This window comes from Salvelinus namaycush, chromosome 11 (genome assembly GCF_016432855.1).
Source record: "Salvelinus namaycush isolate Seneca chromosome 11, SaNama_1.0, whole genome shotgun sequence".
Classification (NCBI taxonomy): domain Eukaryota; kingdom Metazoa; phylum Chordata; class Actinopteri; order Salmoniformes; family Salmonidae; genus Salvelinus; species Salvelinus namaycush.
Genome location: NC_052317.1, coordinates 7,356,698 through 7,428,786, shown reverse-complemented (window position 1 = coordinate 7,428,786; position 72,089 = coordinate 7,356,698). Strand labels below are relative to the sequence as shown.

Below are 72,089 nucleotides of genomic sequence, written 5' to 3'. Positions count from 1 at the left end.
GACCGTCTCCTAAAGTTGATTCAGCTGCGGGATCGGGGCACCACCAGTACAGAGCTTGCTCAGGAATGGCAGCAGGCAAGGGTGAGTGCATCTGCACGCACAGTGAAGCGAAGACTTTTGGAGGATGGCCTGGTGTCAAGAAGGGCAGCAAAGAAGCCACTTCTCTCCAGGAAAAACATCAGGGACAGACTGATATTCTGCAAAAGGTACAGGGATTGGACTGCTGAGGACTGTGGTAAAGTCATTTTCTCTGATGAATCCCCTTTCCGATTGTTTGGGGCATGCGGAAAAAAGCTTGTCTGGAGAAGACAAGTTGAGCGCTACCATCAGTCCTGTGTCATGCCAACAGTAAAGCATCCTGAGACCATTCATGTGTGGGGTTACTTCTCAGCCAAGGGAGTGGGCTCACTCACAATTTTGCCTAAGAACACAGCCATGAATAAAGAATGGTACCAACACATCCTCCGAGAGCAACTTCTCCCAACCACCCAGGAACAGATTGGTGGCGAACAATGCCATTTCCAGCATGATGGAGCACCTTGCCATAAGGCAAAAGTGATAACTAAGTGGCTCGGGGAAAACATCGATATTTTGGGTCCATGGCCAGGAAACTCCCCAGACCTTAATCCCATTGAGAATTTATGGTCAATCCGTAAGAGGCGGGTGGACAAACAAAAACCCACAAACACCAAGCATTGATTATGCAACAATGGGCTGCCATCCGTCAGGATGTGGCCCAGAAGCTAATTAACAGCATGCCAGGGCGGATTTCAGAGGTCTTGAAAAAGAAGGGTCAACACTGCAAATATTGACTCTTTGCATCAACTTCATGTAATTGTCAATAAAAGCCTTTGACACTTATGAAATGCTTGTAATTATACTTCAGTATTCCATAGTAACATCTGACAAAAATATCTAAAGACACTGAAGCAGCAAACTTTGTGGAAATTAATATTTGTGTCATTCTCAAAACTTTTGGCCACGACTGTACAGTAGCTTTGATTGGACTGATCATGTCAACATATTACTTTTAAAATCTTAGCTAGCAGTCATCACCATGAATCAAGTCGACAATCTACTTGCAAATCATTTTTAATCCTTGTCATATGAAGACAAATAATGAAGATACATTATAGATAAAATGTATCGATGCTCATCAGCCATTGGACACAAGCATTTCAGAAGTTGAAAATCGCAAATTCAACAGTGATTTGGAATAAATCCGTGACCGTGGCTAAGTGCAAGCATTGCAACTGGGAAGTCGAGAATAAACGAGCTCAGACTGGGAAAATACGTTTTGAACAGTCATCCAAGTCGGGATTGTAAATCTTTCTCTTTCTTTGATGACAAAATTTGGCCGCGAAGGACTGCCGCGCCACCTTCCTGTTCTTGTGAGCACATCACAACAAGTTGAGTCCAAAAATGTCTTATATGCTGCTGCATAAAATATATAATATGCCAGGGAGATATGTATTCTGTAGCTAAGAAAGTAATACTAAGTGTATGTTGTGGAGTAAGATGTTAGAAGCCCATGTGCCTCACAATTTGGTCTATTTTCACCTCTTAATTTCACCTAACGTTACTGTTCTGACTCGGTGGTGCTGCACATGTAGCCTATAACCTGTTTTTGAGAAATGTCATCATCTAATATTGTAAGAGCTTTCATTGTCTGCTTTTATGCCCCCTTTATTTATCCTACGGTTCTGACTTGGTGTACAGGGAAAATACTGTAAAAGCAGCCAATGTTCTGCATTCTGTCACTGTACATTTCAAAAGTGCATCCATCCATCTTAGCTCACTCATTAAAGTCTTAATCGAAATTACGGAATGCTTCTCATCGTTCCCTTATGCCATACTTTGTACATCTCAATTGTCAGTAGAAACCACATTTGTTTAAGTAAGTCAGCCATATCAGCTATGTTTTTTTAAAAGCATTAAACGAGGTTGAATGAATTGCCAGACAAGGCTCCGCTGATAGCCAGGTGTAGTGGTGGTAAGGATTTACTTCATTGTGCTGGAAAGAAAGCTCTCCTGTTCCGACGGCTTTATGTAGGCCCTAACATTTGTGGGCACCGCTTGTCGCCGTTATAGTGCAATTAATGTATTGTTTAGTGTTGTGTTATGCAGTGGCTTTGCTGGCATGCGTTTTTTTTTTAAATTCCCCCCACCAAGATTTACATGCTAAAATAATGCTAACATCATGCTAAAATCATCTAACATTTATTAAATGTTGTTATCTGGACATTTTCTGTTTACCTGTAATTTTTTCTTACTGTAGGCTACTACTTTTACCACTTTTAGTGTTAATCTTCACTGCACTATTCACTGTTTAGCACATACCCTCCCATGTGAATCCTTAAATAGATGGGTGGGGCTGGCTTAAGAGGGTGTGAACAATGCTGAATGGGTGTAGACAAAGGAGAGATCTCCAGTAGTAGTTCTAAAACATTCAAAGGCCATTTTCTTGAAATTGAGGTTACAAATGTATCAACTTTCAAAGCAGAATTACTTTCCCATTGTTCTTCAAAAAATGCAGTGTATGATATAGCATGATAACATATGTCTCTGCTTTTATCCAATGTAAAAAACACCATTTCAAATTTTGCTACATAAGACCGAATCAAGATGGTCTTTCACAAATAGTAAAACAATATCTTGAATGAGTAGGTGTCCAATCTTTTGACTGTTACTGTATGTTGCCCCAATGCAAGGTTGGTAGAATCTTATTTAAAATGATTTCACACCTGTAATGGCGGCCCATTCAGGAATTGAAACCACAACCCCTGATATTAGCAACACCATGCTAACCCACTGAGCCGTTGGAACCATGTCCCTTCACTGGTTGGTCAAAAATATATACTATTTTCCAAAAACATATATCTCTATTTACACAGACAGACCGCCTTCAAGCGAGGAGTAAGAAAGAAGCCTGGAAACTTATTTTTGGTATACAGCCCAGAGCCAGAAATATGGGGTCAGAAGCTTGTGCACCTGACAGATTGTCTGGAATTCCCATATTTCACATTCCCGATTTCCCACTCTCTCAAGGCTAGGTCTCTCTGCCCAAAACTCCCCTTCTAAGTTGAGCTGAGAAATCCAACCACCACAAGCGGACAGGAAATTGTGGGCAGTCCAACTCCCGGTTGTGTCCATACATTCATTATCAAAACATTGTCACCAATGTGAAAGCTGAAATCTTACAAACATTTCAAAGTACCCAAACATGTCAACATGCTTTTCTCACCAGACATCCTGAAATAAAATGTCCCCAGTCATTGTTTGGTGAGTATTGTTGTAATCCAAACTAATATTCTTTGTTGTTGGAGTGTGGCCGGTCCCATCGTCTGGCAGCGAAATCATTAATTCAGCCTCATTTACTAACTTTTTAAAACCATAGCTGAAATGGCGAACCTGCTTAAACAAATGTGGTTTCTACTAACTCCTTGTGGATTTGTATATGTCGATAAGAACCGCATTGTCCTTCAATAATAAGGAACGCCAACATGAGTTTTGACTTTTGAACCATACACAAACATTATTACATTTATGTTCAGTAAATTCATTATGTTTGTTCTTATATCATTAACACTTAGCTCTAAGTATGAGCAAGTGCAAGCATACAAGCCATGACGAAGTAGGCCTATTCCTTCAGCACTTTCAAAATGGACACCGACAGAAATTCAGATAGATGTAAGTTCAGATAAATTTATCAAGATGTTGAGGCCTTAACTTTACTCTTCTTTAAGTCACCACATGCTCAGACAGAAGTATTTTATTAGGCCTATGTGGAATAAAACGGAAGGAAAATACAATCACGAGGATCCACTTTTATAGACAATATACCGACGCACCTGGGCTGTCCCGAACGAAAAAAAATCTTAGGTCGACCAAGTCGTCTGTTCTTTCGACCAATCAATTGGTCGACATCTTAAAACGTGTATTTTTCCATATACAGTTGAAGTCAGAAGTTTACATACACCTCAGCCAAATACATTTAAACTCAGTTTTTCACAATTCCTGACATTTAAACCGAGTAAAAAATCCCTGTCTTAGGTCAGTTAGGATCACCACTTTATTTTAAGAATGTGAAATGTCAGAATAATAGTAGAGAAAATGATTTATTTCAGCTTTTATTTCTTTCATCACATTCCCAGTGGGGCAGAAGTTTACATACACTCAATTAGTATTTGGTAGCATTGCCTTTAAATTGTTTAACTTGGGTCAAACGTTTGGGGTGGCCTTCCACAAGCTTCCCACAATAAGTTGGGTGAATTTTGGCCCATTCCTCCTGACAGAACTAGTGTAACGGAGTCAGGTTTGTATGCCTCCTTGCTCGCACACGCATTTTCAGTTCTGCCCACAAATGCTCAATAGGATTGAGGTCAGGGCTTTGTGATGGCCACTCCAATACTTTGACTTTGTTGTCCTTAAGCCATTTTGCCACAACTTTGGAAGTATGCTTGTGGTCATTGTCCATTTGGAAGACCCATTTGCGACCGAGCATTAAGTTCCTGACTGATGTCTTGAGACGTTGCTTCAATATATCCACATAATTTTCCTTTCTCGTGATGCCATCTATTTTGTGAAGTACACCAGTCCCTCCTGCAGCAAAGCACCCCCACAACATGATGCTGCCACAGCCGTGCTTGAGGGTTGGGATGGTGTTGTTTGGGTTGCAAGCCTCCCCCTTTTCCCTCCTAACATAACGATGGTCATTATGGCCAGTTATATTTTTGTTTCATCAGACCAGAAGACATTTCTCCAAAAAGCACGATCTTTGTCCCCATGTACAGTTGCAAACCATAGTCTGGCTTTTTTATGGTGGTTTTGGAGCAGTGGCTTCTTCCTTGCTGAGCGGCCTTTCAGGTTATGTCGATGTAGGACTCGTTTTACTGTGGATATAGATACTTTTTTACCTGTTTCCTCCAGCATCTTCACACGGTTCTTTGCTGTTGTTATGGGATTGATTTGCACTTTTCCCACCAAAGTACGTTCATCTCTAGGAAACAGAACGCATCTCCTTCCTGAGTGGTATGACAGGTGCGTGGTCCCATGATGTTTATACTTGCATAATATTGTTTGTACAGATGAACGTGGTACCTTCAGTCGTTTGGAAGGATGAACCAGACTTGTGGAGGTCAAACATTTTTTTTGAGGTCTTGGCTGATTTATTTTGATTTTCCCATGATGTCAAGCAAAAAGGCACTGAGTTTGAAGGTAGGCCTTGAAATACATCCACAGGTACACCTCCAATTGACTCAAATGATGACAGTTAGCCTATCAGAAGCTTCTAAAGCCATGACATCATTTTCTGGAATTTTCCAAGCTGTTTTAAAGCACAGTCAGCTTAATGTATGTAAACTTCTGACCCACTGGAATTGTGATACAGTTAATTATAAATAAAATAATCTGTCTGTAAGCAATTGTTGGAAAAATTACTTGTGTCATGCACAAAGGAGATGTCCTAACCGACTTGCCAAAACTATAGTTTATTAACAAGAAATTTGTGGAGTGGTTGAAAAAGTAGTTTTAATGACTAAGTGTATGTAAACTTCTGACTTCAACTGTAATGTATAGACACACCCTATGTTTGAATAAAATCAACTGTACTGTATGTAGGCTACTGAGCTTGTTAAACCACACAAATTACTAAAGAGGGCGCCAGAGATCAATATAGACTAACCGGAAGAAAAAAACCTGTTCCCAACTCTCCTCCTGCTCACTGAGGTTATGCTCCTGAAATTGCCATAGGTTGCACCAGCGGTAGTCAGCAAACTTTTCAATTTGGAGTGCCAAGTTATCGTACCATTTCTACTGATCTGCATGCCAGTTAAGATTTTCATGTGCACATTTTTGTGGAACAGTTTAATTTTGTGGAACAATTTAATTCATAAAGTCTTCATATCTCAAAATCAATGCCATGTGGTTAATCAAAATTATATCTAAATGAAAATGATACAAATCTAAAAGTATTGCCATTGCCAATGTGTAAAAATAACCTACATAAAGCCAACAAACAAAAACATTGCAAACCGCAGGTAGAAAATATCCTGATAAAAATCAATATCCTATAAATCACATTGGCGACGCATGGCCTGTCTGCAAGGAACTTGAAACATTCTAGCAGCTATTGCATTAACTTGGTCTGGCACGAAGCTCGTGCTAGCAAACCTGCAACATTATCACCAAACATTTGACCAGTCGACTAAATATGGTCAGCCCTAGTCTGTAAGTCACATATGCACACGCATACACACCCATGAGATTGTGATCTTATGACCCAAATTGGAAAGCAATAAATGGAAGGACCCCAACAACCGGGTAAGAGCGGGATCACATTTTCCTCTTCTAGGCCTATCACGTAATTCAACATTTTTTAAATTGACACTACTCTTTTGGGTAACACTTTTACTTGACACCCAGCGTCACAACACCTGTTATGACACGGTCATAACCACGTCATAATATGTCATAACAGCTGACATAACGTGTCATAACCTGTTATAATATGGTCACTGTCATGAAACATCATTAGACCTGTTGTGACATATTGCGTTATTGTATGACTGGTTATGACACCTACATAAGAGTGTAAAAACCCACGAAACCTACAATGGTAGTTATTTTATGGCTGGTTATGACACCTACTGTACATAAGAGTCTCAAAACCCACAAAACCTACCACACAAAGCAAAACATTCCATTACACCATAGCCTATGTTTATGTTAAATTGTATATTTTTTTTATTGACCATATTAAATTATCATTATAATTGGGCACACATTGATGTCAGACATGCACCTACCCCAATGCTGATATGGTGCTGATGACTGGGAAGAATGCAGGGTCAGATTTCAGGAGCAGGACAAGACACCCTCTTTTTGACCTACATAAGGGCATGTACGTGATAGGCCTATCTGGCTTATATGATTATGATGGTCATAATGCTTCATGACAGCGTCATAAAGTGTATTTTCTTAGTCCAAGTAAAGTGACACAGGATGGTCATAATGCTTCATGACAGTGTCATGAAGTATATTTTCTACAAGTTAAAAAAAATATGATGGAAAAAAACATGACTGTAAAGAATTGATTACAACAACAACAAATGATTTAAGAAACAAACTTTCAAATGAAAGGAAAGTTCTTGGCAGGGAAAAAACTATTTTGTATAAATGTGGGTTTTGACACTCTTATGTAGGTGTCATAACCAGCCATAAAATAACACAATACGTCACAACAGGTATATAGGGGTCATGACAGTGTTATATAATAATTATAATTCCCTTCTCTCTGAGTGCTATGTTCTTTGAAGCACCAATCATTCCCATGGCTCTCCATCACGTGATCGGGTCTTTCTCACAGGCTACAAGTGAAGCCAGACACATCGGGGATGCAACTGCGTGCGTCCTTATCCAATTCCATGGTACATATTGAAGATATTGGAAGAACTGTCCACATTTACTTTTTGTCGGCCAACAAGAACAGCAAAAGCAGTAGCCTATGTCAATCTACTATCCCCCATAGTACAAAAGTTGACCTATTATTTTCTGTGCGAGAAATAAATATTCCAAACATAGTTTGGGACAGTTGTGAGATGTGAAAGAGCCCAAAATAATACAACCACTAGCATTAAAAAAACGTTTTTACGCAATGAGGCTGACGCAACAGATCAGAACGTTTAGCTTAATATCTTAATAAACTATTAGGCAATTTTTTCACATTATAAGCGCATCAATGTGCACACGGCAGTAGGCTATAAACGCAAATGTTCCATTAGCGGGAAAACACCGTTATCAAAAGTGACTGCAAATGCAATTATGCATGTAATGATTTTATTATAAAGGTTTAATTTGCTCACAGTCAGGCTCTACACCCTTTGCAAAGCAGATTAATGTGCTTAATTTTAAGAAGTTATTTGGCCACTTTAGTTGCGATACAAACCTTATGAAAACATATAGGCCTATGGGCTAGGCTACATGAGGTGTGTGACTGTGATTCGAAAAAGTCGCAAAAAAAGGAGTTGTTTCTTGCCTTTACGCTGGGCATCATGCACAAGTGATAATATATCATTCAAAAGTGACAGGCTAATATTGTTACCCATCAGACTATTCTTGATTTAATCTTGTCTTTACATATACTAAATAATGTATGTGTGAAATTTGTTTTGATTTAGAATGGACCATTATCGTGCACCTGTCTCGAAACAGGAGCAGGGGAAAAAATACATCTCATATATGCACTTAAATAACGAATGGAGGACACTTTCCCCGTGGTTCATTTCCATGCCAGCCAAGTAGGCTATAGTCCTGTTGTAAAGAGAAGCAATGTGCTTAATATTAGGAAAGATGAGAAATAAATATAGTAGGCCTAGCCTATAGAATGCTGATGGGATCATCTTCTTTTTAATAGAGGCCATCACTCTTGTTTTCTCACGCAATTGCATAGTCTATCGAAATGTTGCGCAACATGAGCTCATGGGCTCTCATGAAGTGTTTGATTAGATTTTCGATTAGATTTACATTGATGTCAGAGTGATTAGAAGGACAATAGAGTGCTGAGTACCAGGCAGTTAGCAAGTTTGGTAGGCTGCAAATGACCATCAGCATCAGCGCTTGGAGAAGCCTAATTACGTGACTAAACGGTCAAGTGGAATTTGACTACCTTCATGACTCGTGACCGCCGATGTGGCAGTAATACAATCACCATAACAGCCCTAGTTATGTCAACTGTTATGACATGGTTATGACCAGTGTTATGACACTGGGTGTCAAGTAAAGTGTTACCATATTTTGTTACCTTGAAAATAACCTTATCCCTCATACTACCAACATATTTTACATAGATTGATTACCAACTGAGGTAATCCATAAGAAACTATTGGAAAAAGTAACAATCATAGCAAAATATGAACTTAATTCTTTCCCTTTTATCAAAACATCATTAGACATGTAAATAATGTTATCTGAAATAACGAACAATTATTGGTCGGCATTTCAAAGATTTTACCTAAACTACCTGTTTCCATCACAGCTGTGACTGTGATTTTTTTTTACTGCATAACTTTACTCGCATAAAAATGGGGTTACTGGCACACTTTTATATATTTGTATGACTTATTGTCAATTATCAAGGACTTCACACTTCCCTAGCTACCCACACATTTTTTTATGAACTTCTGTAGCCTACTGTTTTCTATCATTCAAACATTGCAGTGTAAATTAGCTGCTACAACTCACACTCGTCCATAATCTCGAGGAAGGGTTTCAAGTCTTTAGGGTAAGCGTTTAAGATGAATGTAAGCCTTTTTGCCATATGAATGTGTCTTTACTGAATACAGTTGTAGTGAGTAAGATTTTGACCCTCAAATACTAAGGGGAACACAAATCATTTGGACCCAACATATCTGCTCTGACACACTACTATCCTAAATCTGGTAACATTTTACTTGAACCCTCCCACATGAGGGCTTTATAACACTGGCATGACATAACCTTTGCAGAAAAATGCTTTCAAAGTATAGGGAGCGATAAAAAAAATTTTTACCACTACATCACTAAACAGTCAAACAGTCATGACATGGTGTGAGGATGTTCAGCGATTTTTTTTGGGCCTTGATCTAGAAAACGGGGATAATTAAAGTATTATGTCATAATAGTGTATAGTCAGTTTTCATACGCTTCGGCAGCTGCCTGTTATGTTGATCAAATTACAAACATTAACAGAAATGTGTCGACGTTGACGCTCTTACATGCCAAAAACATCAGAGAAGTCAGAATAATAGAGTTTGTATTGAAATAGATCTGGCTCATTCCGTAAGGGCTTATGTAATTCAACAGCATGATGGTTAAGGCCATGAAAACATGTTTACTCTATGTTGAAGCTTCCATTGGCAGAGAGCCGGAAGATGTACAGAATGTCCTTAAAAACAACAACCCTAGAGCAGGAAAATAGGCCATCGACTATTCTGGCCTAGTGAACTTAGACATGACAAGGAATCTGGCAGGAAGTGAGCTGAGGGTTGCTGGTATTAAATCTTACGAGCCATCGGCTGCTGTTCTTCCCTTGAGCAACAACTGCTCGACGGGCACTACAGTATGACAGCCACCTGCTCCAACCTCTTCAACGTGTATGTGTGTCTTTCAGAAGGGTTGGGATAAAGCGTAAGACAGATTTCTGTTGGACCGTGTGTACAAATGGACAAATAAATCTTAATACCACAAATGAAAAGGTTATAAATGTTTGGAGTCCAAGCAAGGATACACTTGAACTAAGGCATTCATTTTTTCCCCCTGATATTCCAATAAAGGAAAGGTGATAGCATCTCCCATAAATGTCAGCAACAACAAGGTCTTTAATTCATGGTGCTCTTTCTATTTTAAGAAAGCTGACGACCTGTGGAGTTAGTCAAGCTTTTAGACGATTATGGGAGATGCTATCACATTTCCTTTTTTGGAATATCAAGAATCTACAATGACTACCCAGATAAGCAGAGCCCCATACCAGAGAATCCTTTGGTACTAAGTAACGTCAAGTTTTGAAGTTTCCCACTGGGCACAGACATCAATTCAACGTTGGTATCAGGAATCAAAGTAAGACTCAGATGCAGACTGTCGAAATAACACTGTTTAATGTAGCAACAGGGGCAGGCAAAGACAGGTCAAGGCAGGCAGGGGTCGAAAATCCAGGGTAAGGCAAATGAACAGGACGGCAGCGGACTCAGGGTCAGGCAGGGTTCAGTAATCCAGAGGTGGAGCAAAGGTACAGGACGGCAGGCAGGCTCAGGGTCAGAGTCAGGCAGAGAGGTCAGGCGGGCGGGTACAGGGTCAGCACCGGCAAAGGTCAAAACCATGAGAACTAGCAAAGAGAGGCTGGGAAACGATAGGCACTGACAGGAAAAACGCTGGTAAGCTTGAACGAACAAGCCGAACTGGCAACAAACAGACAGAGAACACAGGTATAAATACACAGGGGATGATTGGGAAAATGGGCGACACCTGGAGGGGGGTGGAGACAAGCACAAGGACAGGTGAAACAGATCAGGGCGTGACAGTTGATTCAACGTAATTTAATTGAAATGACGTGGAAACAACGTTGATTCTACCAGTATGTGCCCAGTGGGTTACCTCATTCAGCAATGTCTACTCCAGTCACTTTCTTAGATTGATGACGATATGAGAAAAGTATTTTGGTCCCTAACCTATTCATGGGTTTCACGTCGCATCACTACATTGGTGAAAGTTCTATGACTGAAAGTTCTACTCAATGCGTTCTCAATTGGCGCTGATGAAACTGTCATCTAAAGTGCTCCATAGTGACTTGGAAAAAACAAGGGCATTTCTAAATGAGGCTAATCATTAGCAGGCAAAGCTTTTGTCATCATTGTAACGTCGTCACCTTCTGATTGTTCCCAGTAGTCCCACCGTTTATACCGAGACAAATTGGTTTCCTACTAATTATTTGCCTACTTAATCAATGTTATCGTATTTCCAAGACACCGCAGTGTAATTTAGACAAAGTCATCATTAGCCTCCATTTAGAATGAATAAACAAGTTTGAAAAGTTGGCCAGTACTCAAGAAAACATTCATAAAAATGCCCTGACGCACTGGTGAATAACCCATGAATTAGCAGAATAGAGCCGACCACCATTTCCTGAGTGTAAGCGTAGGCCAATTGCCTATTACTGTAACAAGGAAGCTGAGTCACTACATCTGTAGTTCTGACCTGTAAACAACCAAACTATGTGTGAATAATTGTGAATAATGTAGCAGAGTTTCTGGGAACGAATCACATTGTATTAGTTGGCCAGTGTAGGACCTACAGTCCTTCCAAGGAATCCTCTAGTCCACCCCTTTTCCTGTTTCGCCTACTTCCTTTCCCCCTTTCCCTTCCTTTCCTGTTTCACACTCACTGAGATTCATCCGATTGTCTTTGGTGTTGGCTCTGTCTCGTGTTTAAAATTAGAAACCCCTTTCTGAATAGACAATAGATTTCTCGTCTAGCCCAAAATGGAAGACTAATTATAGACATGGGTGTTTGACTTCTCAGAATAAGCTTTATGCTTTTGTCATTTGGGCCACTGTGAGAAATAGCTGTCCTCTTCGATGTATTGTTATGATACTGAAATTACTATAACATTTTGGGATGGTTTCCCGGACATCCAGCCATTTAACCTAGTCCTGGACTAAAATGCACTTTCAATGGAGATTCACTATTGAGCATGCTTTTTAGATCAGGACTACGCTTAATATGCGTCTCGGAAACTGGTCCAAAATGTTATAGTAATTTCAGTATCATAACAATTATTTATTGCAGTGGCAAACGTGTTCTAAGTACAACTTCAAACAGATGTTTTTTTGCTTGAGGGCTGGAAATAAACTCAAACCATGCAACACATTTAAATAAATGATTGTGTGGATTTGCAATTCACTTTATATTATGCTTGCTTAATATAATATGCTTGCTTATATTTGCTTCCTTCTTTCTAATCACACACGTGATGGTCAACCCCCCCCCCCCCAAAAAAATAAAAAAATAAAATGAAACGAGGGAGTATTTTTTTCTCCTCCCACGGTCCTCGTGTCATTGGCTAAGAGGCGTGATGTCACAGAGGGGGCTGCCTTATAAAAACACACTCTTCACACACAGGCAGTAGACCACACTGAGAACTAGTTTCACTGCAGTGTTAGAACCATCGCAGACTAAAAGCTCCGGAACACTACAGAAATACAGCACAGCAGCACAAAGGATCACATCTCATCATCTCCCACCATGTGCCGAGAACTGGAATCACTGCCTATCACATGTCTGGAGAGGTATGTTTTGTCATATATCTCTACTATTTCTACCATCTCATTATACGTCCCTGGATTTGGGTTACATTTTGGATTTACATCGATGGGAATTATTATATAGCTACTTCATGGGGAAATTGGATGGACAGTTGTAAATAAGATGTGAATGATTGCATCAATCTAATGTAAATGGTTTCTCTGTTTTCACAGGGCAAAGGAACTCAAAGCTCTCTTTAGAAGCTTTCTACAGAAGCCAGATCTGAGCATCATCAGTGACTCACACAAGACTGACAAAATAAGGTAAGATATTTTAGCTCAGAATACTCCATTTCTATATAGATTTTTAAACCTGATCTAAATTGAATAGTGATAAATGTAGTCATGATTGAAATTTTGCATCGGAAATGAAAAAAAACTTTAGGATACTATGCTAAATAAATGCTAACAAATATTTTTAGGACTGGGTGAACTAACCTGACGCTTTTTTATCAACAGGTTAAATATGGACGAACCCTTAAAATGGAGGCAGTCGTTTGAGAACCTGCTGTCCAACCAACGTAAGTCTGATTATTGATATGGGTTATCATACTGATCACTTCTCTTGCCTAAATGATATACGAATGTAGGATCTTAATTTGATCACCCTGTTGTTGCAGGAAATTATTTTTAAAAAGCTAAAAGTGTGTCAACCCCTTCAAAAATGTCCATTAGTTATAACCCACTCAATTATTCCCTATTCCGGTTGCTGCGGGATTATTTTCCTGCTGTGAGAAACTGGTCAAATTAAGATCCTGCATCTTTAGCATACTTAATTGGGCATACTGTACAGGCTCAGAAGTACATCTTGTAGAGATGTGCATTGCAAAAGTGTATAGGAAAAGCCATGTAGCTGGTACCCCATATAGCCAGAATAAATAGCCCAAAGAGCAGTATCAGGATGCACTCATAATATCACATTAAAATATACTATTCATACTTAAACACTATAGGAAATGCAGCTTTTTCCAAATATCAAAAATCGACACAGTTGAAAGTGAATCTCATCTTTTCTTTTCCAGATGGACTGTGCTTGTTCAGAGCTTTCCTGGTGTCAGAGTTTAGTGAGGAGAACATAGCTTTCTACCTGGCCTGTGAAGACTACAGGATAACCAAGCCCTCCTCAAAGCTATCCGCTAAGGCTAAGAAGATCTATGAGGAGTTTGTCTGCAGTGACGCACCAAGAGAGGTAAATATCAATATACAGTATAAATATAATGATTCAATTGTTCTGACTACATACAGAATATGTTTGAAGGGGAATTCATGGATTGGATGTACACTGCATAAATATATGCGCCCACACACACATAATTTACTAATTGTACATGAACAATACTCAATAACACTTAGTTTATTGTTAAACACATATTAATCAAATTGCCCTCTTTACCCAGGTCAACCTAGACCATGATACCAAAGCCATCACCAAGAAGAACCTGGAGCGCCCCAGCCAGTCCTGTTTCAGCCTGGCCCAGGAGAAGATCTACGCCCTGATGGAGAAAGACTGCTACCCTCGCTTCCTCAAGTCCATCACCTACCTGGAGATCAGTCGGCAGGTCAAAGCCAGTTAAGACCAGTTAAGGCTGGTTAAGACTGGTTAATGCTGGTTGAGGCTGGTTACGGTTGGTTAAGGCCCACTGCAAGTGGCGAATGGGACACAAAGAAGAAGTCTATAGGAAACAAGCTGAAAAGCACACACTGGAAACCAGGTAGCCTCACTAGGTTCCTCCTCAGTACTGGTTGGTCAGAAGTATGGAGGGGCAACTGAAGATGAATACTGGACTGGAAGTCAGTCAGAATCAAGACTGGAAAGCTTGACCTGTGGCCTGGGAAAGAGCCTCGCTCAATGTGAAGATTGAGGTATTGAGGTTTGCAAAAGTTGAGCCTGTGTCTTGAAGTCAAGGACACACCAAGAGGTTCCTGTTCACGGCATTTGAGTAGAAAGAATAACGAGATGGAAAAGGACTGCTTTGCACAATCACTGATGGAGAAGCTGTTGTAGTCTTGTATTATCCAATGCTTAAATTTGTCTATTTATTTCTGTATTTATTAGCATTTATTTATTTGTTTCTACTGTGCAACTGTTCGACTTAGATTGTAATATTTATGTATATATATTTATGTGTTTTTTCTTCACAGAATTCCTTATGTGACAGGAAATTATTTGAAATAAAATGTAACTACATGAAACATAATGACATGAGGTTTTATGCATTTTCATTACCAGATCAAAAAGGACAGAAATGATCAGATCAAAGGTTGGGTTTCTTTTACATTCAATATGATGTATGAAACATGCAAAACATATCCATCATTTCTGTCTCTCCTCTCTGACTTGCACATACTGTATATAGACTTAGAAGACAAAGGGGAAGGAGGTTGAAATAATTTGGCTCTGTGAACAAATGAAAGATAATCATCACTGGCCATGCACCATAAAGTCCCATCTAATTGGGATGAAGCCTTTGCCTCATATCAGGCAGGCACTTAAGTTGCAGGGAGGACAGGGGGATCATGACCCTACTAATATTACAGACAGGCCAATTTGAATCCCTCAATAATATACCATGATGAATTTGATGCATTCATCGTTCTGTGGCTTTACACTATACAGTACTATTCAATTCAAAATTGTATGATTGGATCCCCCCCCGTGCCAATGATGCATTTGCTTTGGCCTCGTCCTCAGAGGCCATGGTTTGTGAAGGGAAAAAAGTTGAGCAAGGCTTGTAAGGTGCAGGGTTTCCACTGGGTGCATGTTTTGTTTTTTGCCCTAGCACTACACAGTTGATTGATTCAAATAACCAAGTCATCATCAAGCTTTTATTATTTTAATCAGCTGTGTAATGCTAGGGCAAAAACCAAAACGTGCACCCAGGAGTGCCAAAGGACCGACTTTGGCAAGCCCTGGTAAGGAGAATGGAGCAATAACTCCTAGTGGTGTAAAGCACTTACAGTGGGGAGAACAAGTATTTGATACACTGCCGATTTTGCAGGTTTTCCTACTTACAAAGCATGTAGAGGTCTGTAATTTTTATCATAGGTACACTTCAACTGTGAGAGACGGAATCTAAAACAAAAATCCAGAAACTCACATTGTATGATTTTTAAGTAATTAATTTGCATTTTATTGCATGACATAAGTATTTGATACATCAGAAAAGCATAACTTAATATTTGGTACAGAAACCTTTGTTTGCAATTACAGAGATCATACGTTTCCTGTAGTTCTTGACCAGGTTTGCACACACTGCAGCAGGGATTTTGGCCCACTCCTCCATATAGACCTTCTCCAGATCCTTCAGGTTTCGGGGCTGTCGCTGGGCAATACGGACTTTCAGCTCCCTCCAAAGATTTTCTATTGGGTTCAGGTGTGGAGACTGGCTAGGCCACTCCAGGACCTTGAGATGCTTCTTACGGAGCCACTCCTTAGTTGCCCTGGCTGTGTGTTTCGGGTCGTTGTCATGCTGGAAGACCCAGCCACGACCCATCTTCAATCCTCTTACTGAGGGAAGGAGGTTGTTGGCCAAGATCTCGCGATACATGGCCCCATCCATCCTCCCCTCAATACGGTGCAGTCGTCCTGTCCCCTTAGCAGAAAAGCATTTCCAAAGAATGATGTTTCCAACTCCATGCTTCACAGTGTGTTCTTGGGGTTGTACTCATCCTTCTTCTTCCTCCAAACACGGCGAGTGGAGTTTAGACCAAAAAGCTCTATTTTTGTCTCATCAGACCACATGATCTTCTCCCATTCCTCCTCTGGATCATCCAGATGGTCATTGGCAAACTTCAGACGGGCCTGGACATGCGCTGGCTTGAGCAGGGGGACCTTGCGTGCGCTGCAGGATTTTAATCCATGACGGCGTGGTGTGTTACTAATGGTTTTCTTTGAGACTGTGGTCCCAGCTCTCTTCAGGTCATTGACCAGGTCCTGCCGTGTAGTTCTGGGCTGATCCCTCACCTTCCTCATGATCATTGATGCCCCACGAGGTGAGATCTTGCATGGAGCCCCAGACCGAGGGTGATTGACCGTCATCTTGAACTTCTTCCATTTTCTAATAATTGCGCCAACAGTTGTTGCCTTCTCACCAAGCTGCTTGCCTATTGTCCTGTAGCCCATCCCAGCCTTGTGCAGGTCTACAATTTTATCCCTGATGTCCTTACACAGCTCTCGGGTCTTGGCCATTGTGGAAAGGTTGGAGTCTGTTTGATTGAGTGTGTGGACAGGTGTCTTTTATACAGGTAACGAGTTCAAACAGGTGCGGTTAATACAGGTAATGAGTGGAGAACAGGAGGGCTTCTTAAAGAAAAACTAACAGGTCTGTGAGAGCCGGAATTCTTACTGGTTGGTAGGTTTTCAAATACTTATGTCATGCAATAAAATGCAAATTAATTACTTAAAAATCATACAATGTGATTTTCTGGATTTTTGTTTTAGATTCCGTCTCTCACAGTTGAAGTGTACCTATGATAAAAATTACAGACCTCTACATGCTTTGTAAGTAGGAAAACCTGCAAAATCGGCAGTGTATCAAATACTTGTTCTCCCCACTGTAAGTAAAAATACTTTAAAGTACTACTTAAGTCGTTTTTGGGGGGCATCTCTACTTCACTTTACTATTCATATTTTAAACTACTTTTACTGTTACTTCACTACATTACCAATGAAAATAATGTGCTTTTTACTCATATGTTTTCCTTGACGTACAAAAGTTCTCGATACATTTTGAATGTTTAGCAGGAGAGGAAAATGGTCCAATTCACGCGCTTAAAGCGCATTCGGAAAGTTTTTAGACTTTTTCCACATTTTGTTAAGAATGATGGAAGCCACTGTGTTCTTGGGGACCTTCAATGCTGCAGAAATGTTTTGGTACCCTTCCCCAGATCTGTGCCTCGACACAATCCTGTCTTGGAGGTCTACGGACAATTCCTTCGACCTCATGGCTTGGTTTTTGCTCTGCCATGCACTGTCAACTGTGAGACATTATATAGACAGGTGTGTGCCTTTCCAAATCATGTCCAATCAATTGAATTTACCACAGGTGGACTCCAATCAAGTTGTAGAAACATCTCAAGGATAATCAATGGAAGCAGGATGCACCTGAGCTCAATTTCGAGTCTCATGGCAAAGGGTCTGAATACTTATGTAAATAAGGTATCTGTTTTTATGTTTAATAAATTTGCAAATATTTATAAAAACCTGTCTTGGCTTTGTCATTATGGGGTATTGTGTGTAGATTGATGAGGAAATACATTTTGGAATAAGGCAGTAACGTAACAAAATGTGGAAAAGGAGAAGGGGTCTGTATACTTTCTGAATGCACTGTACAGTATCAATAAAACGTGCCTGGTGTTTAATTGATCCCTACTGCCTCTGATCTGACGGACTGACAAAACACACGTTGAAGAATCTCTCTCTCTTTCTCTTCTTAACAAACCCTTAACTTTGTGAGCTAACTTGTAACAAATAAAGAAGAACACTCCCATTTGACATGGTCAATTCATAAGCACAAAAATATATTTTTTAAGTAGAGAAAGTTGATATTGCGACGTGGCTAGATGCACATGCGTTAATTCTCAAAACGAGAGATAATTGGAAATGGGTATTTTTTGAGTTCCCTGACAACGTTAGCAGTATTTTAAACTTTCAAACAACTGGTTTCTATTAGGCTACAGACTTAGAGAAGGGAAGTTCCTCTGAACCTCAGGCAGCAGACTCAAGCAGGCCTGTTTCTCTTCTCAGTCAGAGGAGGCCTGCCTGCCTGTCTCACCGACTCCGACCAGCGGCAGCAACTTATCCTCCTTATTTATGTGGAACACTCGTCATGTTTATGCAACCCAATAATCACCCTAAGAATACCTCCAGAACCACCTTCATAATTTATTTCAACGGAAAATCTACAAAGGAAATTGGCCAACCCTAGTCTTTATTGATAGAGATGCATGTGACATTGCACAGCAGTAAAGTGGTTTATTATTTCTTTATACAATTGTTCTTCTTGGTTTCAACATGGAAGGAAACCAGGTACTGGTGTTTGTATGTATTGTTTCTTGATGAGTGAAAGGTATTCTTATACCATATTTTCTGTGACAACAGTAGCACTTTATTCAATTGGGGGAAGTGAGGGAGCATGGGGGAGGGGGCATATGATGTTCCTCCATGGATGAAAAGGGGCCATGACTGAAAAAGTTTGGGAAGTGCTGATCTAGCTAATGATTATCACAAATACAGATGGCCACATGCTTCAGCTGATTTATTTATAGCCACCACTCTGCATCAGTTGGGCTACAGATGGTAATGCTTATTTCTAAATGACACACCAGCCTGATCATCTGGACACATTTTTAGGCACATTTTTGGAGGGGAAAATTTAATTTTAATGGTGTCACCATTATTTGATTTTCATGAATTTTGGAGTAGAAAAGTCACCAGGTCTGCGTTCAGTATAAAAAAAAAATGAAATGCAGCGTTCAATTAAACAGCAACGGTGCTGTCCAGAATTACCAGTCGAAAAACAGGGAAGGGCTCGTTTGTGGTTTGAAAATGCACCGCTGCCCGTCAAATACGTCACTCATTGATTCAAGCCACACCCATCAAATGGAGCAAATGCTACCTCAAAGTCTGTTCAAGAACGTTGAAGAATGTTTAGGAAAACGTAATTCAGTGCAAATCGTTATGCAATGTAGCCAACGTTCCGTCAAACTGAACACACCGCAGAATTGACTTCCTCAGTCGTTCTACAAAAAAATTACCAAGCATGGTTCCCTTCTGAATTGTTAGAGTTAGACCAACAGTTTAAAGTAATACAGACTTTTTTGGTATTTCAGTTGTGGTTGAACAAACAATCAGGAAATGTATTTCCCCTTCAAAATTCACTAGAAACAACCATTTCACAGTTATATATCTCCCAGGGGGGCCATTGTGTTGTATATTGGGGCGGTCAGGTTCAAAGTTACGCCGTTGGTCTCAGGGTTCTTGTGTATGTGAGGGGGGTAGACTGCAGGAACATCTGGAGGAGCAAATTCTCCAGTACGCTCAGCCTCACAGAGGGGTTTTCCCAGAAAGCGGCTTCAGAGAGTATGGGCTGGCCGTGGTCTCCATGAAGACTAGCGATCACCCATTGCGCACCTCTTCAGGTTTATTTGCTGTGGCGCCACAGTCCACGAGTGAACCCCTCAGAGCCGCGGTGACTCACTTTACATAACCTCTCTCTCTTCCCCCTTTCCTTCCACACATCAATGAAGTATGTAATACAGACTCCCACAGAAAAGTGGGTGAGGGGAAAAAAGGGTTGTTCATCAAAGCCACTCATCACATGGAGAAGGATGGTAGCCAACCGACATCTCCAGTCAACCCACTAACTCAGGAACTATAAGGTCAAAGATTGATGGCACATATTCCCAATGCAGTGCACTACTTTTGACCAGGGCCCATCCTCTCTCCAAGGAGTATGTAGTCTGACCAGAGGGCAAGAGACAGAGCAGTAAAGCAAAGGATCTTTGGTCTAAACTATATCAAAAATATTTGATTCCAACTGTGGCAACAGTTGGAAGAGATGCATTATTTACATATGTACTGTATACAGTTCATTGTACTGTAATGAGCATGAAAAAAAACAAATGAATGATAGAATGATTCTATGTCATTGTTGATTAGAAACCTGTATCTTCTACAGACAAGCCCTCGCTTGACTGTATTTAACTATATTTAGCTCTAGTATGGTGATCAAATCCTATGTTTACCATTCAACTTGGTTGATCGATTACAGCTAATGCGTCTTAATCAAGGGGCTTTAAATGCCCTACTAGAAAGTTTCATAAATGCATTTCTCCCCAGTTCCACCTAGGCCTACACTGTTAGAAAAAAGGGTTCCAAAAGAGTTCTTTAGCTGTCCCCATAGGAGAACCCTTTTTGGTTCTAGGTAGAACCCTCTGTGGAAAGGGTTCTCCTATGGGGACAGCCAAAGAACCCTTTAAGGTTCTAGCTAGCGCCTTTTTTTCTAAGAGTGTAGAGCCGTTTAAAATGACCTTCATGCCTAGACTAAGTCCTTAGTCAGGCCTCGACCAGAAGAGAGTAGCTGTGAGAAACGTGTAGGTCTCAGACCTACCATTTGAAACACTACTCTAAGTGTCAGTCTATTGCGTCGAAGCAGATTTGCTTGGAAATGGTTTTACTCACTCACTACGCCATCCCCAAGGGAATATTTCCTGATTTCAGTTTCTGGAAGTACTTACAGTGTCAAACTCCTAACCACTCTGGAGAGAAGTTTTAGAAGTCTTTCCAGGGTAACAGTCACACAATAGGAATTCCTTTGAGTACTCCAACTCTGCCCCGTTGTGGTGAGATGGATGTAGATGAATGCACTTTTGGCTCAATAGAGATTACCCTGAGGTCATTGCTAGTTCACTGCAACTCCGCAATTAGTTTAGAATAATTTCTTTATGTGACGTTCAAGTTTTATTCTTCCACATTCACACCATTCTCAGCACTAAGATGTGAATAAACTCGCACTGTGAAGCTCATGTAGCCTCATATTGTAAATGGTCCATGGTCGTATTTGGAAGAGTTAACTGAAAGGTTTCTTGGAGGTTCATAAGCAGGGCCAGGAGTTTTTCCTGACCATGTGAACGGACCAAGGAAAACTCCGGGCCCTAGTTGCAGGTATAGCGAGATTCCCCTAGCTTGGGTGAAAGGAGTTTTTCCTGGTCACATAAACATCCCTTCCCTATACAGCATATCCTAGATGATCTGATCACTACTGAATCACTAAAAAAACATGATTTATCATTCAAAAAGATTGTTCCATCTTACTGAGATGTTCTTAATATACTGTGTGGGTGTTGTGGGAGAAAACATCCCTTTGGAGACCTGTGAGAAATTAACAAACCAGAGAGATTACTGTGCTTTCTGAGATTTCAAAATAAGGCCTTACACATTTTTTTTAAATCCAACTATGGACCAATTCACTGTGACACAGCGGACCTATTGGTGCATTGGTTGAGATTTTATTTTGTTTTATTTAAGGAAGAAACATCCACCCCTGTTAGAACATGTACTGAGATTTTATTCCATGAAATGGTTTGAAATCCACCCACAGATGTCACACCCTGGCCTTAGTTATCTTTGTTTTCATTATTATTTTAGTTAGGTCAGGGTGTGACATGGGGAAGTTTGTGTGTTTTTTGTATTGTCTAGGGTGTTGTAATGTTTAGGGGGTTTAGTAGAGTAGATGGTTTAGTGTTCAGTGTAGGTGTCTAGGAAAGTCTATGGTTGCCTGAATTGGGTCTCAATTAGAGACAGCTGGTTATGGTTGTCTCTGATTGGGAGCCATATTTAAGGCAACCATAGGCTTTAGCTGTTTTGTGGGTAATTGTCTATGTCAGTGTGTAATGGTCAGTGTCAGCACCATTTTGTTTATATAGCTTCACGGTCGTCAGTTTGTTATTTTGTTAGTTTGTGTATAGTTGTTCGTTTCGTGTTTCTTTTCTCTCTTCTAATAAAGGAAGATGTATTTTTCACGCGCTGCGCCTTGGTCCTCTCTTTCTCCCTTTGACGATCGTGACAACAGAGGGCAAACAAACTGTAAACAAGGCTGTTGCTTGGCAAAAGAGCTTTCCTGGCTTTCTCTTCAGTGGAAACCTTGGCTGGTTGGATTCTCTTCCTGTCTGTCGGTCTGTCTGTCTTTGTCTGCAGACAAGCAGTGCGGCTGGATCACCAAGGTCCAATGTTGTTATAACCGAAAGGAAACAATGGTAGGGATTTTCTTCCGGTGACTGTCTGTCTGTAGCTTTACAGTGTGGGTGGTTCCCAAGGTTCAGGCGGCAGGCCAGGTAACTGAGTCACTGGCTGGAAGAAAAAACAGACAGGTCCTTTCTGATTCCTGTCAAGCATATCAATCAACAGCCTTGTGAATCTTAAGTCATTCGTCAATTCTCTAAATTGACATAACAGAGACATAATACTTTAAAACCTGGTCCTTGAGCATCTCAAAAGAAATGGAATGTCAGAATGAACTGTTGGTTTGTAACAAGTCAAGTGGAAAAGATGGAGGAACGCGTAAGCAAGCGTAGCTGTGAAGAGCAACAGATATACAGTATGTGGACTTACTGTTGTTGCAGAAGGACCCACATGAAATCATTTCACTGTTAGTCTACACCTGTTGTTTTACGAAGCATGTGACAAATACATGTTGATTTTATTACTAGCCTAAGAGGGCCCTTATCTTTCTAGGCTCTCTTTTCCAAGAAGATGGATCATTGGACTTGGCAGTTGGGACAGAACAGCTGACTCAAACCCTTTGTGAGAACATGTTAGTCCTTTCTCCTTGTCTTGTGTCCAAAAAAAACATGGTGGACTTCAAGGAGTTGCCAGTAAATCTGAAGCAGGTACAACAACAAGAATATGAACAAAGAGTAGCAGGCCCATTTGAGTTAGAGCTTGATCAGTGCAAATGAGTCACATACTGGACATGTTTAATACAGTACACTGATGGCTTAGAAGTGATGCTTGATGATTTTGCCCTTCACTTTTAAAAAAACAAACGATGTATGATGTTGAGAGAGCCATGTTCAAAATACAGGGCCATAGTCATGGTAACAAGGTTACTAGGGGAACCAAGCCGACGAGTAGCGGAGGGGTCGTTTGGAGAACGTTCTCGAATTACATGACATTTGCCACGCAACCGCTAACATTAGATCCCCATGATTGTGATTGCCTTAATCCATTGTGGTTCATCTTATTGTAAGACAAATTAATGTTTTGCAATTAACCGTCCGTATCATAACGGATAATAATCAACGTTTAACGTTTGCCTCGTCACTGGAAATGTAATGGTGGTTGCCTCAGCTCTGGCATTAATTAGGTACATATTACTCACAGCATGGCATTTACAGTTTGCAGGGTGATTGCTTTCCCCCCCAAAGCTTACAAAGACTTACTGGAATGAGTATAGGTTCCGGAAGGTAATAAAGAACCGGAAAGGTGTTGGATGTTCCTTGAAATAGTCGTTCAAAATACTATAAATATTCATAATATAAATTAAATACTCATATGAAGTACTTTAAATACTCATAATATAGCAGAATTTTTTTTTTTTTCATTGTTAAATTATAACACCAGAGGACTGCAATTAGTTGTCATCACATTAAAAATAGAGAACTCAAACTCCGAAAATAGCATTTGTCATTGAGTGTTTGTCATTATTTTCTATTGAATACACATTCCTTAGTTTAACTGTAAATTTAAAAAAAGCAGGAAAGGGTTCATTTCAGATTGCTTGTTTGTGGACAAAAGCAAGTTTTTTAAAAGTATTTTGTGGCACATTTGTGTGACCAGATCCCAGAGGGTGAATGACCCACTAGATGAGTCCATGTCCTTTGGGATATAACTAATGTGATGTCAACATGAGCAGCCCAGATGTCTCCTCTCAGCTCCTCTCCTCTCAACTCTCAGCTGGACCCAATTCCTCTTCTTTAAACCCTTGGCCCATAAGCTGTCTCTTTAGAACAGAGCTTTTCAAAGAATTATGCAGAGGAGAAACCAATACAGGAAACCTCAGAGAATGTGTAAAAGGTTTGCGGCCTTACAGCAAACATGCTTTGAGAGGTAAATGCAGTTCTATATGGCCCCCCATTCTGACCTGAGCGCGTAAATGCACTTTTCTCTCAATGTGTATTCTGACCTTGAACTTATGCATGAGAATAGAGTGCTATTCACCTGCTATTCGTTTTGGGTGGAGAGTCTACAGATGTGCCATATTCTGACCTTGACTTCATTCCCTAATAAATTCCACCAGCTGTACCACAAGGAAACCATGAATAAGGTCTAGCGAACCTGCCAGTTCTAAGTGGAAAAGCATCTACTTAATTGTTTTTACAATAGATATACAACTATTCTCCGGCACATCACAGCACCCCTCACCCTCACCATGGGACCCATGCACCAGGAAAGCCTTCCCTACCTCATCACCACCGCACCCGTACACAAAGCAATCCTCTGCCTCCCGTGGCTCCAACGTCATAACCCCACCATCTCCCAGGTCGAGGATGAAAATCACCGCCTGCAGACCAGGATGCCGGAGGACATGCTTTCCCGTACCCTGTGGTTCCATGCCGGTTGAGAGTCCAGTAAGTGCCCTCCAGCCCATCAATTGCTCCTCCCATATCGTTGACCCCGTGTTTTGGGACGTAGATGTAGACATACGCCAGGTTCTGGAGAGGGAACCCGCTCCTGCTACCTGCCCTCCAGAACGCATCTACGTCCCCATGGGGTTAAGAGATCGGCTGTTGACCTGGTCACACACATCCCTCGCCACTGGACACCCAGGCATCACCCACACCATCCAATCCCTCTCCAAGAAGTACTGGGGGCCCACCTTGGCGCAGGACATCACCCACTATGTCAACTCATGCTCCATATGTACCCAATCCAAATCTACCCAGCACGCTCCAGCAGGGAAACATTTCCCCTTCCACTACCTCAGCGGCCTTGGTCACATCTGTCCATAGACTTTGTAACTGATCTCCACCTGTCTGATGGTTTTACCATTACGGTTGTTGTTGTCAGATACTCTAAATCCTGCCATTTTACCCCTCTCTCTGGTCTACCTACCACTCTCCAGGTCACTGAGGCACTATTCCAGCTGGTCGTCCAGTACTATGGGCTTCCTGACGACATCGTTTCCAGCCATGGTCCCCAGTTCACGTCATGGGTCTGGAAAGCCTTTATGGAGAACCTGGGGGTCACGGTCAGCCTCACATCCATGTACCAGCCTCAGTTCAACGGACAGGTGGAGAAGACCAACCAGGAGCTGGGGAGGTTCCTAAGGAGTCACTGCTAGAACCAGCGTGGAGAGTGGGCCTGGTTCCTTCCTTGGGTGGAATACGCCCAGAACTCACTTTGACACTCCTCCACTGGGCTGACACGGGGTGGACTCCGAGCCAGACCGAGGCTCCTGCAGTGGACGAGTGGTTTCCGGCACAGAGGAGGTGTGGAACACCTCCCACGTGAGGCTCCAGTTAGCCGTCCGCCGTCAGAAGGATCAGCCGGACCGCCACCGCAGTGAGGCTCCCGTGTTCCATCCTGGTGATCGCGTCTGGCTCCCCAACAGGAACCTCCCGCCCTGTGGAAGCTGAGCCACCAGTTTGTGGGGCCTTTCAAGGTCCTCCAGAGAGTCAATGAGGGAACCTATCATCTCTACCGGATCTCACCCTCCTTTCATGTTTCCCTCCTCAGGCTGGTGGTTCCAGGTCTCCTAGCTGATGCCGTCCTCCACGACACCCCGCCGCCTCCCCTGGACATTGAGGGGACCCCCATCTATGCTGTTGGGGGTCAGCTCCAGTACCTAGTGGACTGGGAGGGGTACAGTCCTGAGGAGCACACTTGGTTCCCAGTGGCGGACATCCTGGACCCCAACATCATCCAAGATTTCTATCTCCGCTGTCCGGACCGGCCCCCTCCTCACCCAAGGAGCCGGGGTCATCCTGCGGCTGTAGCCGTGCATCGGGGGCATTGTCACGCCTACTCCTGCTCCCTTCCTCCAGTGCTCGACATCGCCGGTCTACTAACCACCGGTCCTGGCAACCCACATTACGCACACCTTGCAACCATCATTAAATTGCATGGCATTTTAACTTGCAGAGATGGGCACTCTGTCTTAATTATAGGCTACACTGACTTTCTGTTTCCTATTGCTATCATGTTAAATCCCACTATGAGTATCGACCATCAGTAAACCTAATAACAAAACATATTCAACTGCCAATTTACTGTTAGTTCCCTTCAGTTGGTATAACCTACATTGTCATTGAATTACATTGTTTAGTTTACCTTAATTTGCTTCTGTCATGCCTAATCCTGCTCCCTTCCTAACTCTCTCTCTCTCTCTCTCTGGCACGGGAGTCGCCGGTCTCTTAACCACCGGTCGTGGCAGCACCCATTAAGCACACCTGGCAACCATCATTGTGCACACCTGCTCCCCATCGTTATGCACCCCTGGACTACATCATCACTCTGATTACTCTCCCTTTATTTATGCCTCAGTAGTATCAGTCATTAGGTAGTATTGTTTTCTCTCACGTTCAGTGCGCGCCTCATGTTTGTTAATCTGTGTAGGTTCATTATTAAACTCACCTTTTGCACCTGCTTACTGACTCCCGGGCGTGTACGTTACAGCTTCCTCTGTAAAAGCTGTCATGGCCATGTGATTGTTGCTGAGGATTATTATTAACTGTTGATAATATGAAGAAAAACATGTAGGCTAATTAAATCTTTATTAAATCAACACCAATATACCAGTTGGTGTTGAAACGGAGACGAATTAGCATATATTTAGATGGACTTCTTTCATTGATTCCTATTTTATGAACCCGTTCTCTCTATGTATTCCAGTCTGTCGACAGAATTCTAATTAAAAGTACACCGTATTTAAAGGGATGGCTTGAGACAAATGTACTGATAAACCCTATTGAATGAAAACGCCACAAGAAAATCTGTTGGCCAGCAAGTGGGAGGGTTTTCCGCGTTTGAGTTACATTTGTTCAGCGTGTGCAAGGGAACCACGTCTGCAAAGCCCTTTACGCACCTTCATAAGATAAGACTGAAAACCAACTACTGAAAAGTGCGTAGGAATGGCGTGCGTAAGAAAGGCGTCATTTCCCAAATTGGAATTGGGCACCATGAGCATTCTGTCCAAATAATATGTTTACTGAATGAATTTTCACATCTAGGCTATTTAAATAGAAATGCTCTTTTTGATACAACAGTTGACTTTTAGGGCTCTGTTTGACTAATGATTTATTAATCCTTTACAGGTTTTTCCCTCTACTTTGCAATTGCTCAGTGTCATTAAAATCATTAAAATCATGCCACCAGTTGAACACTTACTTGTTTAGCACTTGTTGTTTAACACTTGTTTAAAGCTTTAACACTTGTTCTCCTGACTCCTAATGTTTGAATGGAAATGTACAGTATATGTGTGCTTTTCAAATGTACCCCATTCAATTGTCTTTATTGTAAATGTTTAGAAACTGATGTCATTCTGATTCAAACAAATTACATTAGTCTTTGAGTTGATGGTATGCCAGATTGTCACATGCTCATTCTTCTTGTTGGGCCAAGCAGATCAAATTCAAGTTTGGTATCCTGCTCCAGAGGCCAGACCATGATCACACTGAGAATGTCATCTCTCTTCCAAAGAAACCTGAGAGATGTCTGGAGATGCCTCCGAAGCATGGCAGGTAATGGAAGACCATACTCAAAACAGACAAAGCTTGCAGGCCCTAGAAAAATATGTGTCCCTACAGAATAATTTGTTATTGTAAAAGCTCAAATGTTGATTGCAGTACTTTTCATTATATTAACAAAGTCATGTGCTGGATTATTATGTTTCTACATTGTCAACATTTTTCTATACGCATAGAAAGTGGATACATGGACATGCGTCACAATTAGATTTAATTTCTTCCCGGTACAGGACCTGCTATTTATGCATACTCTTGCATAAATTTTTTTATGGCCCTAATAGTAATTTAGGTATCAGATTGTTCTGAGAATTCTCACATAGAAACTTCATTGGCAGGAAGGATGTTTGAAATGCTTTTTATACTGAACAAAAATATAAATGCAACATGTGAAGTGTTGGTCCCATGTTTCATGAGCTGAAATAAAAGATCCCAGAAATGTTCCATATGCACAAAAAGCTTATTTCTCTCACATTTTGTGCACAAATTTGTTTACGTCCCTGTTAGTGAGCATTTCTCCTGTGCCAAGATACTCCAGCCACCTGACAAGTGTGGCATATCCAGAAGCTGATTAAACAGCATGAACATTCCATATACAGCCGGGCTCCAGAGTGGTGCATCAGTCTGAGGCACGGCTGCCATCTAGAGACCACATCTAGGGTGTCGTGTAGGTGAGCAGTTTGCTGATGTCAACGTTGTGAACAGAGTGTCCCATGGTGGCAGTGGGGTTATGGTATGGGCAGTCATAAGCTATGGACCTTGAACACAATTGCATTTTATTGATGGCAATTTGAATGCACAGAGATACAGTGACAAGATCCTGGGCCCATTGTCGTGCCGTTCATCCACTGCCATCACCTCATGTTTCACCATGATAATGCATGGCCCCATGTCACAAGGATCTGTACACAATTCCTGGAAGCTGAAAATGCCCCAGTTCCATGGCCTGCATACTCACCAGACATGTCACCCATTGAGCATGTTTGGGATGCTCTGGATCGACGTGTACGATAGCGTGTTCCAGTTTCCGCCAATATCCAGTTACAACTAACAGCCATTAAAGAGGAGTGGGACAACATTCCACAGGCCACAATCAACAACTCTATGCGAAGGAGATGTCTCGTGCTGAATTAAGCAAATGGTGGTCACACCAGATACTGACTGTTTTTCTGATCTACGCCCCTACTTTTTTTTTTAAGGTATCTGTGACCAACAGATGCATATCTGTATTCCCAGTCATGTCAAATCCATAGATTAGGACCTACTGAATTGAATTCAATTGACTGATTTCCTTATATGAACTGTAACTCAGTAAAATCGTTGAGATTGTTGCATGTTGCATTCATATTTTTGTTCAGTATAGAAAAGGTAAATGTCTTACCCAGTACATTTTGTCACATCTGGCCTTAACTACACGTCAAATACACCCACACTCTGTCACATAGGATACACTGAAACATGGACCTTCTCTTCCTTATTCATCTATCTCAGTCCAAAACGTGTATGAGTACACACAGCGTGTTCTAGAACATTCCACCGTTGGCATTCATACTTTTTTGAATTCTCAGCATGGCTCAAGGAATTTGTCCAACTGTCTACACGTTGAAATGAAGAGGTCAGGTCGGTTGGGAATTTTGGCGAGGTGCGTGTTCGGGCCGTGAATCCCTCCGCGGGCGGTAGTCTCAGAGCCATGTAGCTATGTCACAATGGGACGCTGGTCTAACACTTCTCTGCATCTTTGCACTGTGAATTACACTTAAAAGTGGCAATCAGCAGTTGCTACGGCAATTTTTGGACTTAGAAATTAATGATGTGTAGCCATTGGTTCTTGAAGAATGTAACTTATAAATGGCTCATGAGCTTAGTTTAACTGTAATACCCCATCGGAACCCAAAATATAAGCTTGTTTTACTCCAATGGTTGTAAACCCCCCAAAAAACGTAAATAAACACTCTATAGCCTCAAAACATGGTTAAAACTCAAATGTTGATATCATGGATAATCAGTCATTGCATCCACAGCTCTGTCTATGAAATTGAGAGAGGTTACATTTCTCCGGCCCCATCCCTCAGCTTTTTACTGAATCAGGGGTGGGGCGACCGCTTTGTTATTGTTTCTACTGCTGATTGTAGCTTTACAATACATTACAATAATAAAACTGGGGACGACGACAATAATTGAATTTCAGAATGTGAGAGGGACATGTCCCCCCCGTCCCGAGTGAAAGTTCCGCCCCTGGTAGCAAATGCTATGTTACACTCTCGCAAGGTGCAAGGGAAGATTGGGTGACAGTGCACTGACAATGCAAGTGAACTTATATCACTTGCTACGTACACTGCCAACGCCTGATATAGTTAGTACGTCAGAGCTTTACATGATACATGCATCACACCTGAAAATAGAAAGTGTTTAGTTCATTCAATCTGCAATAAAAAGATGTCAAGCAAGGTAAAAAAAAATCAATCTGTTTAACACTTTTTTGCACGGTATTGCAAATGTTCTTGGAGAAAACTAAATCTCAAATTTGTACAATTCCAGCCCTGTTCCTAACTGTATTTCACTGTTAGACTTCCAGAATGTTGCTTCTCTAGCAGCCGTGGATTCTCTTATAAACCTAGTGTTCGTAACTCTCATCATGGCCTTAAAAACAGATAGCCTCTTCTCAAAACAAGTTTTCTAGCTGAAGCAAAAATGTTATACTCAGGTTGAATTTAGAAAATCCACCTGTTCAGCTGCCCTGACAAATCGCCAGTACAGTCAGTATCCAGACTGAAGAATAACCGAAAAACATGGAATGATGATTATGCTCTTGAGGACATGAGCATGACATGTCACATAAGAAAGGGTGTTATTTTGGTATTGGTGTATCTGGCTTTCTGCGCCACACAAAGGAGGCCATCAGTTTCGAAACACTGAGGCAAAAAAGAGTGAGGTTACATTGACTGTGATTGGCAGAAATGTTTGGTCAATTATTTATTTCAGATGTCATTCTCGACTCAACACGGTCAAACTCCATTTCCATCAAGCCATGGAAATTTTGTCACTCTAAATGAATTCAAAATGTGGAAATAATATAATTCGATAAGAAGAACAATTGAGGCAATTTCCTGGTTATTTTTTTACTATTTCTATCGAAAAACAATCTGAAATGGTACATTATGCGTGCGCTATTGAGAGAAGTCCGGCATTTGTTATAATGTTGTTGAGATTTGTCAGCGTGTGATAGTTTCAAGTTTCAAGTTTTAATGTCACGTGCACAAGTACAGTGAAATGCCTTTCTTGCAAGCTAACCCCAACAACACAGTAATCAATAACAATGTAATGCTAAAAGTAACAAGGTAGAACTCCAGGTCATCTACAAGGCTATGCTAGGTAAAGTGCCGCCTTATCTCAGTTCACTGGTCACGATGGCTACACCCACCCGTAGCACGCGCTCCAGCAGGTGTATCTCACTGATCATCCCTAAAGCCAAAACCTCATTTGGCCGCCTTTCCTTCCAGTTCTCTGCTGCCTGCGACTGGAACGAATTGCAAAAATCTCTGAAGTTGGAGACTTTTAACTCCCTCAACAACTTTAAACATCTGCTATCTGAGCAGCTAACCGATCGCTGCAGCTGTACATAGTCCATCGGTATATAGCCCACCCAATTTACCTACCTCACCCCCATACTGTTTTTATTTATTTACTTTTCTGCTCTTTTGCACACCAGTATCTCTACTTGCACATGATCATCTGATGATTTATCACTCCAGTGTTAATCTGCTAAATTGTAATTATTCGATTTATTGCCTACCTTCTCATGCCTTTTGCACACATTGTATATAGATTCTCTTTTTTTCTACCATGTTATTGACTTGTTTATTGTTTACTCCATGTGTAACCCTGTGTTGTTGTCTGTTCACACTGCTATGCTTTATCTTGGCCAGGTCGCAGTTGCAAATGAGAACTTGTTCTCAACTAGCCTACCTGGTTAAATAAAGGTGAAATAAGAAAAATAAAAAAAGAACAAAAACTTAAAAATAAGAACACGTTAAGTACGTTAGAATACCATATACAGGGTCAGTTCCAGTACCATATTTACAGCGTGCAGGGATTCTGGACCAATAGAGGTAGACATGTATAGGGGGAAGGTGACTAGGCATTAGGATATATGATAAACAGAGTAGCAGCGGCATATATGATGATTGTATAGGAGTGGGTCCATTATTATGAGCCGTCCTCACCTCAGCAGCCTCCACTGATATGCACATACACTTATACTGACTATACTGATGCCTCCGAAGCATGGCAGGTGTTGCTTCTCTAGCAGCCTTGGATTGAGTCAGTATAAGAGAGAGTCAGTATAAGTGTATGTGCATATCAGTGGAGGCTGCTGAGGTGAGGACGGCTCATAATAATGGCAGGAATGGAGCGAATGGAATGTTATGATGTATTTGATACCATTCCACTTATTCCACTCCAGCCATTACCACGAGCCTGTCCTCCCCAATTTAGGTGCCACAAACCTCCTGTGGTGCATATTATGTGTGTGTGAGCAAATGATGGAGTGAGTGTTTGTATGTGTGTTGAAGTGTCTGTGTGCGTAAGTGTAACGGCCCTGTGAGTGTGCATAGAGGCCGTGCAAAAATAGACTGTGCAAAAATAAGAAGAAGTCCGTGTACCCATTCTGCTAGCTATTTTGTAAGCTATTTAGCAGTCTTATATAAAAGCTGTTCAGGGATAGAAGCTGTTCAGGAGCCTGTTGGTGTCAGACTTGATGCACCGGTACCGCTTGCCGTGCGGAAGCAGAGAGAACAGTCCATGGTTTGGGTGGTTGGAGTCTAACAATTTCCCTGGCCTTCCTTTCACAACGCCTGATATAGAGGACATGGATGGAAGAGAGCTCGGTTCCAGTAATGTACTGGGCTGTCGGCACCTCCCTCTGTAGCGCCATGCGATTAAGGGCGGTGCTATTGCCATACCAAGCAGTGATGCAGCCAGTCAAGATGCTCTCAATGTTGCAGCTGTAGAACTTTTTGAGGATTTGAGGGCCCATGACAAACCTTCTCAACCTCCTGAGGGGAAGAGGCGCTGTTGCGCCTTCTTCACAACTGTGCACGTGTATTTGGACCATTTTAAGTTCTTAGGGATTTAGACAGCAAGGAACTTGAAGCTCTAAACCCACTCCACTACAGCTCCGCTGATGAGGATGGCGGCGTGCTCGACCCCCCCCCCCCCCGTTTCCGGTAGTCTACAATCAGGAAGGGTTGCCTAGTAGCCTGAGCGTTGGGCCGGTAATCGAAAGGTTGCTGGATCAAATCCCAGAGCTGACAATTTAAAAATCTGTTGTTCTACCCCTGAACAAGACAGTTGTTCAGGGGAGCCGAATGCAGTTGTTCCCTGGGAGCCGTGGATGTCGATTAAGGCAGCTCTCCGCACCTCTCTGATTCAGAGGGGTTGGGTTAAAACACATTTCAGTTGAATGCATTCAGTTCTACAACTGACTACGTATCCCACCTTTTAGTATTACCGCCTTTGGTTGGATCACTATATACAGTGCATTCGGAAACTATTCAGACCCCTGGAGTTTTTCCATATTTGTTACCTTACAGCCTTATTCTAAAATTGATTAAATATAAAAATTGTTCTCATCATCTACACACAATAATCACAAAGCAAAAACAGGTTTTAATGAAAAAAAAAAAACAGAAATTTCACATTTCCATAACTTTCAGACTCTTTACTCAGTACTTTGTTGAAGCACCTTTGGCAGCAATTACAGCCTTGAGTCTTCTTGGGTATGGCGCTACAAGCTTGGCACACCTGTATTTGGGGAGTTTTTCCCATTCTTCTCTGCAGATCCTCTCAAGTTCTGCCAGGTTGGATGGGGAGTGTTGCTGCGCAGCTGGCTGGGCCACTCAAGGACATTGAGTCTTGTCCCGAAGCCACTCCTGCGTTACCTTGGCTGTGTACTTAGGGTCATTGTCCTGTTGGAAGGTAAACCTTCGCCCTAGTCGGAGGTCCTGAGCAGGTTTTCATCAAGGATCTCTCTGTACTTCGTTCTGTTCATCTTCGCCTCGACCCTGACTAGTCTCCCAGTCCCTGGCGCTGAAAAACACCCCCACCACCATGCTAAACTGTAGGGATGGTGCCAGGTTTCCACCAGACGTGACGCTTCGCATTCAGGCCAAAAAGTTCAATCTTTGTTTCATCGGACCAGAGAACCTTGTTTCTCATGGTCTGAGAATCTTTAGGTGCCTTTTGGTAAACTCCAAGCGGGCTGTCACGTGCCTTTTACTGAGGAGTGGCTTCCGTCTGGCCACTCTACCATAAAGGCCTGATTGGTGGAGTTCTGCATAGATGGTTGTCCTTCTGGAAGGTTGTCCCATCTCCACAGAGGAACTCTAGAGCTCTGTCAGAGTGACCATCGGGTTCTTGGTCACCTCCCTGACCAAGGCCTTTCTCCCTTGGTCAGGGAGGTGACCAAGAACCTGTCTGGGTGATTCCAAACATCTTCCATTTAAGAATGATGGAGGCCACTGTGTTCTTGGGGAACTTCAATGCTGCAGCCATTTTTGGGTACCCTTCCCCAGATCTGTGCCTCGACACAATCCTGTCTCTGAGCTTTACATACAATTCCTTCGACCTCATGGCTTGGTTTTTGCTCTGACATGCACTTTCAACTGTGGGACCTTATATAGACAGGTGTGTGCCTTTCCAAATCATGTTCAATCAATTGAATGTACCACAGGTGAACTCCAATCAAGTTGTAGAAACATCTCAAAGATGTTAAATAGAAACAGGATGCACCTGAGCTCAATTTAGAGCCTCATAGCAAAGGGTCTGAATACTTATATAAATATTTTATTTTTTCTTTATTTTTTAAATAAATTTGCAAACATTTCTAAAAACCTGTTTTCGTTTTATCATTATCGGGAATTGCATGTAGATTGATGAGGGGAAAAAATATTTTGTACATTTTAGAATAAGGCTGTAACGTAACAAAATGTGGAAAAAAGGGAAGGGGTCTGAATCTAGGTGGGTGAGTGCAGTGTGGAGTGCAATTGAGATTTGCGTCATCTATGAAACTGTTGGGGCGGTATGCAAATTGTAGTGAGTCTAAGGTGTCTGGGATGATGGAGTTGAAGTGTGCCATAACCAGACTTTCAAAGCATTTCATGATTACAGAAGTGAGTGCTACAGGGTGGTAGTCATTGTGGCATGAAGCCTTAGAGTTCTTGGGAACAGGAATGATGGTGGCCATCTTAAAACATGTGGGGATTACAGACTGGGACCAGGAGAGGTTGAACATTACCTTGAATATGCCTGCCAGCTGTTCTGCACATGCTCTGAGAATGCGCCCTGGAATATCATCGGGCCCCGTGGCCTTGCAGGTGTTGACCTGATTAGATTTTACTCAGGTCGGCCTCAGACAGCTAGATCACCCAATCTGAGTTGGTGGCGACCCTCACACCCAGCACAATGTTACTATTGTCAAAGTGTGCATAAAATGCATTGAGTCTGTCTGGTAGAGAAACTCCGTTGGGCAGATCACGCCTGGGTCTTCCTTTGTAATCCAGAGATCTAGTGCCATCCTCTGGACACAGAGAATGTTGTCATGACAAAAAATCATGGAGCAGTCAAAAAACGACTTAAGGGAAAGGGGGATACCTCAGTTGTACAACTGAATGCATTCAACTGAAATGTGTCTCCCGCATTTAACCCAACCAACTCTGAATCAGAGAGGTGCGGGGGCTGCCTTAATCGACATCCATTACTGTGAAAATAAGGTTTGTGACAACCACTCAATACATTCGACTAATATAGAGGATTGTCATTTTCATAAGAGAATAATTGTTTTAATAATTGCAAATTATTTATAATATGAGTTTTCTCCCAAGTTGTCTCTTGTGATGGACATTTCTACCTGTATTTACTGAGATATCCAGACCAGTTGAATACACCAAGCAGACCAAATAATAGAAGAAATCCCAAAGCTAAGACCGTAAAACACTTCAAACGTGACTTCCACAGTGCAAACCCAGGTACACAAACACATTTAGCCACGAGGCAAGGGGTATCACTTTTGACCAAAAATGAAACTTACAAATAAATGCATTCCGGCTAGTAGGTAGTTTTAATTGTGTTGTTTTCATTGGGTATGTTTACATAGACAGATTATAAGAATACTCGCATTAATTAAATAGTTTGATTAAAATGTTTACATGCTTCGCAAGAGGAACGATTTCCCTAATTCTCCTGTTTACATAGTCAATCAAAACCCTTAAAGGCGCAGGTTCTTTTTTACAGCTCCTATTTCAGCACATCTGTCCTCCAGGTACATTACACATGGTCTTTGTCCGGTTGGCGTTGTGTAGCAAATCCATTCAGAGGCCCATGGCTTGATCCTTGTGCCTAAACATATCAAATGGATTCTGTGATCAGTTGTTGCCAAACAGTACCATCTGCATAGGACTACTTTGTTAATCTGGAGACCAATAGTGAATACAGTAGGCACGTTTGAAAACAGCAGCTGCGCTGTTTCCAGACTTTACCACTAGATGTCATACCTGTATCAATTATTACATATTGTGTGGTTTTATCTGAATTGGAGATGGAGTCATACCAAAGTTGCAGGTAACTAAGCCAAGACATCTCATTGGATTTTTTTCAAATGAGAGCAAATGCATAGTGGGAAGAATAAATGGGCAGAGCCAAGCACAAGCTAGCGGGATCCTATTGTCGCGTTTTAGCATGTATTTGCATATTTCCGTTAGGGTACTCCTTCTCTGTGAAGTGTTTCCACTTACCACAGCCACAAAGTCAAAATTGGCTATAGTAAACATTCAGGAAAACAAAAATGTGCTTTTTGGTCTTCATTTAAGGTTAGGGTTAGGCATAAGGTTAGCAGTATGGTTAAGAATAAGATTACGTTTAAAATCACATTTTAAGAAAATAAATTGGAAAAATAGGCAGGGTTAATCTTTATGGCTTTGTGTCTGTGGTAACTGGTGACGACCCTGTTAAATGCGCTTGTGCAATAACTCAATCAGCCCTTGCACTCATTCTAAACAACGCAATTGTTTTCAATTTTAGCAAAGGGTAAATTCTACACTCTGTTCACAACAGATTCTAGTTTTGGGAACAGAAAACTGCATTGAGGCTGAATGTTTCACTGCCAGTGTTCAATAAATGTGAAATAGAATACAGCTTTGTAGTGAATTCCCATTAATACATGTTTTAAAACAGAACAGTCTCAACAGCCAATTACTGCAGGATATCGAAGGATATGCAGTAACAAAAACCACCAGTATTTCAGTTCTCAAACGGGGGTGCGGGGTTGTCCGGTACACCAGTGGCTGCTGTGCTGTTCCAATGAAAACAGCGGAATCCCCCGATTAAAAAAACACAGCTGGTCTTCAAGAGGACGGGGCTTTCACGACAACTGGTAACTCGGGGAAAAAACAAGGTCAAAGCATGACGTCAGTGATTTTCAGGTTGAAATGTCAGTGCTCTAGAAAGATGCCCTAGTTTCTGACTTGGATTTCCGAGTTTGATGACCGTTAAACTATTTTTCCCAGTCGGAGCTCGTTTTTTCCCAAGTTCCTAGTTGTTTTGAATGCAGCATTAGACGCTGAGAGGCAAGTAGCCTAGCGGTTAAAAGCGTTGGGCCAGTAACTGAAAGGTTGCTGATTTCAATCCCTGAGGCGCAAGGTGGAAAAATCTGCCGTTCTGCCCTTGAGCACGGCAGTTAACCCTCAATCATTTTCTCCCCGGGCGCCGATGATGTCGATTAAGGCAGCCCCTCGCACGGCTCTGATTCAGAGGGGTTGGGTTAAATGCGGAAGATACATTTCGGTTGAACGTATTCAGTTGTGCAACTGACTAGGTATCCCCCTTTCCCTCATTTGTCAGAGGCTCTTCTACCTCCAAGCCATAAGACTGCTAAAGAGTTCATTAATGGTTACCCGGACTATCTGCACTGACCCTACACACACTTACTAAATTACATTGAGTGTACAAAATATTAAGGACACCTGCTCTTTCCATGACATAGACTGATCAGGTGAATCCAGGTGAAAGCTTTGATCCCTTATTGATGTCACTTGTTAAATCCACTTCAATCAGTGTAGATGTAGGTGAGACAGGTTAAAGACGGAGTTTTAAGCCTTGAGACAATTGATTGTGTATGTGTGCCATTCAAAGGGCAAATGGGAAAGACAAAACATTTTAGTGCCTTTGAATGGTGTAAGGTAGTAGGTGCCAGGCGCACCGGTTAGTGTCAAGAACTGCAACGCTGCAGGGTTTTTCACGCTCAAAAATGTCCTGTGTGTATCAAGAATGGTCCACCACCCAAAGAACATCCAGCCAAATTGACACAACTGTGGGAAGCATTGGAGTCAACATGGGCCAGCATCGCTTTCGACACCTTGTGGAGTCCATGCCCCAACGAATTGAGGCTGTTCTGAGGGCAAAACGGGGGGGAGGACTTCATATTAGGAAGTTGTTCCTAATGTTTGGTATACTCAGTGTATATATACACAGGGCCGGTTCCAGACATAAGCAACAGTCGTGGTTGCAACTTACCATTACGAGTAAGAATAGTGGAATAAACCAGGTGCAACTTCAGAATTTGGTTGTGCATCAGCAGTTTTTTGCTTGTTATGTCAGTCACTGACAGTCACTCAATTAGCCATGTCAGCTAACAACTTTTGATTGGTCGTTAGTCTAGCCAGCTACAGTGCATTCGGAAAGTATTCAGACCCCTTGACTTTTTCCACATTTTGTTAAGTTACAGCCTTATTATAAAATTGAATAAACTTTTTTCCCCCTCCTCAATCTACACATAATACCTCATAATGACGAAGCAAAACAGGTTTAAAGACCTGATTGGGGGAGTGCTGCAGAGATGGTTGTCCTCCTAGAACAGGCCTGGGCAACTCCAGTCCCCGGCGAACTGATTGGTGTCACACTTTTGCCCCAGCCCCAGCTAACACACCTGACTACAATGGTCTGGAATTGCTTGGGCCTGTTCGAGAAGGTTCTCCCATCTCCACAGAGGAACTCTGGAGCTCTGTCAGAGTGACCATCGGGTTCTTGGTCAACTCCCTTACCAAGGCCCTTCTCCCCCAATTGCTCAGTTTGACTGGGCGGCCAGCTCTAGGAAGAGTCTTGGTGGTTCGAAACTTCTTCCATTTAAGAATGATGGAGGCCACTGTGGTCTTGGGGACATTCAATGCTGCAGAAGTATTTTGGTACCCTTCCCCAGATCTGTGCCTCGACACAATCCTGTCTCGGAGCTCTACAGACAATTCCTTCGACCTCATGGCTGGGATTTTGCTCTGATATGCACTGTCAACTGTGGGACCTTATATTGACAGGTGTGTACCTTTCCAAATCATGTCCAATCAATTGAATGTACCACAGGTGGACTCCAATCAAGTTGTAGAAACATCTCAAGGATGATCAATGGAAGCAGGATGCACCTGAGGTCAATTTTGTGTCTCATAGCAAAGATTCTGAATACTTATGTAAGTAAGGTATTTCTGTTTTTTATTTTTAATACATATGCTAAATAAAAAAAAGTTATTGCTTTGTTTTTGTGGGGTATTGTGTGTAGATTGATGAGGGGGGGAAAAGTTTTTTTAAAGTAATTTAGTCCATTTTAAAATAAGGCTGTAACGTAACAATGTGGAGAAAATTCAAGGGGTCGGAATATTTTCCGAACGCACTGTATCTAAACTTGTTGTAATCGTGGACGAATACCGACCGGGCATGTTGTTGGTCATTCTGACTCAGATATCATATTAACATGGCATAAGTCATCACAAAATGTATAGAATTGCACAAATTTTGCTTTATAATGGCAAAAATGTCTCTCCACCCGATGGCAAAATGGGTAGAATTGCAGGAAATTAGCTGTAAAACAGCACAGTTTTTCTCTTTGCCCCATGGCAAAATGTGTAGAATTGCAGAAGAAATTGCTGCTGACACTCATTTGCTGCTGATACTCTGAACAGCAAGAGTCAATGAACAGCATTCTTGCATAAGTATTCCTCTTGTCCAGATGGGATAGGGCAGTGTGCAGTGTGATGGCGATTGCATCGTCTGTGGACCTATTGGGGCGGTAAGCAAATTGAAGTGGGTCTAGGGTGACAGGTAAGGTGGAGGTGACTAGTCTCTCAAAGCACTGTTATTTTTTTCTATCCTGATGTCTAGTCACTTTACCCTGCCTTCATGTACACACAGTACCAGTCAAAAGTTTGGACTCAAATACTCATTCAAGGGTTTTTCTTAATTTTTTACCATTTTCTACATTGTAGAATGATAGTGAAGACGTAAAAACTATGAAATAACATATATGGAATCATGTAGTAACCAAAAAAGTGTTAAACAAATCCAAATATATTTTATACTTGAGATTCTTCAAAGTAGCCACCCTTTGCCTTGATGACAGCTTTGTACACTCTTGGCATTCTCTAAAATCAGCTTCATGAGGTAGTCACCTGGAATTTGTTTCAATTAACAGGTGTGCCTTGTTAAAAGTTAATTTGTGGAATTTCCTTCCTTCTTAATGCGTTTGAACCAATCAGTTGTGCTGTGACAAGGTAGGGGTGGTATATAGAAGATAATCCTATTCGGTAAAAGACCAAGTCCATATTATGGCAAGAACAGCTCAAATAAGCAAAGCAAAATGAAAGTCCATCATTACTTTAAGACATGAAGGTCAGTCAATACGGAACATTTCAAGAACTTTGAAAGTTTCTTCAAGTGCAGTCGCAAAAACCATTAAGCACTATCATAAAACTGGCTCACATGAGGACCGCCACAGGAAAGGAAAACACAGAGTTACAGTGGATAAATTCATTAGAGTTAACTGCACCTCAGAATGCAGCCCAAATAAATGCTTCAGAGTTCAAGTAACAGACACATCTCAACATCAAATGTTCAGAGGAGACTGGGTGAATCAGGCCTTCATGGTCGAATTACTGCAAAGGAAGAAATCACTACAAAATTACACCAATAAGAAGAGACTTGCTTGGGCCAAGAAACACGAGCAATGGACATTAGACTGGTGGAAATCTGTTCTTTGGTCTGATGAGTCCACATTTGAGATTTTTAGTTCCAACCGCCGTGTCTTTGTGAGACGCAGAGTAGGTGAACGGATGATCTCGCATTGTGTGGTTCCCACCGTGAAGCATGGAGGACGAGGTGTGATGATGTGGGGGTGCTTTGCTTGTGACACTGTCTGTGAAATATTTTGAATTCAAGGCACACTTAACCAGCATGGCTACCACACCATTCTGCAATGATACGCCATCCCATCTGGTTTGCGCTTAGTGGGACTATTATTATTTTTTCAACAGGACAGTGACACAAAACCCACCTCCAGCCTGTGTAAGGGCTATTTGACCAAGAAGGAGAGTGATGGAGTGCTGCATTAGATGACCTGGCCTCCACAATCACCTGACTTCAACCCAACTGAGATGGTTTGGGATGAGTTGGACCGCAGAGTGAAGGAAAAAGGAAAAGCAGCCAACAAGTGCTCAACATATGTGGGAACTCCTTCAAGACTGTTGGAAAAGCATTCCTCATGAAGCTGGTTGAGAGAATGCCATGAGTGTGCCAAGTTGTCATCAAGGCAAAGGGTGGCTATTTTGACGAATCTCAAATATAAAACATATCTTGTTTGGTTACATTTTTCCATGTGTGTTATTTCATATGTTTGATGTCTTCACTATTATTCTACAATGTAGAAAATAGTACAAATAAAGAAAGACCCAAGGATGAGTAGGTGTGTCCAAACTTCTGACTGGTACATTATCTAACTCAAATACTACAGCACATTGATCTGTTGCTGGTGCAGTACTCACTGTAGCTCCATTCTTATTATTTTTCGTCTTGTTAATCTTTTTTCTTTTCATTGTTATTTTTAAACTCCGCATTCTTGGGAAAGGCTCGTAAGCAAGCGTTTCACGGTAAAGTATACACCAGTTGTATTCCTCGCATGTGGCAAATAAAAATGGATTTGATTTGGCACGCGCGTAAACTGCGCATCACCTGTTGTTTTTATTTATGGCCAAGACAGGAAAAACGGACAACCTTGCCTTGAGGGGATTCGATTAATCTGTCCCGGGACCTCAGGTTGGCGTGTTTTTCACCGGGTGAAATTTGATTGCATTCGTTTTAGAACCGGGCTTCCTCCCCGGCGTGAGCCAGGCGCCCAGTTCAAAGCACACGGCAAAGTCGGCTCAAAACAAAAGTGACATGGTAATGAGTAGGATTCTGAGTTTTCATGTCAATGTGATTTGCTTTTGATAAAATCCCGTTATCTGCCTTCCCAATGAAAACTAGTTTGACAATTTAAACATACATTTAATGGGAAATAGATGTATGTTTCTGGACGATGCATCATGCTGCGTTACACTGGCGCAGATTACGGTTCAATTTGAGATGTACACTCCTCCCTCACCGCTTTTGCCCGTTTCCTTCATGGGCCATAGACCGGTGCCCCGCGGTTCAGCATAATCGAATCCGGCCCTTGAGAATTGTGCGTCATCCAAAACAGCACTAGAGCGGCAGATATTCTATCTCGGACTGTATAAAATTGGACCACTAGACGCATATTGTGTTGGCATAGTGGTTCCATTCCATAGGCAACTAACCAATCAAAGACCTTCGTGAGTGTTGAGCGAGATGCGCGTATTTACAGTCTTCTAATAGCGTTGGCATAAAACTAGTGTCGGACTAGTCGTGTATCGGAAGGGCGATGCCAGGGATAACCAAGTATAATTTAGTGGATGATGCACAGGACTTGAGGATCCCCATGCACAACGAGGCGGCATTTCAGCATGGGGTCTGCTTTGAGGCAAAGGTAAGGTTACCTAGTAGGCTATAAACTACAGTAACCGCTTATCAATGTGGGGCAACAATGTAGTTAAGGATAACAGGAGTGACCCGGCGTCGCTTAGTAAATAATGAATTGATATCTAAAATGACATGACAGAACAATGTAATGAGGATATATTTACATGTTTTATTTTAATCGTACACTAATATTACGCTGTGCTTGTTAATTGAATTCTAAATGCACCGTATTAGATTATAGGTTACAGTGCGCGTTTGACATCTATTAATTCATTTTATTAAGCTATATTATACCAACTTGTTTGCTATTCAAATCCATTTACAGTACGTTAACAATTTATTCCGAATGTATAGTGAACTCCTTTTGACAAGAAGCAGTTGAGATCAGAGTAAGAGTTGAAGATATCAATAGGCTACTTGAATTACTAATGACGTCTCATAACTTTGTAAATATTATAGTACATTGGCAGTCTGGAAGTCGGTCGTCCAAATAGCCGAATGGAGATAGTGGCTGCAATGAGAAGGATAAGGGTAAGACACTTTCAACAATACAATCTGTGAGCCATACTATTAAATGTATTTCTCTCCCTTCCAGAAATGATTCTTTCGCTATATATTAGGAATATTGCAATGCCCTTCAAAACTTGGACTGTATGTGTGTGTGTGTGTGCATGCACGTGCACGTGCTTGCATGCAAATATATTTTTAAGAGACTAATATTCTACTCTCTCACATTGGTATGGTATCTGCCTATCAAACAGAATGACATTGCCTCTTATCAATTATTGCAAGTCAATCATAATATTCTAATGCTATAAGACTATAATAACAGTCTAAAGGCCCCCACAGACTACGATTTTAGCAGTCTTATGCCACGTTTTTGCGGACCCAGACAAAAAGTCCACGTCGTGGGCAAATTCTTAGGTCATAAATGATTGTCGGACATCTTGGCTCGTTCAGTGTGACAGCAGCTGTGTTCGAATACCCATACTAACATACTGTATACTACATACTTAGGGTGCGTTTGTAAATTCAGAGCGTTGTCAGATTGAGTTTTTCGCTCTCTGAGCGTTCAGAGCGCACACTAGATGCTCTGGCCGAGGAATAGGGTTGATCAGAGCGTTCTGACCTCACAACGGCAGTCAAGCACCCAAGCTAACATTGGCTAGCTTGCTAGCTAATTCAAGACACAAATGAGAGGACACCTCACTCTGACCCTTTTACTCGCCCTAGCAGAGTTGGTTAGGCTGTTTTTATGTTATCCAGAGCATTGGTGACAGTAACTGTGCTGCTGGCAACAATTTAATTACGCTTTTTTTGCCGACGTTTACTGACACGGCCATATTCAACTGGTGTTGAGCGTTTGTAAATTCATTAGTTATTCTGCGCTCTTGCACACTCAGACAAGAGTGCTCTGAAATCGGAGAAGATAGCCAGAGAGAATTTACGAGCGCACCCTTAATGAGTATATACTACATACGAAATACTATTAGTTCATTTTAGTATACTGTAAATTAACTATCGTTTCAGTTGAGCATACTAGTGCTTTGCTTTTGCTATGCAACCCCTTGCTAGCTTGGCAGCATAACAAATGACTAGCTAGACATTTTACATTTTCGGGTGTGTTCGTAAATTCAATCTGGAGTACCAGAGAGCACTCAGAGTGCGCTCTGGGTGTTTGTAAATTCAGAGCATTGTCAGATTGTCCGTTTGTAAATTCAGAGTGTTTTGCTCTCAGAGAGTTCAGAGAGCACACTGGACACTCTGGCCGAAGAGTAGGGTTGATCCGAGCGTTCTGACCTAACAATAGCAGTCAAGCACCCAAGATAACTTTGGCTAGCTACTTCCAGACACAAATGAGAGGACACCTCACTTTGACCATTTTACTCACCCTAGCAGAGCTGGTTAGGCTGTTTTTATGTTATCCAGAGCATTGGTGACAGTAACTGTGCTGCTGGCAACAATTTAATTATGCTTTTTTATTATTATTCATCAGTTATTCTGCGCTCTTGCACACTCAGACAAGAGTGCTCTGAAATCGGAGTAGATAGCCAGAATTAACAATGTCCATTGAGAACGCACAACGACTATACCACTTAGCTAAGAATGACGTGAATAATCAAGTCAATAAACATTTTGTAGTTAGTTAAATAGCATATAGTTAATATACTGCCTGGCAAGTTCGATGTATTTAGTAGTCAACTAACGTTAGGTGGCTAGCTAACATACTGGTACATACAGCTGTAATGCTATGCGGTTCGTAAGGATAGTGTAGCCAACAAATTGTCAGCCAACGTAACGTAACTTATTTGAAAAATCATTACTTTATTACATTGCTCAACATCTTCTTAACATTTTTCATAATTAGTTAAAGCAATTCATTTGTATCCTCTCTCATCGGACTTCGGCTGCATATTGTCCGCCATTTTCTTCAAATCTGAAAACTTGAAGCCACGCCCATTTTCTGAAGAATAGCATTATGGGTCCTAAAAGCATGGAAATAGTGTCCACTGTTTGTGTACTTCGTATTTTGGCGGATTTAATAAGACATCCGGGAACTTTTGGCATACTAACTATATCCATACTATGACGAATAAGCCTACTACATACTCAATTTACGTCACAAATAGTACTGTTAGTGAGGTTAGTATGAGTATTCGAACACAGCTAAGGTCTGCCGATTAAGTACCACTATGTGCGGTCGTAGGCTCGGACAAAGTTATGGCAGTCAAAACTTTAGCATTTATAGTGTAGTGTTCCTGGTGTTACAAGCCGATGCCAGTGACTGACCAATGGGAACATGGTCGGCACTGAGTATGCACACAATATTATGAATATTGGGAATTGTCATATTAATTAAATAGTTAGATAAAAACATTTGCATGCATTGCAAGAAGAACGATTTCCCTAATAATCTTGTTGACAAATGCACAAAATCGCCAATCAAAATAAACATTCTACCACAGAAAACATGTTACTTTTGGGAAGCCTGTTTGATTCGGAGTTCGTATGTGAAAATTATTTCTAAGATGCATACTTTCAGTTTTTCCGAACTCACTTGGGAAGCTTGTGCTGCGGGTGCTGGCACATGCGCAGATTAAATCGACCGCTGCAGTTGACGTAGCCTACGTTAGCTAACGTAGCCTCCCAATCGCAGAATGTGGCGATGGAATTTAAGCAAATCATACATTCTAGCCAGGTTGATATAAAGATTTTAATTTGACAACATCGCACAGTGTGACGGAAAAATAGTTAAAGACTGAATCCGACGTACAGTGTGGAAAGGCCTTAAACCAACCATCTCTTCTAATCGTATATAACCAATATTTCTAACCATCTCTGTTTGAAGAGTCCTCTTTCTAAATCTTAAAACCAATATCCCTAACCATCTCTTTAAGAGACATCCACTCCTCTGGAGAGATGAGACAGAGACGGCAATGGTGTCTTGCATTAACGGATACTGCAGTGGGCCAGAGTATTACAGTGTTACAGAGAGGATTTAACTGCTGCAGAGTCAGCTGGGAGAGCCAAATGTTACATTTAATCTAGTGATGCGTCTGTGTCACACAGAGGTCGGCTAGTTCCTCAATGACACCCAGAGAGGGACAATTTCTATACGTTTTATTTTCACATGCACAAGTACAGTGAAATGCTTAAGTTGCCTGCTCTACCCAACAGTGCAGTAATCAATATCAAAATAGTTTAACAAACAAAATCTCTATCTATATATATATATGTATGTATATATATAAAGAAAGAAAACACGAACAATAAGAAATAAGAAACAGTATGTTTAAACAGTATGGCAGCAGCATAAGTGGTGTGTGTGTGTGTGTGTGTGTGTGTGTGTGTGTGTGTGTGTGTGTGTGTGTGTGTGTGTGTGTGTGTGTGTGTGTGTGTGTGTGTGTGTCTGGTGGTGATTAGTGTAAGTGTTTGGGTGTTAGAGTGATAGTGTAGACGTGATAGGTGGATATACATGTGAACAGGGCTGGAAAGTAACTGGTAGCAAGAATATATAAATACTTAAGGTAATATACTAGTGGTAATATATGCATGTAAACAAGAGTAATAGTGACCAGTAGCAGGATAAATAGATAGATACTAATGGTAATCAATAATCAATGAACAGCAGTGTAGTGGTTGTATTTAACAATCTCATGGCCAGGGGATAGAAGCTGTTTAGGAGTCTGTTGGTCTGAGCCTTGATGCACCGGTACCGTCTCCACCATCTGACGGGAGCATGGAGAACAGTCCATGTCTCGGGTGGGCAGTCTTTGGCCATTTTTAGGGCCATTCTCAGACACTGCCTGGCATGTACGTCCTGGATGGCTGTGAGCTCACCCCCAGTGATGCGCCGGTACCGTCTCCACCATCTGATGGGAGCATGGAGAACAGTCAGCCCCAACCTCTGTAGGGCATTCCTGTCCAGGGTGGTGCAGTTTCCATACCAGACAGTGATAAAACCCGTCAGGAAGCTCTCAATGGAGCAGCTGTAAAAGGTTCTAAGGATGTCAGGAGCAATGGCAAATCGTTTCAGCCTCCTGAGGGAGAAGAGACACTGCCGTGCCTTCCTCACAACTGTGCTGGTGTGAGAGAACCATGATCCTCAGTGATGTGGACACCGAGGAACTTGAAGGTATTGACCCTCCACTGCGGCCCCATCGAAGTGAATGGGGCTGTGCACCTGCCCATGTTTCCTGAAGTCCACGATCAGCTCCTTGATCTTGCTGACATTGAAGGAGAGGTTGTTGTCCTGGCACCACATTGCCAGGCAGTGGTGTAAAGTACTTAAGTAAAAATACTTTGAAATACTACTTAAGTTGTTTTTTGGGTATCTGTACTTTACTATTTACTGTATTTTTTTTAAACTACTTTTACACCACTACATTCCTAAAGAAGATAATGTATTTGTTACTCCATACATTTCCCCTGACACCCAAAAGTACTCATTACATTTTGAATGCTTAGCAGGACAAGAGAACATCCCTGGTCATCCCTATTGCCTCTGATTTGGCGGACTCACAAAACACACATGCTTCGTTTATAAATGATGTCTGAGTGTTGGAATGTGCCCCTGGGTATCTGTAAATAAATAAAAAACAAGAAAATTGTGCAATCTGGTATGCTTAATATATACAGTACCAGTAAAAAGTTTGGACACACCTAGTCATTTAAGGGTTTTTCTTTATTTTTTACTATTTTCTACATTGTAGAATAATAGTGAAGACATCAAAACGATGAAATAACACATATGGCGTCATGTAGTAACCAAAAAAGTGTTTAAAAAATCTAAATATATTTTATATTTGAGATTCTTCAAAGTAGCCACCCTTTCATAAAATAGTCCATAGTCCAAAACTAAAAATTAAGGAAAAAGGAAAAAGTCAGCCAATAGAACATGCAGAATATCAATTCATTTTTACAGGAAAAGAAGAGCAGCATGGAGAATCTTCAAACCTTTGACATGAGAGAATCCTGATTAGCCTTTTGGTTGAGGATCGGAGGGGGGAAAAGTGCTTTTGATAAAAGTCCTCATTTGATCAATTCGACTTCTGATGTTGTATTTCCTCATTTGGGGAAAAACATGTTTATTTTAGATGAGTATTTGTCGTTTAGATGTCTGGTCCCTTTGACTGCAGTGAGGCAGCGGGAACGGTTCGAACTACTCAAAGGCAAGAATAAAAGCGGTGCACACTGCTGAGTCTTCCTTCATGTCTAATGCACTCTGAGGGGAGGGGGAACCTAGTTGCTGGAGACTTTGCCAGCTCTACAATCTGACTTTTCCTGTTTTCTTCAGCCTTAGGCGACATTGTGTTGACCCAAACTTTGATTTACTCTCAGCAGCAGATGGTGTCTTGTAGGGACAAAGATGGTAAATACTTAAGTACTCACTCCCTGCCTCAAAGCACGTTTCTATCCCTTTACATCTCTACAGGAACTGTATCTCTGACAAGGTTGAGGAAAATTGGAATTGGAATCTAATTTTACTTCCTGAATACGAATGAATTGAAATGGATTTTACCCCAACCCTGCTCTGTGGTTATGTGCAAACTATAATGCCATGATACACACACAAAGTCCATGATGTCACCCCTAGGCTATATACCGTGGGCTTGTATGGATCATGTTATATTCCAGTTTCATGTACAAATCTATGGAATTTACATTCCCCCCCACAGTATGAATTCAAATTGAAGAACATCAAGAAGAAGAAAGTCAACATCATCGTGTCTGCGGATGGTGTAAGGGTGGTTTTGCGGAAAAAGAAAAAGGTAAGTCCGCTTCAAAATATGAAATACCTGATGAAATCAGAGTAGCTACCAAAATGATGGTCTTCATTATGAATTGTTCTATTGGAGAATGTGTGCCTTTTCTTACATTTGTATGAGCTTGACTGTCTTGTGCTCATAGTGAAAACTCACATCAACATTTCAGCCACTTAGCAGATGCCCTTATCCAGAGTAAGTTCCTTTTATTTATGTTTATTTTACCTTTATTTAACTAGGCAAGTCAGTTAAGAACAAACTCTTATTTACAATGACGGCCTACCCCGGACGACGCTGGGCCAATTGTGCGCCGCCCTATGGGACTCCCAATCACAGCCTGGATTCAAACCAGAGACTGCAGTGACACCTCTTGTTCTGAGATGCCGTGCCTTAGACCGCTGCGCCACTCAGGAGCCACTCGCTACACTCACAGTAGTGAGTGGATGCATTTCATTTGTACTTTTGTACATCAACTATTATTTTGCACCAAGGTCAATGATACAAGAAACTGAAACTGTTATGTTATTTCTTAGCCCATCATATTGAAGGGCTAGAGATACTAAATGTTTCCACCAGTGTGAAGTGTACAACTGTTATTTTCCAGATGCAGTAAATCAAAAGGAAAATTCATCATCAATGATGAAAAGATGGTTCTATGGTCAAATGTGAACAGGCTTTCGTTGCGTATGGAGGCGGAATGGCTTATGGTTGTGAAATGTGGTGATTTGATGAATGATTGAATGCCATAGCTCTTTGTCCTTCATGGAAGCTGCAAGGTCCCTCATCTTGAGTGTCTCTGCAGATGGAAAAAGTTTAAGAACCTCCATATGTACGTATTTCTTATAGGTGAAACACTGACCCTAAGTCATGAGTCATAGAAGTGAATTACAGCGTTGCGTACGTGTTGTTGCTCTGTGGTTGTGTTCCAGAGGAAAGAGTGGTCTTGGGATGACAATACAGTCATGATAACACAAGACCCCATCTACAGGTAAAGACAGGCACAAAGTGCCCTCAAACATAACCCTCTTTAAGACTGTTCTTTGGTATGTCCATACAAACACATTGATGATTTTTGATTGAGTAGTTCAGATTGAAATCAATCAAATTCTCGTGATCAAGATATTTCCCCGTCCCTTTTAGGATTTTCTATGTGTCACATGACGCCCAGGACTTGAAGATCTTCAGTTACATTGCGAGAGATGGAAAGAGCAACATGTTCCGTTGTAATGTCTTCAAATCCAAGAGGAAGGTAAGACCTTAGAGATCCTATAATTCTACAGTATACAGTTGAAGTCGGAAGTTTACATACACCTTAGCCAAATACATTTAAACTCAGTTTTTCACAATTCCTGACATTTAATCCTAGTACAAATTCCCTGTCTTAGGTCAGTTAGGATCACCACTTTATTTTAAGAATGTGAAATGTCGAAATAGTAGAGAGAATGATTTATTTCAGCTTTTATTTCTTTCATCACATTCCCAGTGGGTCAGAAGTTTACATACACTCAATTAGTATTTGGTAGCATTGCCTTTAAATTGTTTAACTTGGGTCAAACGTTTCGGGTAGTCTTCCACAAGTTGGGTGAACTGTGGCCCATTCCTCCTGACAGAGCTGGTGTAACTGAGTCAGGTTTGTAGGCCTCCTTGCTCGCACACGCTTTTTCAGTTCTGCCCACACATTTTCCATAGGATTGAGGTCAGGGCTTTGTGATGGCCACTCGAATACCTTGACTTTGTTGTCCTTAAAACCTGTTACGGCTAGACGTTCCGCTAGCGGAACATCCGGTGAAATTAAATTATTAGAAATATTTAACTTTCATAAAATCACAAGTGCAATACACCAAAATTAAGCTGAACTTCTTGTTAATCCAGCCATTGTGTCAGATTTAAAAAAGGCTTTACTGTCACGACTTCCACCGAAGGTGGCTCCTCTCCCTGTTCGGGCGGCGCTCGGCGGTCGTCGTCACCGGTCTGCTAGCTGCCACCGAATCCTTTTTCTTTTCTGTTAGTTTTGTCTTGATTGTTTTCACCTGTTACTTATTTGTTGTTAATTATTGGCCTATTTAATCTTACAGGGCCCGCCTGCTTTTGTACGGGCTTATTCTACCTGTCAGTGGTGTGATTGTTGTGCGTACGTATTTTGCTGTCTGTTATTTTCCCTGGTTTTGGGGACATACCTGTTTATTGGTATTTTTGCCTGTTTGTTGGCTAGACCCAGCTAAATAAAACGTATGCATTGGAAGCATTGCTCTCTGCGCCTGACTCCACACCCACCACTCCTAGCTATAATGATATGATATGATCCTTTGCTGTTGTTCTGGGATTGATTTGCACTTTTCGCACCAAAGTACGTTCATCTCTAGGAGACAGAACGCGTCTCCTTCCTGAGCGGTATGACGGCTGTGTGGTCCTATGGTGTTTATACTTGCGTACTATTGTTTGTACAGATGAACGTGGTACCTTCAGGCGTTTGGAAATTGCTCCCAAGGATGAACCCCCCCAAAAATTCTGAGGTCTTGGCTTATTTCATTTGATTTTTCCACGATGTCAGGCAAAGAGGCACTGAGTTTGAAGGTAGGCCTTGAAATATATCCGCAGGTTCACCTCCAATTGACTCAAATGATGTCAATTAGCCTATCAGAAGCTTCTAAAGCCATGACTTCATTTTCTGGAATTTTCCAAGCTGTTTAAAAGGCACAGTCAATTTAGTGTATGTAAACTTCTGAACCACTAGAATTGTGATACATTGAATTATAAGTGAAATAATCTGTCTGTAAACAATTGTTGGAAAAAATGACTTGTGTCATGCACAAAGTCGATGTCCTAACCGACTTGCCAAAACTATAGTTTATGTGGTTGAAAAACGAGTTTTAACGACTCCAACCTAAGTGTATGTAAACTTCTTACTTCAACTGAATGTTCTATGTGATGATTATATGGGTAAGAAGGGTGTAGCTCTATGGGAGTGGGCTGAGTATGAGATTAAAGTTATCCACAGGTTCCAGATCAGTGATATATAATCCGCTTATTTCTACAGGGTATCAGATCGTGGCAGCAGCTGCTTAGGGAAGGGGCAGGGAATAGGGAGGGAAGGGGGCTGGGTATAGGGAATGTGCCATGATGCATTATATTTTACTTGGGACTCTTGGATCAATAGGGATCTTCGAGAGCTTAGTCTATACAAACACATACACACACGCTGTGCATGCACGCACGCACAATTTTTTTCCTCGTCTACATGAACACAGTGCATACACATTTTATACACAGTACACACATCTGATGAATTTCAATTTCACACAACCCTGCATGCAAGAAAAATTATTGGGAAAATGAATGGCACGCGACTACCCCATAGCTGCATATGGAACAGCGACAATTTTCTGCATAACAAAAGCCTAGATAGCAACCCCACCAATGAGGTTGGCTCTCATCACTTCACCATGGATACCAGTCATGTACTGTAGACAGTGACTGAGTGAAGCAGCATACTAATGAGTGTCTGCGTCCCAAATGGCACCCTATTCCCTATTGGGGATTATGGGCCCTGGTCAAATGTAATGCACTGCGTGAGGAATAGGGCGCCATTGAGGACGCAGTCAGTGAGTGAGGTGGGAAGAAAGAGGCTTTTACTTCTGTCCTTAATGTCATCTTCAAGCTGTACCACCCACCATCTTCACTTACCAGAGAACAGAGACGCGGGCTGCAATCCTGTGTAGTGTAGTCGTGCCATTCAGATGATTCCAGCCTTGAAGCTCTTATCTCAGGCTTCCAGATCGAACGTTGGCCATTGGAGGGGAGGGTGAAACGATGATACCGGGCTTGATTTACTGGACTTCATGTGGCTTCCCATGGATCACTGTATAGGGTTTATAGTATCCCCAGAATCGTAGTGTTTACCTTGTCACCCATGTGGCTCAGTTGGTTGAAGCACAGTGCTGGTTTCACAGGGGTTGTGGGTTCAATTTCAGCAGTGGCCATGCCAATAAGAAAATCTACTGAAAATGAAAAAATAGTGTTATAGAGTCTAGAACAGTAGTATACAGTTATCTACAGTTATATATGTCACGTGTGCTCCCTCTCCGGCCTCTAGGTCACCAGGCTGCTCGTTATGGTGCGTATTATGTGTTGTTTATTTTCTTTTGAACACTCACTCCCTGAACTTGCTTCCCGACTCTCAGCGCACATCGTTACAGAACAACGCCTCACCTAAGGGAAGCAAGTTGTGGGAGTGAGTATTTAAATAAATAAACACAACATAATACAAAATAAGAAACACGAACAACGCACAGACATGACACAGGAACAGAAACAATAACGCCTGGGGAAGGGACCAAAGGGAGTGACATAAATAGGGAAGGTAATCAGGGAGATGATGAAGTCCAGGTGAGTCTGAAGACACGCAGGTGCCCGTAACGACGGTGACAGCTGTGCGCCATAACGAGCAGCCTGGTGACCTAGAGGCCGGAGAGGGAGCACACGTGACATATATAACTGTAGATTACTATATATCCAAGAGCGTTGCGCCTTGTAGGGTCTCAAGGAAAAACGGCTCTGGAATGAACCAATCCGTTACAACGAAAGCATGCACCTACAGTAGATCAGTAAGGCTACGTCGCTGAATTACTGTGCGCTGTCAAACACTCTCCTCTCTCTTCTTTTTGTTCTCTTCCTCTTTCCATCCCTCACTCCCCCCTCTTTCTATCTCCCTCTATTTCAACTGTTTCTCCTTTTATCTCCTTCCCACTATCCCCTCTTCCCTTCCTTCCTCTTCCCCCTTTCTCCACACCTGATCCTGTCTCTGTCCTACCCTTCTCCTCTCTCTTTCCCCTCTCCTCCCTCCCCTCACCTACCTCTCTCCCGTCCCTCCATCAACTCACCTCCCCCTCCCCACTCCTCCCTCTCCCCCTGCCCACCTCCAGTCCCAGGCCATGCGCATTGTGCGGACGGTGGGCCAGGCCTTTGACGTGTGCCACCAGCTGACCCTGCAGCAGACAGGGGAACAGATCTCAGAGGATGGAGGGGACACCAGCACTGCCGACGCAGAGGGAGCAGACGCCGTGCCAGGTGTGACTGGCATTTGCCCTCGCACCATGCCATCTTATTACATAGTACCTACTGTTTCATCTTTGCACAGTGGTGACATTCTCTACTGAGGCTGAATCAGTTAGAGATTGTCGTGTGTGTTGTGACTCCAGCGAGTGTGGAGAGCAGCCAAGTTTGAATTCCATGTTTCAGTTTTTTGGTCTGAGAAAAGCGCTATAAAAATATTATGTACTATTCATTTGTATATAAGGAATGGGTTATGTTATGCGTTTTTGCTGGTGATTGTTATTTTGTTTGTTGATGATCTCTTTCTCCCTCTCTCTCTCTCTATATATATATATCTTTCTCAGCCAAGAAGAGATTGGCATTGTCTGATTCCACTGACCTTGAAGCCACTACAGAGGAAAGCATCGACCGTTTGTCATCCGACCAGGACAAGACCAAGAGCCAGGACCTCAGTAAAGATGGGAAGGTAATGTATATGACCTGGGTTGTGTTTATTAGAGCAAACTGTTGCATAATTTTTACATAAAGAACTTCCCTTTTTCAGGACCCTGTCTTTCAAAGATAATTCGTAAAAATCCAAATAACTCCACAGATCTTCATTGTAAAGGGTTTAAACACTGTTTCCCATGCTTGTTCAATGAACCATAAACAATTAATGAACATGCACCTGTAGAATGGGATGCTATATAGAACCACAAAGCACCTTATTTTTTGCAGTGTAAAGTTGTTTTACCCAACATATCCAGTGCCCTACAATTCCACAACCAAAGCTCATCCTTACAACATACGTTTGAGTAAAATAAGGTATTGAAATCGCCATCATCTAACAAGTTCAAACCTCATACATACTCTAAACAGAACATGTTTTCTGCATCTGATGTCTCCCTCAAAGGAAGCTTTATACAAATCAACAGCCGCTACGGAACGATCTAGTGTTGAACTGGGTTGATAGCTCATGTTTGTTGTCATAAGGTTGAGAAATATTTCACAGGGTTCTTGTAATATTGATGTGTTCCCATGGTTTATTGATGAAAACGCATAGCATGATGCTATCCAGTGCTCTACTAACCATCTTGTCATACCACCCACTTTCTCTCTCGCGCACGCTCTCGCTCTCTCGCTCTCTTGCTCTATCGCTCATTTAGAAGGATATTCTCTCAGTCAGAGTAGAGGGAAGTTGAACGGTCTGTCTTTTACTGTATACCATCAATAAACTAAACAAATAAACTGGTACACTAAGGATCATCCTAAAAAAACAAACCATACCTATATCTGAAATGAGCTGAGATAGAGTTAAGAGTCAATCTAGACTCTAGATGAGTTGTTTTACTGTGACGTGGTAGATGTCTGTCTGGCTAACATGCTAACATGCTGTACAATACAAGGAGGCGCTCAAAGACATCCATATTTACCATAAGACTGATAACAACCACTCTCTTTCAGTCCAATAGTCTATTTTTAGATTTTGTTTCGATATTTTTTTAAAGGTTAAATGCACTACACACTACACTAAACGCAGAATAAAACAATGAATAAAGTCCCATGATGGTAGTGACTGCCCATTACTGCTTCACACGTATTTACCATATTTTATTGACATTACTTAACTTTAATAAAATATGTCAGTTGTCTACTTTGTGCATGACACAAGGAATTTTTCCAACAATTGTTTACAGACAGATTATTTCACTGTATCACAATTCCAGTGGGTCAGAAGTTTACATACACTAAGTTTACTGTGCTTTTAAACAGCTTGGAAAATTCCAAAAAATAATGTCATGGCTTTAGAAGCTTCTGATAGGCTAATTGACATAATTTGAGTCAATTGGAGGTGTACCTGTGGATGTATTTCAAGGCCTACCTTCAAACTCAGTGCCTCTTTGCTTGACATCATGGGAAAATCAGAAGAAATAAGCCAAGACCTCAGAAAACAAAAAATTGTACACCTCTACAAGTCTGGTTCATCCTTGGGAGACATTTCCAAACGCCTGAAGGTACCACGTTCATCTGTACAAACAATAGTACGCAAGTATAAACACCATGGGATCACGCAGCCGTCATGCCGCTCAGGATGGAGACGCGTTCTGTCTCCTAGAGATGAACGTACTTTGGTGCGAAAAGTGCAAATCAATCCCAGAACAACAGCAAAGGACCCTGTGAAGATGCTGGAGGAAACAGGTACAAAAGTATTTATATCCACAGTAAAACGAGTCCTATATCGACATAACCTGAAAGGCTGCTCAGCAAGGAAGAAGCCACTGCTCCAAAACCACCATAAAAAAAGCCAGACTATGGTTTGCAACTGCACATGGGGACAAAGATTGTACTTTTTGGAGAAATGATGATTGATGATGATGATACTAAAATAGAGATGTTTGGCCATAATGACCATCGTTATGTTTGGAGGGAAAAGGGGGAGGCTTGCAAGCCGAAGAACACCATCCCAACCGTGAAGCACAGGGGTGGCAGCATCATGTTGTGGGGGGTTCTTTGCTGCAGGAGGGACTGGTGCAATTCACAAAATAGATGGCATCATGAGGAAAGAAAAGTAGGTGGATATATTGAAGCAACATCTCAAGACATCAGTCAGGAAGTTAAAGCTTGGTCGCAAATGGGTCTTCCAAATGGACAATGACCCCAAGCATACTTCCAAAGTTGTGGCAAAATGGCTTAACCTCTCTAGGGTACGTGAGACGGTAGCGCCCCACCTCTTCAACAGCCAGTGAAACTGCAGGGCGCCAAATTCAAAACAACAGAAATCTCATAATTAAAATTCCTCAAACATACATGTATTTTACACCATTTTAAAGATACACTTGTTGTAAATCCAGCCACAGTGTCCGATTTCAAAAAGGCTTTACGGCGAAATCAAACCAAACGATTATGTTAGGTGAGTGCCTATTCACAGAATAACACAGCCATTTTTCCAGCCAAAGAGAGGATTCACAAAAAGCTGAAATATAGATCAAATTAATCACTAACCTTTGATGATCTTCATCAGATGACACTCATAGGACTTCATGTTACACAATACATGTATGTTTTGTTCTGTAAAGTTCATATTTATATCCAAAAATCTGAGTTTACATTGGCGCCTTACGTTCAGAAGTTCCAAAACATCCTTTGATTTTGCAGAGAGCCTTATCAATTTACAGGAATACTCATAATAAACATTGCTAAAAGATACAAGTGTTATGCATGGAATTTTAGATGCACTTCTCCTTAATGCAACCGCTGTGTCAGATTTCAAAAAAGCTTTACAGAAAAAGCAAACCATGCAATAATCTGAGTCGGCGCTCAGAGCCCAATCAAGACACAAATATATCCGTCAAATTATGCAGTCAACAAAAGTCATAAATAGTATTAGAAATTACAGTCCGTAAAAACATGACAAACTAAGTATTGAATCAATCTTTAGAATGTTTTTAACATAATTCTTCAATAATGTTCCAACCCGGAGAATTCCTTTGTCTTCAGAAAAGCAAATGGAACAGGAGCTACCTCTCATGTGAACGCGCATGGTCAGCGCATGGTCAGCGCATGGTCAGCTCGTGGCTGCTGGCAGACCTCTGACTCATTCCCCTCTCCTTCGGCCCACTTCACAGTAGCAGCATCAGACAAGGTTCTAAAGACTGTTGACATCTAGTGGAAGCCTTAGGAAGTGCAACATTACCAATATCCCACTGTATCTTCAATAGGAGCTGAGTTGAAAATCGACCAACCTCAGATTTCCTACTACCTGGTTGGATTTTTGTCTCAGGTTTTTGCCTATCATATGAGTTCTGTTATACTCACAGACATCATTCAAACAGTTTTAGAAACTTCTGAGGGTTTTCTATCCAAATCTACTAATAATATGCATATCTTAGCTTCTGGGCCTGAGTAGCAGGCAGTTTAATGTTAAATGAAGTTAAATGTATTTGGCTAAGGTGTATGTAAACTTCCGACTTCAACTACTACTTCAAATACTACTTGAGTAAAAGTCTGAAAGTATATGGTTTTAAATATAGTTAAGTTTCAAAAGTAAATGTGATTGCTCAAATATACTTAAGTATCAAAAGTAATAGTATAAATCGTTTAAAATACAGTATGGAGTTGCAAAATGCCAGTAACTTCCCCAAAATGTCCTGGTTTTCCTGAAAGCCTGGTTGGATTCCTGAAATCAGGAGGGAATAAGCAGCAAATCTGGGAATCCTCCAACCAGGATTTCTTGAAAACCAGGGAATTTTGGGAAAGTTACTGTTATCTTACAACCCTTGCAGCCCAACACTCTAACCACTAGGCTAACCTGGGGTGGCAGGGTAGCCTGGGGTGGCAGGGTAGCCTAGTGGTTAGAGCGTTGGGCTAGTAACTGAAAGGTTGCAAGTTCAAATCCCTGAGCTGACAAGGTACAAGTTGTTGTTCTACCCCTGAACAAGGCAGTTAACCCACTGTTGGGTTAATTGAAAATAAGAATTTCTTCTTAACTTACTTGCCTAGTTAAATAAAGGTATAAATAAACTGTGTATCATTAATCACTGACCTGGTCCTTATTTTCCCCATCCAAGGACCCAACCCAGCAGTTGACCTCATCCAGGTCGGGGCTAGCTGTGGACTGCTCTGTGGCACACCAAGTGCAGCTTCTCCAGAGACAGCTCCAGCAGCAGGAGCAGCAGGCCCAGGCTGCTGCAGCACAGGTAGCCACACTTTTCCAAACAGTTCCAAATGATGGATTGCCTTGTTGAACGCAGCTCATGTGTGTGGGTCTGCGCTATTCAAACATGTTGATGTTCAGTTTGCCAAAGTAATGTACATTTCACTGTTTGTAATGGCAGTTTAGACCAGAAACAGGGGCTTTGATTTGCAGTGCGCTACAGTACCTTTTCAGATTGTTAGCTAGCAACTTTAAACTAGAGTGTGTGAAGAGCACAAGTGGCTCAACTAGGGTTGCAAAGCTACTGGTAATTTACCAAAGTTACTGGAATATTCTGTAATTTTGATAATTAACTGGTAATCTATGGCAATCTATTGTACTTTGGTCATTTATATTTGAATAACTTTTAAAAAATGTATTAATATATATAGTTTTCCTTTTTTATAACTTGTCCATATTGTCTGTGAGTTTCTAGTGGATACACCATATGGTTCAAGAGAAAATGTATTTAAAAAGCATCTAATCAACAATGGCATTATTTTTCAATTAACTCTGCAACTCTTCCAACTATTAACTTATTTCACAACTGCCACCAGTTTGGCGCCAAAGCATTTATAACTATTTAAAATAAATAGAAAAAGGATAGAAATTATATTTTATGCTGAAACCCTCATATTAAACACCAATGGTATTGACTAAATTGCTGGTTTGTATTTAAGGTGACGTTTTACAGCCTTGCCATAAAAACGTGTATTTTAAAATCGTCTTAGCTGTTTGATTATTTGATATATTTTACGACGCGATACGGCCACACAGAGGGCCAGAGATATTTACAGACACCTGTGATAATCTGAAGTACCCAAAAAGGTCACTAGATTCAAAATTAGCAAAATTCTGATAATTTACTGGTAAACTTAGAATGTTTATATGCAGAAATATAACCTCCCTTTGCAACCCTAGGCTCATCTATTGTCCTACACGCAAACCTCTGATTTAATTCGTTTAGGTTGCAACCCTGAGGTATCCCTATAATGATTGACAGTTCAACAAGGCAATTGTGGCTGTAAAGGGAGGACAAGACAGTGCTTTTCATCAAAGGTAGCGCTCATCTCTGCTCGAGTAATAAGACATTCCTTACGGCTAATGAGCAAGCCAGCTCAACGGTGTCACTCTGTGCTCTCTCTTTTCTGTTTCTTGTTCTCTCTTCTCTTTCCTATAATCACATGGCTTGGTCTAATGAGGTTCGGGCTTGCTTTTGATTATAATGAGGGATTCTATCTAATGCTGATGGAACAGCGTCAGAATTGTAGAAGTGAAGAAACGTTTGCTTTGATCTTGATCAGTGGGTGTGTGTACCATGAATTTTAATTAGATCTTGTGTGGTGTGTGTGTGTGTTCGCAGTTGTGCGTGCCCCTGGTGTGTGAGTCTGCACACAAACATACCTACATACACTACCGGTCAAACGTTTTAGAACACCTATTCATTCAAGGGTTTTTCTTTTTTCTTTCTTTTTTACTATTTTCTACATTGTAGAATAATAGTGAAGATATCAAACCTATGAAATAACACATATGGAATCATGTAGTAACCAAAAAATTGTTAAACAAATCAAAATATATTTTATAAATAGCCATCCTTTCAAATAGCCACCCTTTGCCTTGATGACAGCTTTGCACACTCTCTGCATTCTCTCAACCAGCTTCATGAGGTAGTCACCTGGAATGCATTTCTTTTAACAAGTGTGCCTTCTTAAAAGTTCATTTGTGGAATTTCTTTCCTTCTTAATGCATTTGAGCCAAACAGTTGTGTTGTGACAAGGTAGGGGGATAAACAGAAGATAATCCTATTTGGTAAAAGACCAAGTCCATATTATGGCAAGAACAGCTCAAATAAGCAAAGAGAAACGACAGTCCATCATTACTTTAAGACATGAAGGTCAGTCAATACGGAACATTTCAAGAACTTTGAAAGTTTCTTCAAGTGCAGTTGCAAAAAACATCAAGCGCTATGATGAAACTGGCTCTCATGAGGACCGCCACAGGAATGGAAGACCCAGAGTTACCTCTGCTGCAGAGGACAAGTTCATTAGAGTTACCAGCTCAGACATTGCAGCCCAAATAAATGCTTCAAAGAGTTCAAGTAACAGACACATCTCAACATCAACTGTTCAGAGGAGACAGTGTGAATAAGGCATTCATTGTCGAATTGCTGCAAAGAAACCACTACTAAAGGACACCAATAAGAAGAAGACACTTGCTTGGGCCAAGAAACACGAGCAATTGACAAATTGGAGAGTCCAAATTTGAGATTTTTGGTTCCAACCACCGTGTCTTTGTGAGACGCGGTGTGTGTGAACGCATTATCTCTGCATGTGTCTTTCCCACCATAAAGCATGGAGGAGGAGGTGTTATGGTGTGGGGGTGCTTTGCTGGTGACACTGTCTGTGATTTATTATTACACTTAACACTTATTACACTTAACCAGCATGGCTACCACAGCATTCTGCAGTGATACGCCATCCCATCTGGTTTGGGCTTAGTGGGACTAGTATTTGTTTTTCAACAAGACAATGACCCAACACACCTCCAGGCTGTGTAAGGGCTATTTGAGCAAGAAGGAGAGTGATGAAGTGCTGCATCAGATGACCTGTTCTCTACAATCCCCCGACCTCAACCAAATTGAGATGGTTTGGGATGAGTCGGACCGCAGAGTGAAGGAAAAGCAGCCAACAAGTGCTCAGCATATGTCGGAACTCCTTCAAGACTGTTGGAAAAACATTCCAGGTGAAGCTGGTTGAGAGATTGCCAAGAGTGTGCAAAGCTGTCATCAAGGCAAAGGGTGGCAATTTGAAGAATCTCAAATATAAAATGTATTATGATTTGTTTAACACATTTTTTGTTACTACATGATTCCATATGTGTTATTTCATAGGTTTGATGTCTTCATTTTTATTCTACAATGTAGAAAATAGTAAAAATAAAGAAATACCCTTGAATGTGTAGGTGTTCTAAAACTTTTGACCGGTAGTGTATCTGCGTACGTGTGTGTATACACTCTCACCTCTCTTCTACGTGTGCCTACCTAGGTGCGCGTGCTCCAGGACCAGCTGTCAGTGGAGGTGTGTGCCAGGACAGACGCCCAGGCCCGGGTCCAGAGACTCCTACTGCAGAACACTGATCTACTGCAGCACATCTCCCTACTGGTCAATCAGATCCAAGAGCTGGAGCTCAAATCTGTTGCAGGACTCAGCTCCAGTGAGTGATGGTTCTTCTTCTTCTTCTTCTTCTTCTTCTTCTTCTTCTTCTTCCCATTTGTATTATTTATTAAGGATCTCCATTAGTTCCTGCCTTAATGTTGCTGGACCCTATTCCTGGGGTCCAGCAACATTAAGGCAGTTATGTACAATCAAAAATATTACATGACATCTCATAAAACTTTTCACAATACATTATGTGTGTGCCCTCAGGCCACTACTCTACTACCACATATTTACAATACAAAATCCATGTGCACTTGTTTGTAGAGTGTGTGTGTGTGTTATAATGTGTATGTCTGTATCTGTGCCTGTGTGTGTGTCTCTTCACAGTCCCCGCTTTTCCATGAAGTGTATTTTTATCTGTTTTTTAAATCTGATTCTACTGGTTGTATGGCTCTATGTAGTAACATGCGCCTCCCATAGTCTGTTCTGGACTTGTGAAGAGACCTCTGGTGGTATGTCTTGTGGGGTATGCATGAGTGTCCAAGCTGTGTGCTAGTAGTTTAACCAGACAGCGTTACTCCAGGGTTACTCCAAGCAATTTAGTCACCTCTACATGCTCATTTTCCATATTATTCATTACTAGATTTAGTTGAGGTTTAGGGTTTAGTGAATGATTTGTCCCAAATACAATGGTTTTAGTTTTTGAAATATTTAGGACTAACTTATTTCTTGCAACCCATTCTGAAACTGACTGCAGCTCTTTATTATGTAAGGTAAGGTTCCTAGACAGCTGCCCTGGGGAATTCCTGATTCTACCTGGATTATGTTGGAGAGGCTTCCATTAAATAACACCCTTGGTGTTCTGTTAGACAGGTAACTCTTTATCCACAATATAGCAGGAGGTGTAAAGCCATAACACATACATTTTTCCAGCAACAGACTATGATCGATAATGTCAAAAGCCGCACTGAAGTCTAACCAAACAGCTCCCACAATTTTTTTATCATCAATTTCTCTCAGCCAATCATCAGTCATTTGTGTAAGTGTCTTCTGTACATGTTGAATCTCCTTCCCTATAAGCATACTGAAAGTCTGTTGTCAATTTGTTTACTGTAAAAAAGCATTGTATCTGGACAAGCACAATTTTTTCCAAAAGTTTACTAAGGGTTGGTAACAGGCTGATTGGTCGGCTATTTGAGCCAGTAAAGGGGGCTTTACTATTCTTTGGTAGCGGAATTACTTTTCCTTCCCACCAGGCCTGAAGGCACACACTTTCAAATAGGAGTGGTATCTTACTTTTTCTTCATCCCTTCGCTCTTTGATTGTCTGCCTTTCTTTATTCCTCCTTCTCTCTTCATCCCTTGTTCTCTTCATCCCTCTCTCTCATCTCTCTCCCTCTCTTCTCATGTCTCCCTCCCCCTCTCTTCTCTTCCATTTATCTTTTTCTCTCCCTCTCTGTTCATCCATCTCTCTCTCTCTTACTTCATCCATCTGTCTCTTCATCCCTCCCTCTCTCCTCTCATCTCTCCCCCTCTCTTCATCCCTGTTTCTCCACTCGCCCTCTCTTCATCCTTGTTTCTCTTCTCCTCTCTCACCCTTTGGTTTTCTTGCTCTTCCTTTCACACAGAGGTGATTCTGTACTGTTATGTAAACTCAGCAAATAAAGAAACGTCCCTTTTTCAGGACCCTGCCTTTCAAAGATAATTCGTAAAAATCCAAATAACCCCACAGATCTTCATTGTAAAGGGTTTAAACACTGTTTCCCATTCTTGTTCAATGAACCATAAACAATTAATGAACATGCACCTATGGAACGGTCATTAAGACACTAACAGCTTACAGACGGTAGGCAATTAAGGTCACAGTTATGAAGTCTTAGGACACTAAAGAGGCCTTTGACTGACTCTGAAAAACACCAAAAGAAAGATGCCCAGGATCCCTGCTCATCTGCGTGAACGTGCTTTAGGCATGCTGCAAGGAGGCATGAGGACTGCAGATGTGGCCAGGGCAATAAATCGCAATGTCTGTACTGTGAGATGCCTAAGACAGAGATACAGGGAGACAGGACGGACAGCAGATCGTCCTCGCAGTGGCAGACCACGTGTAACAACACATGCACAGGACCGGTACATCCGAACATCACACCTACAGGATTCGGTACAGGGACAGGATGGCAACAACAAATACCCGAGTTACACCAGGAAGGCACAATCCCTCCATCAGTGCTCAGACTCTCAGCCTATTGCGGACAGAGGCTGGACTGAGGGCTTGTAGGCCTGTTGTAAGGCAGGTCCTCACCAAACATCACCGGCAACAACGTCGCCTATGGGCACAAACCCACCGTCGCTGGACCAGACAGGACTGGCAAAACGTGCTCTTCACTGACAAGTCGCGATTTTGTCTCACCAGGGGTGATGGTCGGATTCGCGTTTATCGTCGAAGGAATGAGCGTTACACCGAGGCCTGTACTCTGGAGCGGGATCGATTTGGAGGTGGAGGGTCCGTCATGGTCTGGGGCGGTGTGTCACAGCATCATCGGACTGAGTTGTCATTGCAGGCAATCTCAACGCTGTGCGTTACAGGGAAGATCCTCCTCCCTCATGTGGTACCCTTCCTGCAGGCTCACCCTGACATGACCCTCCAGCATGACAATGCCACCAGAAATACTGCTCGTTCTGTGTGTGTTTGCCTGCAAGGAATGTCAGTGTTCTGCCATGGCCAGTGAAGAGCCCGTTCTCAATCCCATTGAGCACGTCTGGGACCTGTTGGATCGGAGGGTGAGGGCTAGGGCCATTCCCCCCAGAAATGTCCAGGAACTTGCAGGTGCCTTGGTGAAAGAGTGGGGTAACATCTCACAGCAAGAACCAGCCAAATCTGGTGCAGTCCATGAGGAGGAGCTGCACTGCAGTACTTAATGCAGCTGGTGGCCACACCAGATACTGTCTGTTACTTTTGATTTTGACCTCCCCTTTGTTCAGGGACACATTATTCCATTTCTGTTAGTCACATGTCTGTGGAACTTGTTCATTTTATGTCTCAGTTGTTGAATCTTATGTTCATACAAATATTTACACGTTAAGATTGCTGAAAATAAACGCAGTTGACAGTGAAGACGTTTCTTTTTTTGCTGAGTTTTTAAAATAATTATCCACATTGACATCACAGCTCGTAAGCAACACTGTCATCTTGCCCTTTCGAATCTATCATCATCTCCTCTCTCAGTCCTGTCCTCAACTCACTTCCTCTCGCTATATTCCCTCCACTCATCTTCTTTCCTCCATTCCAACAAATTCTCTCTCTCTCTCTTCTCTCCACAGTGGGCTCCCAAGACAGTCTGCTGGAGATCACCTTCCGTGCCAAGCCCCCCTCCGTGCTACATGACATCACCACCACCCACACCTCCATGGGCCCCCTGCAGGGTCAGCCCCAGATAACCAATGGCCCCTGGGCCTCCATCCTACCAGGGGCCTCTCCTCCAGGGACCAGGGCCCCGGACAGCCACTCTCTGGGCCCGGGCGGAGTGAGGCTGGAGTGCTTCCGCTTCCCCCGCAGTGGGGGAGGGGACAACCACGAGAGCCAGAACCAGGAGGCTGAGAGTCCATGCTCGGGCTTCCCAGGCGGGGACTCCCCTCTAGGGGGAGGGGGGGTTCTTGGAGCCCTGGAGCTCCTCCGTTTCCGGGAGTCGGGGATTGGTTCGGAGTACGAGTCCAACGCGGATGAGAGCAGTGACAGGGACAGCTGGGGGCGGAGCGAGGGGGCACGGCCTGAGGGCGCGGCACTTCTGTTCAACGTAATGAATGCGGAGAGCCCCGCGGACTGTCTGGGTGATGAGGTGGCCGTGTAGCCCTCGGCGGCTTCGACTTCACCCAAGAACGAAATCATATCACACAGTCTACAGTTCTACAGTTCTATGGTGTTAACTGTTCACCACCCTCCAAACTCTGCTCTGCAGTCCTTTCGTTTGATATTTGTTTATAGTTGTTGTTTGTGTGTTGCATTTTTTTGTATTTGTTGGATATTTTATGATTCGTTTTTGTTTATATTTGGTCACATTTGTCTGATGTTTGTTTATATCTGTTGCAGTTATTTCCATGTGTTTCTTGAATGTGTTTACATTTGTCCATATATTTTGTCTCGGCACTTGACTTGCTGCTGCTGTTCCTACTCTCCTGGGCTTACTGCAGTGTAGTTGTAGTCCGTGTCACAGCCGTCTAAATATATGGTTCTGGTCTGTGTTATTGAACCATTGTGTAGTAGTGAAACACACCCAGCATGGCCAGTCGTTGGCGTTGTTTTTTGATGAAAAGACTTTGAACGGGTTGAAAATGAATAAACGTCTAATGTAAAGACTGTGTACTTCAAAAGCCTGCTGTACTATAGTGCTGTATTACATGACTGCATCTCATTTGTGATGGACAATTGATTCAAGACAGTTTTACATTCAAGTTTTCCTCCACCGTGATGCTCCAGGCGATATGTCCTCTTACCCAAGAGTTTGGTGCGATTCACTTTTGAGCCGACTCCATATCATACACCCAAAAAGTTGTTGTGTTTGGTGTTGTTTGTTTGGTGCAATTGAAGAAAAAAAAATCATGAAAATGAGTTGTCTTTTGTTGAATGACAACACACACTTCATTGAATGATCCCTACTCTTGACCAATGACGGATGAAGGGGCGTAGACGTCGGCTCCGAACTTCAGCTTGCCTCAATATTTATTTTTGTGTTCGCAAACAGCCGAACAAACCCTTGCCGAAGACCAAAACGAACAAAAACGTCACAAAATGGCGTCGTAATATATGCATGAACTGTTCCGAACTGTTTCGGAAGGGAAGTACGCGGACGCCTTAAGTGTACAATATATCTCACCACAGTTATTTACCATCTCTCCCAATACAAGGCATGCTAGGGTTTAGATGGAACCAATAATATCTCACTAGTCTCTAATAGAGAAGAGGTTTGAAGCCAATTGAATATCACTTAGCCAAAATGTTATTACGCCTCTATCTACTGTAGCTCAACATAGCTATTTTCCCTCTCTCCCAAGATTAAGGCGGTTAGGATTCAGTTTGGAGCCAACAATATATCACTACTCTTTAGACATTTACTGACTTTAGCATCCCCCTAAGGACAATTTGTTTGCAACACAGAGGTGTGTGTAACAAAATCAGCAGCAGCATATGTAGCAGGTTCTGCTCTCCCTGCAGCTTGGCTGTCACTGCTCCCTCATGTCTCCGTACTGCACCAAAGCAGCAATGTCATGTTCTAATGGCCCAGCTGTCAAACAGCAGGACTTTTTGGACTCAGCTCCAAGCCTCTGACTCATCTTATTGGGGCCACGTCTTTGAGCACTCTCCAAATCGATACATCTCTCTCACTCTCTTTTTTTGTGTGTTTTACTCTCTCGCTCTCTCTCTCCCTCACACACACACAGCTTTCCGATCACACACACACTCTTTTTCCCTGTCACCCTCCAATTTTGTGTTTTACTATTTCGCTACTCTTTCTTCTCTCTCAATCGTTTATTTTTTCAGGGTCATGTCTTTTCTGATATGAAAGTGTACAAAAAGTGGAAAGGGAACAACAGTTGGACAACTGACTAAGTGCATTCAGTTAGGTGTGATGTCACTAATGCTCTCCTCACTGAATGAAATACCCATTCTCAAATGCCATGTTCGATGTATCTCCTCTTTTAGCTCATCTGAATGAATTAAAAATAACTTACTGTCTTAGTAGGTGTCCCAAATGGCACCCTATTCCCTATGTAGGGCACTGCGTTTGAACAAAACCTGATCGAAATAAGTGCACTACATAGTGAATAGAGTGCCATTTGGGATACACCCTTAGTTCGCCTTATCCAGGCCTGGGTTCAAATACTATTTGAAATCTTTCAAAGACTTTGAGCATCCGCTTTAAGATGGGCGGGCGGCTGCACTTTTGGGACTGTTCTATTACATCCATTGCAAAAGGCAAGCTCAATCAAGCACAGCGGAAAGTATTTGAAATGATTTCAAATAGTATTTGAACCCATGTCTGCTCTTATCATATTCAGCACCGATTCTCCTCTGGATACGACTTTCCGTTCTCCAACTAACGTTGACCTTTTCAAATACCTGTCTCTGTGGGTATTTATAGCTATTTTCTGTCTGTGGACTGTGTTGAGATCATTTTGAAAGGTGCCGGCCAAACCGGGAGAGTGAGAAGACAACAGCGCTGGTCTTTGGATTGGGTCAGTACCCTTGGGAGCGTTCGTTAAGCTCAACGTGACAAGACTACTGACACCTCCCTGTTGCCTAACTTTGGGTGGCTAATGAGGTAGAACGCATAAATGTTGGACATGCTACAAAACATTTGATGTTTATGGAATCAAGTGTTTTGACTCATCAGATTTAAAAAAGAGTTCTGAAGGTGTGTGCCCCTGTCTGATGGTTGACTGCATGACTAGATAGCTGATATGACTGTCATTTCTAAATCAGTATTTTCAGTGCTTCAGCTTAAAGTGCAGCCAAAAGTTCCATGAATATCAAGAAAAATATTCAGCTTTTCATTTTTTTATTAATTTGTAAATATTAATAAAAACATAATTCCACTTCGAAATGATTGGGTATTATGTGTAGGCCAGTGACACAAAATCTAAATTTAATCCATTTTAAATGCAGGAAAAAGGAAAGTGGTGTGAATACTTTCTCAAGGCACTGCAGCCGATTCAGACAATCATTTCTAAATCACATATTCAACGCTTCAGCTAAAAGTGCCGCCAAAAGTAGGTGACACTTGCTCAACAAATCCTACAGTATCAGCTTAAACACGTGTTTGAACCAGATAATGTAACAATCCCATCAATAGTTGAGACAGAGATAGTCACACCCTATTTCTCCGGGTTGTCAGAGTATATTGTCAAAAAGCACAACTCTGTAGGACTGACACACCCTGTGTTGAGACTACAAAGTACAGTAGTAAAAATTGCAGTACGGTAACAGCCCAAATATGCTCTTTGTGCTTTGAAGTAACACTCACAGTGGCCTGCAGATGAGTACTCAGAAGAGCACTGTGATAATGATTATTGGAAATTAGAGAACAAAACCTGGGCCCACAAACATCACACATAGTCAGAACAATGTTAATTATATCATTTTCATATAATAAAACCTAGTTATAATTTTTGCTCCTGACACTGAAGGCATGTCTAGCCTATAGCTACAAAATATCGAGCTTACTCTCAAACAAGGACCAATAACAGTTAGGCTATCTATGTATAGAGGTCAGTCCCTCCTATCTCCATCTGTGGTCGGTCTTTTATGGAGGCGGAGAGTTTTTACTTCTGTCAAAATCTGTCCACGATAAGCAGACCGATAAGAAAACCGCCTGCCTTCTCGTCTTTGGCAAGTACGGGCAGCTGCAGCCCAATATGGTGACCGGAGTATGGGTGTGTCTAAAGGATGGGTGTATGGAAAGAAAATCAGCTAATTGGGTAGATTTGTTGCCCCTCAAGACTGTTTTGCTTGGCTGACTAGGCTGCACGAGTCAAGTCGATAAGCCAGCGACCAGTGCACCGATGTTGCTACCACTGATTGGTGCTTGCTACCACTGATAGGGGCTTGCTACCACTGATAGGGGCTTGCTACCACTGATAGGAGCTTGCTACCACTGATAGGGGCTTGCTACCACTGATAGGGGCTTGCTACCACTGATAGGGGCTTGCTACCACTGATAGGGGCTTGCTACCACTGATAGGGGCTTGCTACCACTGATAGGGGCTTGCTACCACTGATAGGGGCTTGCTACCACTGATAGGGGCTTGCTACTCGGTCTGGTGGTGTTGCCGACGGTAGCAAATGTTTTCCCTCCCATGATTTTATTTCAAGTAGGATAGCAGCCGGCACAAGAAATGACTAATATTGATAACCATCTAGATGTCACCTTGATATGTACATACAATCTACTCAATGGGAGGGCATGAACGGCAACAACACAGGGACACAGCGCCCTTCACTCCCGCTTGACAAGCACTACTGTCCTGCAACGGCCTGGGAAGTAGCCAGCTACCTAGTAGCCAATATCAGGGTGACAGTCACAGTAAGCACAGGCATACAATGCATGAAGCAACAGTACACCGATCATGAGTAGGCCTACTTTTAATACAAAATAAACAATTGTCAGTTTTATAACCATTTTTTTTTTATTATTCGTATAAAACTAACAGTGAAATACGACTCCGACTCAAATGTATGGTAGTTTCGTGGTAAGATACAAAATAAACACTGCCCAATCAATCAAAACCGTTTAACCTGTAGCAGAGCGCTTTCCCCACGCCCCTTGCTTTTGATACACCCACTTCTTTCCACACACGCACTCATTCAGACACACCCACTCTCCATACGCCGGTCGCCATATTGTAACGCAGCTACCCCCTTCTCACCTTTGGAACAACGACTTCAGTTGTTGGAACAGTCACTCGACTATCTTGTTAATATAATAGAAAAGATTTAGTTATGGTCAAGTACTTCTATATTATTGCTTTCTTAGAAAGGCATTGGCTGTTTGGGATTTCACGCCCACAATACGTAAACATGGATGAGTAGGCTAGTGCGAGAAGTTTTGATTAATCTTTTGCTTTCCTAAAAGCACTTCCAAGAAAACATTCAGCAACATTCAAAACAGAATATAATTTAATAATAATATAATTTAATAGTGATATAATTTAACTCTCGATATGTACATATTGAATACCATATTGCCAAGACTGGCTATACTGCCATTCTTCCTTTACTTCCGAAATCCCTATGGTCAGTCCGTTCACAGTTGATTCACAGCTGATCAATGTTGTGTGTGAAAAGTGTTAATCAGACAGAACTGATCTGATAGGAGGACCAGGAACCAGATGTTTTTCTACATGATGAACTGTGTGTGCAGTAACTCCCAATAACCACCATTTGTCACACCCTGATCTGTTTCACCTGTCTTTGTGATTGTCCTCACCCCCCTCCAGGTGTCGCCCATCTTCCCTATTATCCCCTGTGTATTTATGCCCGTGTTCTCTGTTTGTCTGTTGCCAGTTCATCTTGTTTGTCAAGTCAACCAGAGTTTTTGTCTCAGCTCCTGCTTTTTCCAGACTCTCTTTTTCTCGCCCTCTTGGTTTTGTCCTAACTCTGAGCCCGCCTGCATGTCCTGACTCTGAGCCTGCCTGCCTGACCACTCTGCCTACCCTGAGCCTGCCTGCCGTCCGGTACCGTTGCCCCACCTCTGGTTTACTGACCTCTGCCTGCCTTGACCTGTCTATTGCCTGCCCCTGTTGGATTATTAAACCATTGTTAATTCGACGTTGTTTGCATCTGGGTCTTACCTTCATACCTGATACTATTATCACTAACTCAATTTAACTCCCAGTAGCCACCAACAATCACAAACTAAAACTAACTCCAAGTTACCACCACTAACTATCATAACTCAAACATACTACCAAAAACTCAAATGTACTACCACTAAGTCAAACAACAGATGTGGGATCTTAATTTGGTCACCCTTTTGCAGAAGAACTTTCCTACAATGCAGGAAATTAAAAACTTGTAGTGTTGAAGTTTGTAATTTCCACTTTGAAATTTCAGACTTGACTGTACAAAACCTTAACACCTGTTCTTTCCATGACATAGACTCACCATGTGAATGCAGGTGAAAGCTATAATCCTTTATTGATGTTTACTTGTTAAATTCACTTCATGTTAAAGAAGGAATATTAAGCCTTGACATAATTGAGTCATGGATAATTATATGTGTGTGCCACTCAGAGGGTGAGGGGGCAAGACAAAAGATGTAAGTGCCTTTGAACAGGATATGGTAGTAGGTGCCAAATGGTTTTGTCAAGAACTACAACGCTGCTGGGTTTTTCACGCCCAACAGTTTCCGATGTGCGTCAAGAATGGTCCACCACCCAAAGGACATCCAGCCAACTTGACACAACTGTGGGAATTATTGGAGTCAACATGGGCCAGCATCCTCGTGGAACACTTTGTAGAGTCC

At 41.8% G+C, this 72,089-nt stretch overlaps 2 protein-coding genes across 2 annotated transcripts; both read left to right on the top strand.

Annotated features, from left to right (window-relative positions):
• The first annotated feature begins 12,671 nt into the window (after positions 1 to 12,671).
• On the top strand, positions 12,672 to 15,031 carry LOC120055473 (regulator of G-protein signaling 5-like). Its single transcript, XM_039003333.1, has 5 exons — positions 12,672 to 12,818; positions 13,008 to 13,097; positions 13,293 to 13,354; positions 13,856 to 14,022; positions 14,231 to 15,031. Exons 1-5 carry the CDS (start codon positions 12,775 to 12,777, stop codon positions 14,405 to 14,407), a joined length of 540 nt encoding a protein of 179 aa, XP_038859261.1. The 5' UTR covers positions 12,672 to 12,774; the 3' UTR covers positions 14,408 to 15,031.
• A 27,794-nt stretch (positions 15,032 to 42,825) lies between these two features.
• LOC120056252 (carboxyl-terminal PDZ ligand of neuronal nitric oxide synthase protein-like) lies at positions 42,826 to 65,918 on the top strand. Its single transcript, XM_039004501.1, has 10 exons — positions 42,826 to 42,930; positions 43,383 to 43,454; positions 49,103 to 49,195; positions 50,119 to 50,177; positions 50,330 to 50,438; positions 54,112 to 54,256; positions 54,586 to 54,707; positions 58,789 to 58,917; positions 61,961 to 62,129; positions 65,392 to 65,918. The coding sequence occupies exons 1-10, from the start codon at positions 42,826 to 42,828 to the stop codon at positions 65,916 to 65,918; spliced, it is 1,530 nt and encodes a 509-aa protein (XP_038860429.1).
• The last annotated feature ends 6,171 nt before the right edge of the window (positions 65,919 to 72,089 follow it).

Coding starts and splice junctions, on each gene's coding strand:
- LOC120055473 (XM_039003333.1), top strand. CDS start 12,775: ATGTGCCGAGAACTGGAATCACTGCCTATCACATGTCTGGAGAG. Junction 12,819..13,007: donor CCTATCACATGTCTGGAGAG/GTATGTTTTGTC, acceptor CTGTTTTCACAG/GGCAAAGGAACTCAAAGCTC. Junction 13,098..13,292: donor CACAAGACTGACAAAATAAG/GTAAGATATTTT, acceptor TTTTATCAACAG/GTTAAATATGGACGAACCCT.
- LOC120056252 (XM_039004501.1), top strand. CDS start 42,826: ATGCCAGGGATAACCAAGTATAATTTAGTGGATGATGCACAGGACTTG. Junction 42,931..43,382: donor GGGTCTGCTTTGAGGCAAAG/GTAAGGTTACCT, acceptor TAAATATTATAG/TACATTGGCAGTCTGGAAGT. Junction 54,257..54,585: donor GGGAGCAGACGCCGTGCCAG/GTGTGACTGGCA, acceptor TATCTTTCTCAG/CCAAGAAGAGATTGGCATTG.